The 68,596-nt window shown below is 41.7% G+C and overlaps 3 protein-coding genes across 3 annotated transcripts in view; 1 reads left to right on the top strand and 2 right to left on the bottom strand.

Annotated features, from left to right (window-relative positions):
• The window catches only part of LOC115122821 (tight junction protein ZO-2-like), a 207,924-nt gene extending 207,225 nt beyond the window's left edge, over positions 1–699 (bottom strand). Inside the window, exon 1 of the mRNA XM_065026849.1 lies at positions 538–699. Within this exon, the coding sequence (XP_064882921.1) occupies positions 538–624 (87 nt within the window). The 5' untranslated portion in view covers positions 625–699. The remainder of the gene's footprint in view (positions 1–537) is intronic.
• Positions 700–13,876: 13,177 nt separating this feature from the next.
• fxn (frataxin) lies at positions 13,877–29,611 on the bottom strand. The gene is made up of 6 exons (XM_029644030.2): positions 29,429–29,611; positions 28,447–28,539; positions 27,889–27,980; positions 27,358–27,478; positions 16,373–16,470; positions 13,877–14,648 (listed from the first exon to the last, which is right to left on the bottom strand). Exons 1-6 carry the CDS (start codon positions 29,543–29,545, stop codon positions 14,510–14,512), a joined length of 660 nt encoding a protein of 219 aa, XP_029499890.2. The 5' UTR covers positions 29,546–29,611; the 3' UTR covers positions 13,877–14,509.
• A 22,535-nt stretch (positions 29,612–52,146) lies between these two features.
• Positions 52,147–57,527, top strand: LOC115115550 (interferon-induced very large GTPase 1-like). The gene has a single exon (XM_029644033.2). The coding sequence runs from the start codon at positions 52,160–52,162 to the stop codon at positions 56,531–56,533; it is 4,374 nt and encodes a 1,457-aa protein (XP_029499893.2). The 5' UTR covers positions 52,147–52,159; the 3' UTR covers positions 56,534–57,527.
• Positions 57,528–68,596: the final 11,069 nt, after the last annotated feature.

Genomic DNA, 68,596 nt, shown 5'->3' with positions numbered 1-68,596 from the left:
CTATATAGATAAGCCTATATCATAATGTAACAACTACATAAACTCACAACAAACCACTGCACAGATCCCAGTCTACATGCTACTTGAGATTTCAATAAAAAATGACATAAAGGATATAGATAAAGCTGCACAATACTGTACTTTTAGACTCAAATATCAAGTATTGTTGAAGGGCAAGTTTATTTACCTTGTAGGATATGTGTCCCCTCTTTTCTGTAACAAATATCCTCAGCAGGATATCAGCAGGTTGATAAACGAAACAACAGGAAACAGGACGTCTTGTATGTACACACGAGGTATGCAGGCGTCAAACAGGTACATATGGGCGTGTCTGGGTTGGCAACAAACAGGTGAGAACACGCCCGACCTACAGTAGTTTGTAGATTTTTCGCGCCTTGTATTTCAAACTGCGTTAACTGCAGGCCTACTTTATGTTGCTAGAATGCCTATTGCGAAACAACACCTTTAAAATGCTTCAAATCTATTTTCCAAACAGAAAAGTGATGCCATTCTGAACCACAGGCCGATGATACATACCTTCCTGTTTACAGTCACGTATCCATTCCAGGCTCGAAATTGTTGAGCAATGCTTCTCGGTCCACTGTGTCGAAGGCCTACTCTCATTTCGGATGCCCCCTGCGCCGGAGGTCCACCTGGTTGTCTGGACGGTTCTGTGTGTTGTTTTACAGAGGGAGGACGCAGGGTTGATATCTGAGTCTTTCAGACGGAGAGAGAGAGAGGAAACATAAAAGGCATGCTGCAGACAAAAGGTGTTCAATCCAGCGCCACATCGTTCCCATGGAAACTTACTTCCCTCAGTTTCTAGCAGCTATTTATGGGGCTGTGATGTCGGTGACATGTTGGTGGTGTTGCTGCAGGCTCGTCACCGTCTGCAAATCAAAGCAAATCTAGGCATCACTGTCTGTTAATCATTATAGTCAACTATACATAAGAAACGTGTAGGCCTAAATGTATAACACACCACAATACTATACTACTATATACAGTAGGCCTAAATGTATAACATACCACAATACTATACTACTATTTACAGTAGGCCTAAATGTATAACATACCACAAAACTATACTACTACTATACAGTAGGCCTAAATGTATAATATACCACAATACTATACTACTATATACAGTAGGCCTAAATGCATAACATACCACAATACTATACTACTATTTACAGTAGGCCTAAATGTATAACATACCACAATACTATACTACTACTATACAGTAGGCCTAAATGCATAACATACCACAATACTATACTACTATATACAGTAGGCCTAAATGTATAACATACCACAATACTATACTACTATTTACAGTAGGCCTAAATGTATAACATACCACAATACTATACTACTACTACTATACAGTAGGCCTAAATGTATAACATACCACAATACTATACCACTGCTACTATACAGTAGGCCTAAATGCATAACATACCACAATACTACTACTACATAGTAGGCCTAAATGTATAACATACCACAATACTATACCACTATTACTATACAGTAGGCATAAATGCATAACATACCACAATAGAACAATACTATACTACTATACAGTAGGCCTAAATGTATAACATACCACAATACTATACTACTACTATACAGTAGGCCTAAATGTATAACATACCAAAATACTATACTACTACTATACAGTAGGCCTAAATGCATAACATACCACAATACTATACTACTACTATACAGTAGGCCTAAATGTATAACATACCACAATACCACAATACTATTACTATACAGTAGGCCTAAATGCACAACATACCACAATACTACTACTATACAGTAGGCCTAAATGCATAACATACCACAATACTATACCACTACTATACAGTAGGCCTAAATGCATAACATACCACAATACTATACTACTACTATACAGTAGGCCTAAATGCATAACATACCACAATACTACTACTATACAGTAGGCCTAAATGTATAACATACCACAATACTACTACTATACAGTAGGCCTAAATGCATAACATACCACAATACTACTACTATACAGTAGGCCTAAATGCATAACATACCACAATACTATACTACTACTACTATACAGTAGGCCTAAATGTATAACATACCACAGTACTACAATACTACTACTATATAGTAGGCCTAAATGCATACCATACCACAATACTATTACTATAGAGTAGACCTAAATGCATAACATACCACAATACTATACCACTACTACTATACAGTAGGCCTAAATGTATAACATACCACAATACTACAATACTACTACTATACAGTAGGCCTAAATGCATAACATACCACAATACTATACTACTACTATACAGTAGGCCTAAATGCACAACATACCACAATACTACTACTATACAGTAGGCCTAAATGCATAACATACCACAATACTATACTACTACTATATAGTAGGCCTAAATGCATAACATACCACAATACTATTACTATACAGTAGACCTAAATGCATAACATACCACAATACTATACTACTATACAGTAGGCCTAAATGTATGACATACCACAATACTATACTACTATACAGTAGGCCTAAATGCATAACATACCACAATACTATACTACTATACAGTAGGCCTAAATGCATAACATACCACAATACTATACTCCTACAACTATATAGTAGGCCTAAATGCATAACATACCACAATACTATACTACTACTACTATACAGTAGGCCTAAATGCATAACATACCACAATACTACTACTATACAGTAGGCCTAAATGCATAACATACCACAATACTACTACTATATAGTAGGCCTAAATGCATAACATACCACAATACTATTACTATACAGTAGGCCTAAATGCATAACATACCACAATACTACTACTATACAGTAGGCCTAAATGTATAACATACCACAATACTACTACTATACAGTAGGCCTAAATGCATAACATACCACAATACTACTACTATACAGTAGGCCTAAATGCATAACATACCACAATACTATACTACTACTACTATACAGTAGGCCTAAATGTATAACATACCACAGTACTACAATACTACTACTATATAGTAGGCCTAAATGCATACCATACCACAATACAATTACTATACAGTAGACCTAAATGCATAACATACCACAATACTATACCACTACTACTATACAGTAGGCCTAAATGTATAACATACCACAATACTACTACTATACAGTAGGCCTAAATGCATAACATACCACAATACTATACTACTACTATACAGTAGGCCTAAATGCACAACATACCACAATACTACTACTATACAGTAGGCCTAAATGTATAACATACCACAATACTATACTACTACTATATAGTAGGCCTAAATGTATAACATACCACAATACTATTACTATACAGTAGGCCTAAATGTATAACATACCACAATACTACTACTATACAGTAGGCCTAAATGTATAACATACCACAATACTATACTACTATACAGTAGACCTAAATGCATAACATACCACAATACTATACTACTATACAGTAGGCCTAAATGTATAACATACCACAAAACTATACTACTACTATATAGTAGGCCTAAATGCATACCATACCACAATACAATTACTATACAGTAGACCTAAATGCATAACATACCACAATACTATACCACTACTACTATACAGTAGGCCTAAATGTATAACATACCACAATACTACAATACTACTACTATACAGTAGGCCTAAATGCATAACATACCACAATACTATACTACTACTATATAGTAGGCCTAAATGCATAACATACCACAATACTACTACTATACAGTAGGCCTAAATGCATAACATACCACAATACTACTACTATACAGTAGGCCTAAATGCATAACATACCACAATACTACTACTATACAGTAGGCCTAAATGCATAACATACCACAATACTATACTACTACTACTATACAGTAGGCCTAAATGCATAACATACCACAATACTATACTACTATATACAGTAGGCCTAAATGTATAACATACCACAATACTACTACTATACAGTAGGCCTAAATGTATAACATACCACAATACTATACTACTACTACTATACAGTAGGCCTAAATGCATAACATACCACAATACTATACTACTATATACAGTAGGCCTAAATGTATAACATACCACAATACTACTACTATACAGTAGGTCTAAATGCATGTACAAATAATAACAATTGATTACACTGACTCTGGCACAGCTACTGTATGTCACAACTATCAAGTCATCCAGGCAGTATCACAACTGGCAGTGATTGGGAGTCCCATCGGGCGGCGCACAATGGGACCAGCGTCGTCCGGGTTTGGCCGGTGTAGGCCGTCATTGTAAATAATAATTGGTTCTTAACCGACTTTCCTAGTGAAATAAAGGTTCAATAAAACATGAATAAAAATGGGCCTAATCTAATGACACACAGATGTTGCCATTGAATAAGAAACATGTTTTCTTTTCTTTTTTTAAACATAGACTACAGCTACAGTTGAGGCTGTTCCTGTGACATACAGCAAGGAACATGCACTGCAAACATGGCGTCACAGATCTGTCCGTCCAACGTGTCGTCCAATGTGTGCGTGTGTTTATATTCGGGGAGGATCTCAGTCTGTAGTCGTAGATGTTGATTGAACATAATCCAGAGACTGTAATCTAATCTGATAGCAGTATAACCACATTACAACCACGTGTCAACATCAACAGTCATACATGGATGAGACTGACTCAATCTTCTGTGCATCCCAAATGGCACCCTATTCCTTATATAGTGCACTACTTTTTTATAATATTTTTTAGCATAAGTGCACTATAGGGAATAGAGTGCCATTTGGGAAGCACCCAACCGTGTGATGCATCAGGATGACTCCAGGAACAGGAAACGTCTTCATCGAACCACCGGGGACATGGACAATCACGCTAACGTTAAACTTAAAAATATTTAATTTCCCGATGAGAAACCAGAGGTTCCAATAAAGATGGGTTTGGCAGGCGTGAACACTCTTTGACGACACTGATTGTCAATAGCAAATGTGGTTATGTATATATTTATTTAGCTGTTAATGTATTGAAGACCTATTTCAGCAAGTTATTAACCAAGTTTTTTGCTGGCTTAGCTAGCCATGTTAATGATGAGCTCACTGACACCGTTGGTCACTGCACTACAATGTCACGCTAGCTATTGCCAGCAGGTGACTTATTGAAATATTAAGTGAATGTTTATTTTCTTACTACCTTAAAATATTTATATAAAAAGGGTTGTACTTGTGCTCTATTTATAGATTAATATCACTTCACGTTGAGGGTATGTAATCAATACCGTTGCTCCTATCTAAAAGATACAGTGGGGCAAAAAAGTATTTAGTCAGCCACCAATTGTGCAAGTTCTCCCACTTAAAAAGATGAGAGAGGCCTGTAATTTTCATCATAGGTACACTTCAACTATAACAGACAAAATGAGGGGGAAAAATCCAGAAAATCACATCGTAGGATGTTTAATGAATTTATTTGCAAATGATGGTGGAAAATACATGTCCTACCTAACCAGTGAACATGTGGCTTTGACCGTCCTGTCTACCTAACCAGTGAACATGTGGCTTTGACCGTCCTGTCTACCTAACCAGTGAACATGTGGCTTTGACCGTCCTGTCTACCTAACCAGTGAACATGTGGCTTTGACCGTCCTGTCTACCTAACCAGTGAACATGTGGCTTTGACCGTCCTGTCTACCTAACCAGTGAACATGTGGCTTTGACCGTCCTGTCTACCTAACCAGTGAACATGTGGCTTTGACCGTCCTGTCTACCTAACCAGTGAACATGTGGCTTTGACCGTCCTGTCAGTGCCTGTCATCACTGTTTGATATCTTTTACTGCAGATAAAAACCGAGTCAACCTGGGTGTCCGTGTGCCTGTCTTCTGGGGGGCGATGTGAAGTTGGTTACAACATTGGTAGTAGAGAATTACAGACAGACAGGCAGACAGGAGAGAAGTACAGACAGGCATAAAGGGGATAATAACAGACAAGCAGACAGGAGAGAATTACCAACAGGCAGGCAGGAGGAAATTAGACGGACGGACAGACAGGCAGTTAGGAGAGAATTACTGTCTGTCTGTCTGTACTTCTCTCCTGTAACTAAGAGGAGCCGTAACTACGAGGACAAAAAATACATATAATTAAAAAATATATATATATATATATATTATGAACTCAGTCGGGTACTCATCTTCCTGTTGAAAGTTGGAATAGTCAAATACACCAGGTGAAATTTTAACTAATTAAACAACAAAGAATATGATCTATATGACCAGTCTCTGTGTGTAAAATGGTTAATGAGAACCTAACTCACAGCTAAAAAATATAAGGAAAGGAATCCAATGTTATTTGTTGCCTAGACTTTACTGCAAATGACACAAGTCCAGAGGAAAAAAACAACACTAATATTGCAGTTAAGCCATGACAGCCTTTATAATAGAACGCTCGTAACCACACACATATTATTGGACTTGGGAAAAATACATCTTAAAGTACAAATAGAATGAAACAGGCATTGTATTTTTGCTCTAATATAGTGGCCACTATAGTAGACATCGATCAAGTCCACAAAAAAAAATAACATTCACTGAGTACAAGGTTTAATAGTCCCCCCTCACTCACAAACAAGTGTTCCAGTATGTCAAGTTCAACACAACAATGTCTTTGGGCTACATTGCACATTATTGCATTGTACACGCTCTGCCTGTGGACATCTGTTCTACAGTGTACCAGCAGCAGAGCATGAAATCCATTGTTGGTATAATTGATCTCTTTCAGGCAGAGAGTAACACCTGGCATACCCCTTTTTATCCACTGTATTGAAAAGGTGAGAAGAGATAAAGTGTGTGGTGTTCCTTCACCTCTATTAGTGGCCATCCAGTTTAAGCCAGGCCCAGCTCCAGCTACACTTGATCCCTGAATCCACTTGTTTAACAAGCAATGCCTCTTTTTCACCTAATTCTCTCATTCTGAAAATTGACCACATACTGTAGAGGGAAAATATTAGTTCATAGATAGTAGGGAGTTCATTAGCTAGTTAACAAGTTAACATTTCACACAGATTGCCAGGGTTCAGTAAGCAACTAACATTATAACTTGAGGAACGGCAAGGAGTTGTATACCAGTTAATACTATAGTGAATTGGTTAGGTTACTAATGTTAGCTCATCTGATGTTGTCACATTAACTGACTTAATTAGCCAGCTAATTTTCACACCATGAACTCAATTATTTGATCAGCTAAGTTGGCTAATGTTGCTCAACAGTTCTCTGGCTAGCTAACGGATAATTTGATCCAGCTAGCAAGATCCTTAACAATGCTAACAATTCTTGTTTCACCACACTTGCTCCCTCACTTTTAAAATTTAAAATCCCAAATGTCAGTTGTTTTTCTGGTTACAGCTCATGAAGTACGCTTCATCACCTTCTGACCCCCGTCGTCAGGCTTCTCACCTACCTCTTCTTTATCGTCCAGGGGACGCGGTGCTGCAACTGGCCAACTGCCTTTCCACTCTCTGCTGTCTTTCCAGAGCGCGCGCTGATGCTGTACCTATAGCACGTTGGTTGTCTCTTCTCTCTTCAGTCGCGTGCTGCATTCTGTTAGGTGAACGATTGGCTGAGCCTTGGATACAGTCAGTATTGCTCCAAATGCACATCACTCATTCGCTTACAGCCAGTAGTGATCCAAAGCCCCCCCACACCCCAAAAAATAAATAAAATATAATTGGATCTACACAAGTCACGTAGGTTACTTATTTTGGATTAAAAAACGGCGAATTCTGACGAAAGGTGACTAGTTTGCATCCCTGAATTGAGCATCAGCAGTTTTCCTCTTGTTATACACAGTGTACAAAACACTGCTCTATCCAGGATAGACTGAACAGGTGAATCCAGCTGTTAAATCCACTTCAAATCAGTGTAGATGAAGGGAAGGAGACGGGTTAAAGAAGGATTTTTAAGCCTTGAGACATGGATTGTGTATGTGTGCTTTTACAAAAATGTTATGCTGTTTTCAAACGAAAACACAATACATTGCTCTGGTTAAAGCTTTAAGAATTGAGCCGCTGACCTCATTTCAAGATGGCTTCTACCTACATTCCGGTTAGCGTTGTGAAGCATAAATAAAATAAATACGTTGATACACACCGAAAGCCGGTGACCTGCTACTGACAACCGACCCAGACATCACCCGCCCCCCTGCGCTTCTCTCTCGCTCTTCACATTCAACGAGAGACGGACAACAATATAGTTGTGCTGGTGGGGGGCGTCCGCGACCATGGAGGGAGCATCTAAGTCCCCGGCAGAGGCGGGAAATGTTTGTTCTTTTAGACTGTCGCCGTGCAGCAGTGAAAACTCATTTGAATCTAATGGGGACTCGCGTGCTGTTACATTTATAATCTGCACACGCTTGTTGTTGTCGCGGGTAAATGTCCGATGGAGACCTCAATTTGTGAAAAATGTGTTGAACTTGATGCAGCTAAAGAAATAGTTATTACTCTTCATGAAGAAATAAAACATTTGACCAAGCGTCTTGAACCGAATAAGGATTCTATGAGACTATAAGCACCTTTAAATGCTTCCTATCAAAACATCCAACAGGATGATAATGGGGCCTTCCTGGAATGTGAAACATTTCTGACACTGCACCCCTCTACTGGCTCAATTTAAGCCTACTAGAAAGTGTGTGCTCTCAGGCCTGGAGGTAAGCAAAAGTTATTCACCTACCTAACAATAGTAAAGCCCCCTTAACAGGCCCAAACAGCCACCCAATCAGCCTGTTACCAACCCTTTGTAAACTTTTTGAAAATATTGTGTTTGACCAGATACAATGCTATTTTACAGTAAACAAATTGACAACAGACTTTCAGCATGCTTATAGGGAAGGACATTCAACAAGCACAGCACTTACACAAATGACTGATGATTGGCTGAGAGAAATTGATGGTACAAAGATTGTGGGGGCTGTGTTGTTAGACTTCAGTGCGGCTTTTGACATTATCGATCATAGTCTCTGGCTGGAAAACTCATGTGTTATGTCTTTACACCCCCTGCTATATTGTGGATAAAGAGTTACCTGTCTAACAGAACTCAGAGGGTGTTCTTTAATGGAAGTCTCTCCAGCAAAATCCATGTAGAATCAGGAATTCCCCAGGGCAGCTGTCTAGGCCCCTTTTAATCTTTACCATCAACATGCTACTGGCTTTGAGTAAAACCAGAGTGTCTATGTTTGCGGACAACTCAACACTATACACGTCGGCTACCACGGCGACTGAAATGACAGCAACACTTAACAAAGAGCTGCAGTTAGTTTCAGAAATGGGTGGCAAGGAATAAGTTAGTCTTAAATATTTCAAAAACTAAAAGCACTTTATTTGGGACAAATCAGTCACTACTAAACCCCAACTAAATCTTGTAATGAATAATGTGGAAATTGAGCAAGTTGAGGAGACTAAACTGCTTGGAGTAACCCTGGATTGCAAACTGTCATGGTCATCACATATTGATACAACAGTAGCGAGGAAGGGGAGAAGTTTGTCTATAATAAAGCGCTGCTCAGCATTCTTAACAGCACTATCAACAAGGCAGGTCCTACTTTTGTCACACCTGGGCTACAGTTTTTAGAAACATTTCAATTGGTTCAGAACAGGGCAGCACGGCTGACCCTTGGATGTTCACAGAGAGCTAACATTAATAATATGCATGTCAATCTCTCCTGGCTCAAAGGAGAGGAGAGATTGACTTTATCACCACTTGTATTTCTGAGAGGTATTGACATGTTGAATTAACCGAATGCTGTCTGTTTGAACTACTGGCACACAGCTCAGACCTTCATTCATACCCCACAAGACATGCCACCAGAGGTCTCTTCACAGTCCCCAAGTCCAGAACAGACTATGGGAGGTGCACAGTACTACATAGAGCGATGACTACATGGAACTCTATTCCACATCAAGTAACTGATGCAAGCAGTAAAATTAGATTTAAAAAACTGATAAAAATACACCTTATGGAAGAGCGGGGACTGTGAAGCAACACAAACATAGGAACAGACACATGCATACAAGCACACAATAACATACCCACTATACACATATGTACACATAGATTTTGTGTTATAGATATGTGATAGTAGAGTAGAGGCCTGAGGGCACACACTTAATATGTTGTGAAAAAAAAACTGAAATTAATGTATTGTAATGTTTTTAAAATGTATAACTGCCTTAATTTTCCTGTACCCCAGGAAGAGTAGTTGCTGCTTTGGCAGGAACGAATGGGGTTCCATAATAAACCCCAGGAAGAGTAGCTGCTGCCTTAGCAGGAAATAATGGGAATCCATAATAAACCCCAGGAAGAGTAGCTGCTGCCTTAGCAGGAAATAATGGGAATCCATAATAAACCCCAGGAAGAGTAGCTGCTGCCTTAGCAGGAAATAATGGGAATCCATAATAAACCCCAGGAAGAGTAGCTGCTGCCTTAGCAGGAAATAATGGGAATCCATAATAAACCCCAGGAAGAATAGCTGCTGCCTTGGCAGGAACTAATGGGGATCCATAATAAATATAAAAATGGGCAAGACAACAGATTTAAAGTGCCTTTGAACAGGGTAGGGTAGTAGGTCCCAGGCGCACCTGGGTTTTTCCACGCTCAACAGCTTCCCATGTGTATCAAGAATGATCCACCACCCAAAGGGCATCCAGACAACTTGACACAACTGTGGGAAGCAGTGGAGTCAACACGGGCCAGTATCCCTGTGGAACGACACCTTGTATAGTCTATGACCTGACGAATCGAGGCTGTTCTGAGGGGGGGGGGGGGGGGTTGAAACGCAATAATGGAAAGGTGTTCCTAATGTTTTGTACAATCAGTGTATCTCAATCAGTGACAGTGACTCAATTATCCCATGTCAGTTAAACATTTTTAGATTGGTCTATTCAGTCTAGTCAGCTATCTAATCATGGCCGAATTACCGACCAGGCACGCAGGACAAGTGCCCAGGGGCCCTGAGCTCCAGGGGGCCCCGCTTGATTTTGTTAGTTACTCCCAGTCATATATCATAACATAAGTAATGGAAACATTTTGTAGAACTGCAGAACATTTCCTGTAAAGCTACAACAACAAAAAATCTGTAAAGTCAACTAATTTCTTTACTTTTTGTTAATAAAATACTTTTTCTGCTTCTGTACGTATTCAATTATAGTTTTTAATCCTGGTGCTGAGTTCATGTGTAGTGGCTAATTGTATAGCTAATATGTTTTGTAGATGGACTGAGAGGAATGAAGCTACAGAAACCAATGTGATAATGGCTGGGGTCATTTTTCTTGTTATTGCTGTTCTCCAATTAACTTTTTAGAGTTTTTAAATAGTATAAAAATCCCACCCCCTTGTCCAGACCACACCAAAACTCAGACCCTAGTTATGGCCATTCCTCACGAGCAACAATAGTACCTGAATGTGCTCCTTGTAATAATGTCAGCATAAAGCCCTGAATGTGCTCCATGTAATAATGTCAGCATAAAGCCCTGAATGTGCTCCTTGTAATAATGTCAGCATAAAGCCCTGAATGTGCTCCTTGTAATAATGTCAGCATAAAGCCCTGAATGTGCTCCATGTAATAATGTCAGCATAAAGCCCAGAACGTGCTCCTTGTAATAATGTCAGCATAAAGCCCTGAATGTGTTCCTTGTAATAATGTCAGCATAAAGCCCTGAATGTGCTCCTTGTAATAATGTCAGCATAAAGCCCTGAATGTGCTCCTTGTAATAATGTCAGCATAAAGCCCTGAATGTGCTCCTTGTAATAATGTCAGCATAAAGCCCTGAATGTGCTCCTTGTAATAATGTCAGCATAAAGCCCTGAATGTGCTCCTTGTAATAATGTCAGCATAAAGCCCAGAACGTGCTCCTTGTAATAATGTCAGCATAAAGCCCAGAATGTGCTCCTTGTAATAATGTCAGCATAAAGCCCAGAATGTGCTCCTTGTAATAATGTCAGCATAAAGCCCTGAATGTGCTCCTTGTAATAATGTAGGCATAAAGCCCTGAATGTGCTCCTTGTAATAATGTCAGCATAAAGCCCTGAATGTGCTCCTTGTAATAATGTCAGCATAAAGCCCAGAACGTGCTCCTTGTAATAATGTCAGCATAAAGCCCAGAATGTGCTCCTTGTAATAATGTCAGCATAAAGCCCTGAATGTGCTCCTTGTAATAATGTCAGCATAAAGTGCTGAATTTTGCACGTCCCATGTAATGTAGTCTAAGTGGTAACAATGAGGCAAAATCCAGCCTTAGTATTGTTCTGGGACATTCATTTATTTTCTTTAGCGTGTTTCATTTAGCAGCCACGAGTCTTTTCTTTTTCAAGATAATGTGGGTCGTGGGCTATTTAAATATTTGTTCTGTTTTGAAGAACAAACATCAAAACATTGGGAAAATTCATATCTTGCAGTAAAACACTAAATAAAGATCTTCATTGCAAGAGAAGACAGGTTAAATGTTAAAAAGGTTTAATGTTATTGTATTTAGAAAATAGTCCTGATCATATGATGATATCCAAAACAACAATAAACTGAATTTATACATTTTCACTAATTAAAACTGTAAAGTCATGTCCTTCTACACACAATACCTCAACTAATTCCAATCTGGGTGGTACATTTGTATTTCGGATGTAATCAAGGCATTAGAATGAACTAGAGGCCTCCAAAATATAGGTTGATCGCCAACATTTTTTCAAACCCTGCCCGAGGAGGCTACTGGCTACTTTTTCTATTTGGCTGGCTATTCCAGGTGTTTGTTGAAAACACTGGCTTTAACTTATTTACAGGTATTAAATTATAAAACAAAGATACATACATTTCAACAAACTCATACCTGAAACTCCCAGAATAGAATTTGACCGTGAACGCAGACGATTCCCGAGGAGAATTTAACTTTTCAAACAATGGAGAACGGCAGAAATATTATCCTGGCTCAGCATAAACCATCGACTCAGCTAGCTCCCTATCGATGTACTTAAATCTGAACTCTCTGACAGTATGACTGTTGTTCTGACAGTATCTGTCCCTCCAGAACATTCCACTATAAATATGTTTCTCTCCGCAGTTCCGCACAGGCCCGTTGGTCCATCAGGACTGAGATCTCCCAGCAGTGAATGAGAAAAGAGCAGAGCTACACCACTGATACAGAGTCAGTCTAGAGGAAGAACTCTTACTCTCTAAAAGTAATCCCCGTCTACTATGCCTCCAAAACAGTCTGTAGCCCAGGAACATCACCAGACAGAGACACTGACCACTGATCAGTCTAATGCCTGATGTCCATGGACTAATTGAAAAGGCACACTATAGGACCGACCCTAACAGTGGTGTGCTGGCTTGGATATTTTATTTTCGTATTGTCCTTTCCAGCATGGTTCCAGAAACTATGGTGGATACATATCCAGGCCAGACCAGCTCTATTGTGTGAATAAAACACAAGATTTAGTTTTGGAGAAATAAGACATCAGAGAGATGCCCAATAACGTCTGTTTTAGCCACAGAGGTAGAATGACTGGAGCAATGCCCCTCAGACCATAGCAATGTGACAGGATCACTCACGGAAACACTCAACATGGCCGCCGGTCCATCCATCACAGAACATCGACTGGAACGGGATCCTCCTTGTAGAAACTATATTTCTATGGTTTTAGCTGTGTTTGGCTCGACCATTGAAACAAAATATTTTTTAAATTTAAAAAAAAAATCCTGGATAAAATTGAGGGAAACAGAATAATGAATCCTGGGTTTGGACTCATTTCCATTGAAATAAGAGTGGTTGCATGTGTCTGTTGTTTACAATGGCTATATCATGTTTAACTAGCCACCTTTATTTGAAAAAGAAACAAGCTGTTCATTAATGATGGTGTTTCTCAATAGGTCCCAACAGGTTTATCATAACAGGTTATAACTGCTCAATTAGACATGTTTGATCACAATACGATGGTACTTGTTTAGAAATGAACAGAGGTAAACCCCAAACCCCGAGGGAATCAGGAAGGAGCTTCAGTTGTAACGAGATCATAACCAACTGCAACGTTTTCCTTTTCCTTCAGTTACAGACAAGACCGACACCTCCGTTCACGTGTGTATTCACATACACATTCACACAAATAAAACACTGGATCATCGACGTATACAATTAATGTCCTCTATATTATATCACAGACTTATATGAACGTTATGGTATTTTAGTGGAGTTGGTGCATAAATCCATTTGGTTCTGTTTCCGAGCTGAATCCTAACTTGAAATCTGGGCACACAAGATGTTTCACTTTTTTTCCCCAGACCTGTGATTAAGTACATGGATGTAGTATGCTGTGTAGGAGAATGGACAAGATGGGACAGACATCGGAGGTGGTACCCTATTTCCTATATAGTGCACTACCTTTGGCTCTATAGGGAATTGGGACGTGGCCCAGGTCAGGAATGTACTAGTGTGGTCAGGTCCAGGTTCATGTTGTAGATGATAGAGAACTCTCTAGAGAGGATCTGGTGGAGAGCCATGCCGTCGTGGTAGTAGACCCAGCGCTCTCCTGTCCAGTCGTAACGCTTCGGACCACTGGAGGACAGAGAGAGGCACAGAGAGGGGGATATCAGGCTAGGGTTGAAAACACCTAAATCACTATGAAAAACACCTAAATATCGATGAACTGACTGGTCAAACATTTTACTAGCACATAAATGTCTGAACTATTTTCAATCAAAATGTACATAAATGTAATATATTATACTGAACAAAAATATAAATGCAACATGCTACAATTTTAAAGATTTTGCTGAGTTACAGTTTATATAAGGAAATCAGTAAATTGAAATAAATTCATTAGGTCCTAATCTATGGATTTCACATGACTGGGAATACAGATATGCATCTGTTGGTCACCCTTAAAAAATAGGCCTCAGAATCTCGTCACGGTAGGTCTGGGCATTCAAATTGCCATCGATAAAATGCAATTGTGTTTTTTTGTCCATAGCTTATGCCTGCCCATACCATAACCTCACCATATTGCAAACTGTTCACAAGAGCTCGCCCACACGACGCCATACACATGGTCTGCGGTTGGGAGGCCGGTTGGACATGCTGCCAAATTCTCAAAAACAACGTTGAAGGCAGCTTATGATAGAGAAAGGAATATTCAATTCTCTCTAGCAACAGCTCTGGTGGACATTCCAGCATGCCAATTGCACGCTCTCTAAAAACTTGAGACAGCTGTGGCATTGTGTTGGGTGACAAAACTGCACATTTTAGAGTGGCCTTATTGTCCCCAGCACAAGGTGTACCTGTGTAATGATCATGCTGTTTAAAATCAGCTTCTTGATATGCCACACCTGTCAGTTGGATGAGTTATCTTGGCAAATAATAAATCCTCAATAACAGGGAAGTAAACACATTTGAGAGAAATAAGCTTATTGTGCATATGAATGTCTGGGATCTTTTATTTCTTATCAGCACTCTATACACCTCTGTTAACTGGTCATGTCTGTGTGCCTGTCGCTAGACCCACTGGTTTATGCTTAAATATAAAACCCTCTTAGGCTTCACTCCCCCCTATCTGAGATATCTACTGCAGCCCTCATCCTCCACATACAACACCCGTTCTGCCAGTCACATTCTGTTAAAGGTCCCCAAAGCACACATCCCTGGGTCGCTCCTCTTTTCAGTTTGCTGCAGCTAGCGACTGGAACGAGCTGCAACAAACACTCAAACTGGACAGTTTTAGCTCCATCTCTCCATTCAAAGACTCAGTCATGGACACTCTTACTGACAGTTGTGGCTGCTTTGCGTGATGTATTGTTGTCTCTACCTTCTTGCCCTTTGTGCTGTTGTCTGTGACCAATAATGTTTGTACCATGTTGTGCTGCTGCCATGTTGTATTGTCATGTGTTGCTGCTATGCTATGTTGTCATCGTAGGTTTCTCTTTATGCAGTGTTGTGGTGTCTCGTCATGTGTGTTTTGTCCTAGATTTTTATTTTAAATCCCAGCCCCCGTCCCCACTGGAGGCCTTTTGGTAGGCCGTCATTGTAAATAAATCTTGCCTCGTTAAATAAGGTGAAATAAAATAAAAACTGATTTATTTCCGCTCATGAAACATGGGACCAACACTTTACATGTTGAGTTTATATTTTTTTGTCAGTGTAAATAAAATGTAATATATTAAATAAAAAGTACATCAAAGTATGTAATGGAGGGGCTTGTATATGTATTTTAACTACCAAATCAATTCAATCAAGCGTTGTACACAGCAGAAATAACCGTTCTGTCCAATTTCACAAACACAGACCTGGTAGGAGATGATAGCCAGATCTGTTTGTTAGGAGTCTGTTTGTTGATGACGTATGTCCCATGGTCTCCGCCCACCTTCACTGTCAACACACCACTCTGGGAGGGAGGGAGAAAGAGAATAAAAATGTTTGTTTTTTTAAACTGTTGAATTTGACTTAATATCTATGACTCATTCTTTCTCTAACTTATTCTAAAGACAATATAGTATATGCAAGTAAGCCTTGTCTGATCTTGAATGAAGCATAGGGCAGGAGCCTATCACCTGCTGCTTCTGTGGCATGAGGCAACAGAAGTACTGTACACCCCCTGGACAGGACGATAGTCTACAAGACAAGTCATCAGCAGGGTAGCCTAGTGGTTAGAGCGTTGGACTAGTAACCGGAATGTTGCAAGTTCAAATCCCTGAGCTGACAAGGTACAAATCTGTCGTTCTGCCCCTGAACAGACAGTTAACCCACTGTTCCTAGGCCATCATTGAAAATAAGGTTTTATTCTTAACTGACTTGCCTAGTTAAATAAAGGTAAAATAAAAATAAAAATCCCTCTGTATCCCTCAGATACCTGACCACTGCTTCTTCAGTCTACCTACTGTAGCAGCATGTACATATTGGTTATTCAGCCAGACAGGATGCAGAGCGTGGCTGGCAGATATACAGCAGCAACACCGTTGTCCAATCTAACATGGCGGCAGCCTGCCAGGAGAGCGTCTGAATGCTACAAATCCTGAAATAATCACAGTGGTTCCAGTAACTGCTCCACACACACACACACACTAGATTAGGTTATATTTCTTTAAATTAATGCCACTGCTGTTTGATGGGATTTGCACAGCCACAACCATCTCTTCATCTCCTCCCTTCACCGCTACTCTGCTCTTCCTCTAAAATATATAATTTCCCCATTCCTCTACATCCTTCTCTCTCCAAATCCCTCCTCTCATTTCCTCTTTCAAAATCCTTCCTCTCCCCTCCCCAGGCCAGAGTTGACCTCTAGGCTGCAGCGCTGCACTATTGGCTCATTAACAGGCGTTAATGAATATGTCCCACTCATTAAGGAGATTAAACAGAGTGTTGTGTGTCTGGGTTGTCATGATAGAAATAATCCTATTTCTATGGGTGTTACAGAGAGGGTGGTGGACTGCATTCTATAATGAAGGATTCCATGAGAGAGGATTCCAGAACGGGCTGATGAGGATTCCATAGTGACACGTCAGGGATATTGTACTCTACTGTAAAGCCCTTCAAATGGCCTCCTCTTTCAAAGACGAGAGGAAGAGCATTGTGATGTCATCCTGGTCAAACACACCATCTATAGTAATTTAATTCAAGTGCTGCGTGACAACAGTGGCGGTCAGTGGCTGTTCAAGATGAGGGAGGACCATCATTTGTTTCATGAGCACGGCCTTACTTCTATTACAGCATGTTGGATGACTGTCATTCATATTCCATTCATCCAGCTCAATGTAACATCGATAGGTTTAGGCTACTACATGATACTTGAATTGTCCCTATACCCATCATGATGTTGCTACAACCTGAAGGAAAGATTACAATGTAGGTAAACACAGTTTGAGAGACATGTGAGGTGACAGTGACATTCAATAGCGCCTTGCACACTCTTGCCTGCATCTAGCTGATATAGGGTGTAATCATTAGTGCAACAATAGCAAACGAGAGTTTCTATTGGACAAATCCAGGTATGTTTATCCCTGTTTTGATCCGTTTGCTACCGTTTAAGTAATGTTTTTTGTTTTTTTTCTACCAGAATCGGAGGAATGAATGCACCCCTGATCACAAGTAAACAGAGTTCACTCTCATAACCGCCACGTTGTATTCCTTCTCTTCCCTTGTGGACTTCAATGCACAATACATCAGCTGTATGTGACCAGCCTACAGTGTTGTCACCTTTTTAGCTGAAGTACCGTAATACTCAGCTAATAGAACTAACACGTTAGTAAACCCGCAACAATCAGGCAGTAACGTTAGTGTACAGTCTAGTAAGTAGTTACACAGTGCTAGCTAGCTGTAGCTTATGCTTTCAGTACTAGATTAAATGATCTGATCCTATGATTGGGTGGACAACATGTCAGTTCATGCTGCAAGAGCTCTGATAGGCTGGAGGGCGTCCTCTGGAAGTTGGCATAATTACTGTCAAGGTGAACGCACCAATTTGTAAGTCGCTCTGGATAAGAGCGTCTGCGAAATGACTTAAATGTAAATGTCAATGTACCCAGAGGAGGACGGAAGCTAGCTGTCCTCCGGCTACACCATGGTGCTACCCTACAGAGTGCCTACAGAGTGCTGTTGAGGCTACTGTAGACCATGGTGCTACCCTACAGAGTGCTGTTGAGGCTACTGTAGACCATGGTGCTACCCTACAGAGTGCTGTTGAGGCTACTGTAGACCATGGTGCTACCCTACAGAGTGCTGTTGAGGCTACTGTAGACCATGGTGCTACCCTACAGAGTGCTGTTGAGGCTACTGTAGACCATGGTGCTACCCTACAGAGTGCTGTTGAGGCTACTGTAGACCATGGTGCTACCCTACAGAGTGCTGTTGAGGCTACTGTAGACCATGGTGCTACCCTACAGAGTGCTGTGGAGGCTACTGTAGACCATGGTGCTACCCTACAGAGTGCTGTTGAGGCTACTGTACACCATGGTTCTACCCTACAGAGTGCTGTTGAGGCTACTGTAGACCATGGTTCTACCCTACAGAGTGCTGTGGAGGCTACTGTAGACCATGGTGCTACCCTACAGAGTGCTGTTGAGGCTACTGTACACCATGGTGCTACCCTACAGAGTGCTGCTGAGGCTACTGTAGACCATGGTGCTACCCTACAGAGTGATGTTGAGGCTACTGTAGACCATGGTTCTACCCTACAGAGTGCTGCTGAGGCTACTGTAGACCATGGTTCAACCCTACAGAGTGCTGCTGAGGCTACTGTAGACCATGGTTCTACCCTACAGAGTGCTGCTGAGGCTACTGTAGACCATGGTTCTACCCTACAGAGTGCTGCTGAGGCTACTGTAGACCATGGTGCTACCCTACAGAGGGATGTTGAGGCTACTGTAGACCATGGTGCTACCCTACAGAGTGCTGTTGAGGCTACTGTAGACCATGGTGCTACCCTACAGAGTGCTGTTGAGGCTACTGTAGACCATGGTTCTACCCTACAGAGTGCAGTTGAGGCTACTGTAGACCATGGTGCTACCCTACAGAGTGCTGTGGAGGCTACTGTAGACCATGGTGCTACCCTACAGAGTGCTGTGGAGGCTACTGTAGACCATGGTGCTACCCTACAGAGTGCTGTGGAGGCTACTGTAGACCATGGTGCTACCCTACAGAGTGCTGTGGAGGCTACTGTAGACCATGGTGCTACCCTACAGAGTGCTGTGGAGGCTACTGTAGACCATGGTGCTACCCTACAGAGTGCTGTGGAGGCTGTACTGTAGACCATGGTGCTACCCTACAGAGTGCTGTGGAGGCTACTGTAGACCATGGTGCTACCCTACAGAGTGCTGTTGAGGCTACTGTAGACCATGGTGCTACCCTACAGAGTGCTGTTGAGGCTACTGTAGACCATGGTGCTACCCTACAGAGTGCTGTTGAGGCTACTGTACACCATGGTGCTACCCTACAGAGTGCTGTGGAGGCTACTGTAGACCATGGTGTTACCCTACAGAGTCCTGTTGAGGCTACTGTAGACCATGGTGCTACCCTACAGAGTGCTGTGGAGGCTACTGTAGACCATGGTGTTACCCTACAGAGTGCTGTGGAAGCTACTGTAGACCATGGTGTTACCCTACAGAGTGCTGTGGAGGCTACTGTAGACCATGGTGTTACCCTACAGAGTGCTGTGGAGGCTACTGTAGACCATGGTGTTACCCTACAGAGTGCTGTGGAGGCTACTGTAGACCATGGTGTTACCCTACAGAGTGCTGCTGAGGCTACTGTAGACCATGGTGCTACCCTACAGAGTGCTGTTGAGGTTACTGTAGACCATGGTGCTACCCTACAGAGTTCTGTTGAGGTTACTGTAGACCATGGTGCTACCCTACAGAGTGCTGTTGAGGCTACTGTAGACCATGGTGCTACCCTACAGAGTGCTGTTGAGGTTACTGTAGACCATGGTGCTACCCTACAGAGTGCTGTTGAAGCTACTGTAGACCATGGTTCTACCCTACAGAGTGCTGTTGAGGCTACTGTAGACCATGGTGCTACCCTACAGAGTGCTGCTGAGGCTACTGTAGACCATGGTGCTACCCTACAGAGTGCTGTGAGGCTACTGTAGACCATGGTGCTACCCTACAGAGTGCTGTTGAGGCTACTGTGACCTTCATTGCAAAACAGTGTGTTTTAATCAATTATTTGGTGACGTGACAATATTTAGTATTGTTTTACCTAAAATGTTTAACTTTTGAATGTTTTAAAAAAATTATTAAAATTACTCGTACTGAGTGTGTACACTCAGTACAAGGGGTTAGTGTGTACACTCAGTACGAGGGGTTAGTTTCTTTCTTTCTACGCACCAACCTATTGGCAACAGGGACCTTGATCCAGGAGGGGATTGCATGTCTCTAGATAATCGTTGTGATTTGAGGATAGCTGTGAGGGTTATCGAATCAAGATCAACTTCTCAAGGTCATTAATGATAAAATGTTCATATTTGAAGACGGCAGAAAGGCTAGTCTCTTTGGCATATGACAAGCAGTGGAATGTTAACTAAAGAGACTGGTACTCAGACTAGAATGGCTCTGCTGTAACCAAGACAACAAGCAGTGGAATGTTAGCTAAAGAGACTGGTACTCAGACTAGAAGGACTCTGCTGTAACCAAGACAACAAGCAGTGGAATGTTAGCTAAAGAGACTGGTACTCAGACTAGAAGGACTCTGCTGTAACCAAGATGCTTGATGTTGACATCAAGCCACTTAGCTAGAAATTTCTCAAACCAATGCATAGCTGGAGCCCTGAGCTGGATATAATTTATCTTAGATTTCTTATAGTTATACTTAACTCATATTTAGTTATACACAGTGGCGTAGCACGCACTCCCACAGACCCTGGGTACCCCCAACCCAAACAAATGGTTGGATTTGATAAAAATGTTCAAATGGTGTAATTGAAAACCATACTATTAAATGACCTCCTCACAGGAGAGAGATAGAGAGCGCTGTGCTGGGGAGGACGGAATGAGAGAGAGTGAGAAAGAAAGAGGACTATAGATATTTGTGGAGGATTTATCCCAGAGGAAATCTAACAGTGCCAACAAACACAGCTGTGGGACTGACAGGCATGTAGTCCAGTGAGCTGGTGTTAGGAGGAGACAGCCTAACAGGCATGTAGTCCAGTGAGCTGGTGTTAGGAGGAGACAGCCTAACAGGCATGTAGTCCAGTGAGCTGGTGTTAGGAGGAGACAGCCTAACAGGCATGTAGTCCAGTGTGTGACAACGTAGCCAGTGAGCTGGTGTTAGGAGGAGACAGCCTAACAGGCATGTAGTCCAGTGTGTGACAACGTAGCCAGTGAGCTGGTGTTAGGAGGAGACAGCCTAACAGGCATGTAGTCCAGTGTGTGACAACGTAGCCAGTGAGCTGGTGTTAGGAGGAGACAGCCTAACAGGCATGTAGTCCAGTGTGTGACAACGTAGCCAGTGAGCTGGTGTTAGGAGGAGACAGCCTAACAGGCATGTAGTCCAGTGTGTGACAACGTAGCCAGTGAGCTGGTGTTAGGAGGAGACAGCCTAACAGGCATGTAGTCCAGTGTGTGACAACGTAGCCAGTGAGCTGGTGTTAGGAGGAGACAGCCTAACAGGCATGTAGTCCAGTGTGTGACAACGTAGCCAGTGAGCTGGTGTTAGGAGGAGACAGCCTAACAGGCATGTAGTCCAGTGTGTGACAACGTAGCCAGTGAGCTGGTGTTAGGAGAGACAGCCTAACAGGCATGTAGTCCAGTGTGTGACAACGTAGCCAGTGAGCTGGTGTTAGGAGGAGACAGCTAACAGGCATGTCCAGTGTGCTGCCAGTGAGCTGGTGTTAGGAGGAGACAGCCTAACAGGCATGTAGTCCAGTGTGTGACAACGTAGCCAGTGAGCTGGTGTTAGGAGGAGACAGCCTAACAGGCATGTAGTCCAGTGTGTGACAACGTAGCCAGTGAGCTGGTGTTAGGAGGAGACAGCCTAACAGGCATGTAGTCCAGTGTGTGACAACGGCCAGTGAGCTGGTGTTAGGAGGAGACAGCCTAACAGGCATGTAGTCCAGTGTGTGACAACGTAGCCAGTGAGCTGGTGTTAGGAGGAGACAGCCTAACAGGCATGTAGTCCAGTGTGTGACAACGTAGCCAGTGAGCTGGTGTTAGGAGGAGACAGCCTAACAGGCATGTAGTCCAGTGTGTGACAACGTAGCCAGTGAGCTGGTGTTAGGAGGAGACAGCCTAACAGGCATGTAGTCCAGTGTGTGACAACGTAGCCAGTGAGCGAGCTGGTGTTAGGAGGAGACAGCCTAACAGGCATGTAGTCCAGTGTGTGACAACGTAGCCAGTGAGCGAGCTGGTGTTAGGAGGAGACTGAGAGTGAGTGTGTGACAACGTAGCCAGTGAGCTGGTGTTAGGAGGAGACTGCGAGTGAGTGTGAATAGCCTGTTAGGCTGTCTCCTCCTAACCAGCTCAATGTCTACATTGTCAGACACTGGACTGCATGCCTGTCAGTCCCACAGCTGTGTTTGTCCTCTCCAGAGCATATACACCCCCCCCCCCCCCCCCCCCAAGTGAAATATATCAACAAAACTGAAATAACCAAAACTGAACAGTAAACATTACGCTCACAAAAGTGTCTATGTACAAAAGGACAAATACATCAACATACAGGGCATTCAGAAAGTATTCAGACCCCTTGTCCACATTGTTACGTTACAGCCTTATTCTAAAATAAAATATCAAATATATACAAACAAACACACAATATCCCATAATGACAAAGAGAAAACAGGTTATCTTTGCAAATTTGTGAAAAAAAACAAAAAACTGAAATACCTTATTTACATAAGTTCAGACCATTTACTATGTGACTGTAAATTGAGCTCAGGTGCATCCTGTTTCCATTCATCCTTGATGTTTCTACAACTTGATTGGTGTCCACCTGTGGTAAATTCCACTGATTGGATAGGATTTGGAAAGACACACCTGTATGTATGAGGTCAAACAGTTGACAGTATACACAGCAAAAACACAGCAAACACCAAGCCATGAGGTCGAAGGGATTGTCCGAAAAGCTCTGAGACAGGATTGTGTCGAGGCACAGATCTGGGGAAGGGTACCAAAACATTTCTACAGCGTTGAAGGTCCCAAACAACATAGTGGCCTCCAACATTCTTAAATGGAAGTCTGGAACCACCAAGACTCTTCCTAGAGCTGGCCGCCCTGCCAAACTGAGCAATCAGGGGAGAAGGGACTTGGTCGGGGAGGTTACCAAGAACCCGATGGTAACTCTGACAGAACTCCAGAGTTACTCGGTGGAGATGTTTGTCCTTCTGGAAGGTTCTCCCATCTCTGCAGCACTCCACCAATCAGACCTTTATGATAGAAGCCACTCCTCAGTAAAAGGCACACGACAGCCCACTTAGAGTTTGCCAAAAGGCACCTAAAGGACTGACTGTGAGAAACAAGATTCTCTGGTCTGATGAAACCAAGATTGAACTCTTTGGCCTGAATGCAAAGTGTCACGTCTGGAGGAAACCTGGCACCATCCCTACAGTGAAGCATGTTGGTGGCAGCACCATGCTGTGGGGATGTTTTTCAGCGGCAGGGACTGGGAGACTAGTCTGGATCGAGAGAAAGATGAACAGAGCAAAGTACAGAGAGAGAACCTGCTCCAGAGCGCTCAGGACCTCAGACTGGGGCGAAGGTTCACTTTCCAACAGGACAACGACCCTAAGCACACAGCAAAGACAACACAGAATTGGCTTCGGGACAAGTATCTGAATGTCCTTGAGTCAGAGTCTGGACTTGATCCCGATCAAACATCTCTGGAGAGACCTGAAAATAGCTGTGCAGCGACACTCCCAATCCAACCTGACAGAGCTTGAGAGGATCTGCAGAGAAGAATGGGAGGAACTCCCCAAATACAGATGTGCCAAGCTTGTAGCATCATAGCCAAGAAGACTCGAGGCTGTAATTGCTGTCACAGGTGCTTCAACAAAGTACTGAGTAAAGGGTCTGAGTACTTATGTAAATGTTATATAATTTAATATTTTTTATACAATTGCAAAAATGTCTAAAAACCTGTTTTTGCTTTGTCATTATGGGGTATTGTGTGTAGATTGATGAGGGAAAAAATGATTGAATCCATTTTAGAATAAGGCTGTAATGTAACAAAATGTGGATAAAGTCAAGAGGTCTGAATACTTTCTGATTGCACTGTAAATATGGGTTGTATTTACAATGGTGTTTGTTCTTCACTGGTTGCCCTTTTCTTGTGGCAACAGGTTACAAATCTTGCTGCTGTGATGGCACACTGTGGTATTTCACCCAATAGATACGGGAGTTTATCAAAATTGTATTTGTTTTCAAATTGTGGGTCTGTGTAATCTGAGAAATATGCGTCTTGAATACGGTCATACATTTGGCAGGAAGTGCAGCTCAGTTTCCACCTAATTTTGTGGGCAGTGCAGGTCTTCTCGAGAGCCAGGTCTACCTATGGCAGGCTCTCTCAATAGCAAGGCTCACTGAGTCTGTACATAATCAAAGCTTTCCTGAATGTTGAGTCAGTCACAGTGGTCAGGTATTTTGCCACTGTGTACTCTCTGTTTAGGGCCAAATAGGTTTCCAGTTTTCTATGTTTTTGGTAAATTCTTTTCAATGTGTCAAGTAATTATATATTTTTCTCTCATTATTTGGTTGGGTCTAATTGTGTTGCTGTCCTGGGGCTCTGTGGGGTCTGTTCATGTTCATGAACAGAGCCCCAGGACCAGCTTGTTTAGGGGGCTCTTCTCCAGGTTCATTTCTCTGTAAGGGAAAGGTGGATACCTAGTCAGTTGTACAACTGAATGCATTCAACTGAAATGTGTCTTCCGCATTTAACCCAACCCCTCTGAATCAGAGAGGTGCAGGGGGCTGACATAATCAACATCCACGTCTTCGGTGCCCCGGGGAACAGTGGGTCAACTGCCTTGCTCAGGGGCAGAACGACAGATTTTTACCTCGTCAGCTCTGGACTTTGACATTTTCATTACTGACCCAACGTTCTAACCACTAGGCTACCTGCTCTGTAGGTGATGGCTCTTCTCCAGGTTCATCTCTCTGTAGGTGATGGCTTTGTTATGGAAGGTTTAGAAATCGCTTCCTTTTAGGTGGTTGTAGAATTGAACGACTCTTATTTGGATTTTGACAATTACTTAGAGGGTATCGGCCTAATTCTGCTCTACATGCATTATTTGGTATTTTACATTGATATACAGTATGTGGCTGTTTTTGCTGCATTATATTTAGAAAATTTAATTTGGGGGTTTAGAAAAATGTTTGCTAAATGCTAACTCCCATTCGTATAAGCTGGTAGCGTTGCTAGCATACAGATGGAGGTAGTCAGTCATTTTTAACTATTGCAGTTGATTGGTGACGATAACATGAACGTGTATTGGGGTTGACATCTATACAGCATTATACTCTGGTTTTTACCTCAAGTACACATATTTACAATAGCCTAAATGTAAGATAATTTTGATGTCAGTCAATGAGGAGATTCGGGATCTATTACACCACGGGTGGATGCATGGGTGACGATTGTTTTGGTCCAATTCCATCGACCTCTTTACCTCACGTATTGGAAACACTTGTCTTTATAACACACTCAGTGGACTCATAAACTGTACTGGTAGAGGCAAGATGTCCCCTAGAAGCAGTGATGCCGACAAACACACATCAGCAGTCTGCCAGCCAGACAGTTCTCTGGGCATCAATAGATCCTCTAGCTGTCTGGTACAGCACTGACCCAGGTCAAGAGGTCAGCTCAATATCACCATGAACACGCTTTTTTTTTGCCATAATGTCAGACCAATTTACTCCCATGGACACACACACACACACACACACACACACACACACACACACACACAGCCATCAGTGTATTGACGTGGTGTTTAGTGCCCTGGGCATGTCTGATGATTTGAGGACACTACAATCATTATTTCCTCCCGTGACCTTTGCCCTCAGGAAGTAATTGGCCTGCACATAACAGCACCATTGCCATCCTATCCTACAGCTCTAATGACTCATGGATCCCTAATAGACATACACTCATCATTCACAACCAGACACACAGACCCAGAACTACTCATTATTCACAACCAGACACACAGACCCAGAACTACTCATTATTCACAAATATTATTTTCTGATGAAGAACTCAGGATAAATGCTGCAAATTGGATTGTCAAACTTCCAATGGAATGACATGTGAGTCAACAGCTACCCCTAGTGGACAAACGAGAGGACTGCAGAAACAGAGAGGTACTGGTACAGTATGTACAGTATTTCCCTGGACTTACAGAGAAGACAACGTGGTGCGTACTGACAGAGAAGACAACGTGGTGCGTACTGACAGAGAAGACAACGTGGTGCGTACTGACAGAGAAGACAACGTGGTGCGTACTGACAGAGAAGACAACGTGGTGCGTACTGACAGAGAAGACAACGTGGTGCGTACTGACAGAGAAGACAACGTGGTGCGTACTGACAGAGCGTGGTGCGTACTGACAGACAACGTGGTGCGTACTGACAGAGAAGACAACGTGGTGCGTACTGACAGAGAAGACAACGTGGTGCGTACTGACAGAGAAGACAACGTGGTGCGTACTGACAGAGAAGACAACGTGGTGCGTACTGACAGAGAAGACAACGTGGTGCGTACTGACAGAGAAGACAACGTGGTGCGTACTGACAGAGAAGACAACGTGGTGCGTACTGACAGAGAAGACAACGTGGTGCCTACTTACAGAAAAGAGAACATCAAACTCCGGCCCTGCTAGTGGTCCATCCATCAGATCCTCAAAGTAGTCAGCCAACGAATCCAGAGTCTCATCTGCCAGTTTCTCATAGGCTGCCTCACTGATCTCACTGGAGAGGGATAAACACACTGGGTCAGAATGAGGGTCAACAAATACAGAGGCTGAATTTGATGTGAACTGTATTTGACATGAGAACCGAATGTCCACTGAAAAAAATGAGTTAGCCCATCCACAAAGTGAGTTAGCCCATCCACAAAGTGAGTTAGCCCATCCACAAAGTGAGTTAGCCCATCCACAAAGTGAGTTAGCCCATCCACAAAGTGAGTTAGCCCATCCACAAAGTGAAGGAAATAGACTATAGCCTACTGTAGGCCTACATATTATAGTAGAGATTAATACTGCAGTTACAAAATCCTTCCTGTTGCCACGAGGAGCTTCTCAAGAGATTAAATGGGATGTGTCATCGATGGTGATACTATACTTTGCTAGCACTCCTCTAGTCTCCCATAGTACCTTTACCTTATGTGAACAGCGTTTTCCTCTGTACGTACTGGTGAAGTAACATGTAGGACTCTCCTCTGTTCTCCTCCTCCAGGTCTGCTATCAAGCCACTGTGACAGAAATACACAGGTAGGGATATCATTGCATAGTAAAATTCTGTGGCAAATCATTTTTTATCAGTATGCTATCATAGTTCCCTAGAGCACCAGACAGTTGGCAGTCACCAACCCTGGTACTGGATCTTACACAGCGTGTGCAGGCTTTTGTTCCTGCCCAGCATCACCAACATCTGTTCAACCACTGGCTTGATGATTAGTTAGTTTAATCATGTGTTATTAGCTCTGGCGGGAACAAAAATCCCCCTCACCCTGTTGCTCTCCAGGACCAGAGTTGATGACCACTACCCAAGGTGATATACACCTGGCCAGCTTCTCCCTAGTCACGAAATGTAGCGAGGCCTTCAAAGTGTAATCAATGCCACGCACATTTACATTAAAAACATGTCATAAAAAAGGAATGTCCCTTGTCCGTTATAAAATGTTGAATCTTACTCTGCCAACTAGTAAGTACGTTTACCTTGGATGAACTCAGGGCACTCCTCGAGATCACATGCTTAGATGTGTCATTTGGTGCAGACCGAGTTCTCAGACAGCGAGAGTTTCCCAGGTGCTGAAAATAAGAAAAGGCAATATCTGTTATTGCATCATGTATGCATGATTCAGCTGATAAACAACACCCATATATTTAAAGGTGTTATATTTTGGGGGGACATTGTAATTTCAGAAAATGTCCATACATCTGCAGCAATCGTGAAATAATAGTGTTTCACAGTATTATTTTTGTTTATATGAGAAAACAATCACAGAATAGTGAAGGGAATAATTTTAACATATATAAATAGCTGCGAAATATATTTTCATTAACAAAAAAATATAATATTTACAGCAGTTTGAAGCAGGTGGAACAAAACAGAAAGTAAAAGCACAATTCATTCAAAACAAATCTTACTTTCGGTTTTGTTCCACCAACTTCAAACTGCTGTAAATATTATATTTTTTTGTTAATGAAAAGATATTTCGCAGCTATTTAAATATGTCACCATGAGTCCCTTCACTATTCAGTGATTGTTTTCTCATTTAAACACTGAGCTCACAGTGTAGAATCTTAGGAAATGATTAGGCGAATATCACAACACTGGCGGGGTAAGTAACTTAATACTGTGAAACACTATTATTATTCCACTATTACTGAAAATATTATGGACATTTTCTGAAATTACAATACTAAATCCCCCCCCCCCCCCCCCCAACCCCAAATCCTGTGTGGCATCTTTAAAATCGGTACGTTTACTTTCCTATCGATATTTTGTCTTTAAATGTGAAATTTCCAACAGCATAAGGACGAACCAACGAGACAAACGGTAGGTTTAAATCAGATTTGCCAAAAGTAAATCTCCCATTATCGCCCATCTATTTGGCAGCTATAATCTTGCTCGCTAGCGTTAGCTGTTACACACTGTTTCAAAACATAACTAGCGGCGTGGCAAACATGACATTACCTCATTAGACAGATGTCTGGTACCTTGTACACATGTCGTCGTTCTCTGCTGTAGTCTATAGCTCTGGTCGCGTATGAATTGATAAATACATAGTTTTTTAATGGATAACCTCTGCATTTTTCGCCTTTCAGTGCTGCTGATCTTGTTATCGACTTGATTGTTTATGTCTGTTCGGGAACCTTCTACTCATGTCTGTTTGGCAGTTTACCACAGCCAAAAAGTCATAACCCCAGTCTATTTCTACAATGTCTCTTCCTAAAATGTGATTTTAACCCTAACCTTAACACACTGCTAACCTTATGCTTAACCTTATCCTTAACTTATGACCAAAAAGCAAATGTTTGTTTCAAGCATTTTTGTGATTATAACCCATATTGACTTTGTGGCTATGGTAACTAGTGTTAAACCTATTTGGCCACACCGTTATGGCGCATTACCGCCACCTGCCAGGCTGGAGTGGGATGGCACATTAGAGAACTTTCTCCTTTCTTACTGTATGCACCGAAATAGCAGGGCCCGGTTTCCCAAAAGCGTCAAAGGGTGTTTTCACACTTGGTTCCTTTCAGACAATTTTGGTGAACTCAGTGCGGTTCGCATATTTTTTGTGTGCATTGTGAACACTCCAAAATAACTCAAACCCCTCGAAAGAGCCCTCGATGTGAGACCATATCGAGTGGTGGTCTGAGTTCGGTTCGTTTTAATTCCGTGGTCCGGTTAACTTTTTCAAGACAATGTAAACGCAAAACTCCCCAGGTTCTCTTGTCATTATTCCCGCACCACACTCTAGACTACTGCAATACCGTTTCCCCTGCTATAAACCATCACATTGGTGCCACATAAGAGAGATGATGTGCGGGTTCACATAAAATAAAATGTGTGCTGTTTTTGGATATTGATTAGCGATTGTCAAAGTCGAACAGAAATGCCAAAATGTTTGTAGTTTTTAGTTCAGATTATTTGTTTGCAATATGTGATCTATAGGCTAAGAGAGCTTCATCAGCTGTTTAATGATTGTGGGGTTTGAATAGTATGTGGTGAGAATCACAACATAGGGTACAAAATATATTCTAGCTCTTAAAAGGGCAGTACCTACCTTGTGTGTACAATTTTCAATTACAGCATTATTTATTCTGCAGTTATTCTATTGCTGTTTATTCTGTTTTCAATCATGTTACATGTTAAACGTATATTTTGATTACAATTATTGTGTCTAATATTTTAACTAAATTACAATCGATTAGTTTCCAAACTATAAATACATATATATCTCTAGCTGTCTGATAACACATTCTGATTGAATGGCTTGTCCTGCACTTTGTAAATGTTGGAAAAAGATCTTGGTTCCTTTCTAAACATAGCAATGTCAATACAAAGAGGACTCGGCCCACAAAATAGGTGAAGTGACAAAAGAGTTGAGTCCTTATTCAAAGGCAAGGGCAGTGTGAATACAAAGATAAGTGAGTTCTTTAAAAAAAAAGTTTTTTAAAGAGGACTGTGATGGTAACCGTGGTTTTTGGAAACATAGATTCAACGACGCTCCAACGAAGGTTCTAAGGGTGTTTTTCCACATATCGTCAGTCCTCTTTCAAAGGACCTAAAGTTGCACCACATTAAACGATAATACGCTGCATAGGCCTACAGTATACATTTCAATCATATTGAAATCAATTTCATGTTCAATCAATCAAGTTATATTTTGATAATTGCTCAATGTAATAATTGCGTTACACATCTAATTTCATGATGTATAACGCAATTATTTGCCAAATGTGTGATTTAGTGCATTATTTCGAGTAAAACCTTAGAATAAGCTACCTTAATATATGCAGCCATACAGGTAAGGGGCTCAATATCTCTCTAGGAGCTGATCCTTTGTCAGTATTGTGGAATAATTATAATTCTAATGTTAAGGTAAGATTTGAACGGGGAACTGATCTGAGAGTTGCGCAACCTTTCTCTCGATCCTATCAGTATCGCAGCATGGTCTCATAAACTAGACGTAACATAGTAAACAAAAATCCGGGAAACAAAAATTAGTATGATAGGATTAGGTTTGGTATGGTTACATAAAACAGATGGTTTAAGTGGTTGGCAACCCAAAGGTTGCGAGCTCGAATCTCATGACGGACAACTTTAGCATTTTAGCTAATTAGCAACTTTTCAACAACTTACTACTTTTTTAGATACTTTGCAACTGCTTAGCATGTTAGCTAACCTTTCCCCTAACCTTAACCCTTTTAGCTAACCCATATCCTAAACCTAAACCTAATCCTAACCTTTACCCTTTAACCTAAGTCCTAACATTAACCCTAAACCCTAGCCGAGCTAACGTAAGCAGGCTAGCTAATGTTAGCCACGTACTCACCTAGCTATAATTCGTAACACATTATACATTTTAAAAATTCATAACATATCATACATTTTGCAAATCGTAACATTTTGAAATTTGTAACATATTTTACATTTTGAAAATTCGTAACATACAATACAAATTATAATTTGTAACATATCATACAAAATTGGTGATGGACAACCACAAATTAATACATACTATAAAAAATGTAACATACTGTATCATACTAAATGGACTGTCTCAGATGTGTGTAAACTTCACTAGGCACTTGTCTATGGTGTCAATGCTGCAACCTGGTCTCAGAGCATTTCATATTATTCTTTATGTTTTTATTTTACCTTTTATTTAACTAGACAAATGATTATTTTCAATGACAGTGGGTTAACTGCCTTGTTCAGGGGCAGAACGACAAATTTTTAACTTGTCTGCTCCGGAATTTGAACTTTCAACCTTTCGGTTTCTAGTCCAACGCTCTAACCACTAGGCTACATACCGCCCCACTAGGCTAACTCACTAGGCTAACCACTAGGCTACATAACGCCCCACTAGGCTAACTCACTAGGCTAACCACTAGGCTGCATACCACCCCACTAGGCTAACTCACTAGGCTAACCACTAGGCTACATACCGCCCCACTAGGCTAACTCACTAGGCTAACCACTAGGCTACATACCGCCCCACTAGGCTAACTCACTAGGCTAACCACTAGGCTACATACTGCCCCACTAGGCTAACTCACTAGGCTAACCACTAGTCTAACTCACTAGGCTAACCACTAGGCTACCTGCCGCCCCACTAGGTTAACTCACTAGGCTAACTCACTAGGCTAACTGCCACCCCAGAATGAGAACCTTATTCTCAAACACCCCCTTTATGACACTTGACCTTCTCATTATCGAAATGACTAACAAGCTGAAATTGTGAGAAAAAACTTTAAGAACTATTACTTTACCAACACGGAGGCATGAATGGGCTTTAATGATGTGATAAATTGTTTGCTGACTCATAATGGCTGTCTCCTTGTACCTGCAGATTGAACTAAGGGCCTCTCATTATCAAAACAAATTTCTCATGATTTGTTTATTGCTTTTTCGGACTTTTGCTGTACCAATCATTTTTGCTTTGTTAGTTGTGGAAATTGTGGTATATGGTATAATTGTGGTAAATGCATAATATCTGATTATTATAACATAACAATAATAATGAAATAGATTAATACACATCCTAATCTTAGTGATCTAAGAGGAATATTTTTGTGTGTGAAGTGCCAGTTTCGTGAGAACTGTTTATATGGCATAGACAAATAGCATGTGATGTCTAGACTTTCACAAAAAAACAGTATACTGCAACACCACTTTAACCACGTCCTGCCCGTAGGCACATTTTGTTTCTTGTAAACCATGTGACTTTTTATTATATGTAGGCCAGCCAACCTGGAAAAAGTGCTTGAAAACACATTGCTCGTTACAGGCTGTAATCAAATAATAAAGGGGTAAAATAAAATACATTGAAGGCCATGTTCAAGGGGTCAAAGGTGAATTCTGGAGAAAATGTGCAAAAGCCCAATTAGAAATATCCTGAAATGTTAAATGATCTGGATTATCAAAACATAAACACTCAGACTGAGGAATGGATGCATTAATAGTGACTTTTCATAAAGTTGTTATGCTTTAAAAGGGGAAATCCAACGTTAAAACAAAACCATAACAAAGTGTTCTCTCGCTCCTGTTTCAGTAAAAAACTGAAGGATAAACGCTGGAGAAATGTAACCACTCTCAAATTCATAGACAGAGCTATGGATGTAAGGACTGACCATCCATGATATTTACCAGGGCTAGCTTTCGCCAGTTGATGTACTGTTAAAGAGAGAGCTGGCCAAAAGTTGGCTAATGTTAGCTATTATTTTTACCTCAATCACACTAGAACTGAATCAAACAATTAAACTATCGGCCAAACGATTGAAGATTGATATTCTGACATTTTTTTCAGTGCAATGTGAGTTGAATTAGTCAGTATGTCAATGTAACGTTATTGATCTGTCAGTTTCCCTAGCTAATTCCCTACTTTTCACACTGACACAGTAATAAACAACTCTAACATTACAGCCTTTACTGTCATGGTGCACAGTAGAGATCTGTGCAGGACCGATTTCTTCAACCCAACTGCAGTCCCGTAATGTTATTTTAGGCGTATGCAGCTCACTTGCCAGCCATGGTTCAAGCAATTTTACGCCCTATAGGCAATATCAAATGCGCTAAAATAACTTAAGAAATTGGTTAAATTACTAGAGAGTCTCACATTGCCTTTATATTGTATTACTGGGCTATATCAGCCAATATGCTAGATATAGTTTGAAGAGAGCAGAGTAAGAGAGACTTGCACTTTCTCTTGAGCTATTTTTATAGCCTACCTTTTAGGAGTGGAAAGATTTTCAGACGAAATATGGGCAATCAATATTTAGGCCTATTTCTAGGCAATGTAGTAAAGTATAGCTTAATCATAGGCCTATTTAGGAAGTACATTTCCTTGGAAAGATAATAATGTATAAATATACACCAAGGTCATTCTTTGTCATGCCTCATTTTAGGAGGATCAGATGGTGACAGGGGTCTCAGCAGGGTCAGGCAGCCAGGGAAGACCAGTCTGTGACGGAGGTGAGGTGAATTTTTGCAGATACAACACTTTATTCTCTCTGTGCAGCAAACACTGGACAAGCCAGATGCTATTTTAAGGCAGTCTGACAAACATCCAAAGTTGATTTCCGAACTGTATCAATGGTTGATATAGGCTTTTTCCAATGACACAAAACATGTCAAACAAAAATGTGAGGAAGACCTGGTAGAAGCTATTGATGATGATGAATGGATACAGATGTGTTAGAATGCCCCATCATGTTCATATCATCTCAGACATAAATTACTGCAGTTGAAGGCCATCCATAGAACATCCTATATGCCAGTGAAACTGAATTACATGCACTCAAATGTCATTCCTCTGCTGGAGGGGCTGAATTCTGGCAAAGAGTATGTTCTTTTATATCAGCATGCTTACAGATTCTCCCTTCTCCCTGTTTTTGTTTGCTTGGAAATGTTGATACTGGAGACTTATTTGAAGAAACTGTGTATCCAAGAATTTATAGCAACTAAGAAATGCATTGCCATTAATTGGAAGGTTCGTTATCCTCCCACAATGTCGTTATGTATCACTAGGGTAAGGGTATACTGGGCAGCATTCATAAGGTCTGGATGCCTTATATGGAATACAGTACGGCTAAAGGAGTCTGTATTGAAAACATGCCCACGTTAGGGGAGATACCTATTTAGGCAATCCCTAGTTGCTGGGCTGCTCAGTCCTGGCTCTGGGGTTCTGCTGTCCACTTCTAAAACTAAAGTAGCGCCCCTGCATTTGACCCCTTAAAAATGACATTACAGTTTTAATATCTCTGGCCCAGAAAGTCAAATTGTTCTGAGAATCTTGGTTCAGTGGGGTCTCTCACAGTTTTCCCACAAGGTCTTCTGAGAAAGGTCCTTAGTGGCACTACATAACACAACTGCAGCCGAAAACAACAGCATTTTCATCATTTCTGTATATTTTCATGTCTTAAAGGGGCAATCAGTTGCTACATCCATTTTTCTTCTTGAATAATATAACTTATAATTGCCTCATGAGCTTAGTTTAACTTTCGTACCCAATCATAACCCAAAATATAAGCTTGTTTTACTCCAATGTTTGTAAACAAAGTAAATGTATTCAACCAATATATATTCTGAAAACACGGTGAAAACTATCATTTTGATATCTTGGATGGTCAGTCCTCCTATCCATACCTGTCTATAAATTTAAGAGTGATTACATTTCTCCAGCCCTATCCCTTAACTTTTTATAGAAACAGTGTCGGGGGACACTATTTGTGTTATTGTTTCAACTGCAGATTGGCCCTTTAATATCAACAATTTAATAAAATTGTCAATATTGTAATACATACTAAATCAAATGCCTGTGCTAAGATCTGAATAGCAGTTTTGTGGAGGATTCTATCCAAAATTCATCAAGGTATGATCATGAACATGACCAAAGTCATCAGATACTGTGAAATAAATGCAATCAAGCTTTTAGTGTTTATGAGCAACAGTACAGACTATATATATATCCCTAAGTTACATTATCGATCTAGCTACTGTACTCAATGAATTTGGAATTCGCTACAAACCAAATCATTTTGTTATTGTTTTCTTTTAAGATGTAGAAATACTACTACTAGGCACATTTTAAAATATAAACCTGAAATAAAAAATCACTTTGATGATATATTCAGTGAAAATGATTGAAATGTTTATGTTAACTGTGTCTTCGTTACATATGACATTAAAACTTTTATGGATTCCACGGTAACGGAATTGTACTGTTACTCCCGATTTTTTTTCACTTTAAAATGTATGTCAAAAAAACAACAACATTGATTTCAAAGTGTAAACAAACCGTGCAACTCTTTGACTACTCAGACTACTTTGAAAAAATGTAGACAAAACATTTCACTAAAACACATTTACTGGAGATACAACGGTTTTTTATAGGACCACGTTTTTTTCCAAAACCGAATTGAACTACAACAAGTGAAGTGGATTTACACCCGGTAACAGAATTATGGTAACTGAATTGAACTACAACAAGTGAAGTGGATTTACACCCGGTAACAGAATTATGGTAACTGAATTGAACTACAACAAGTGAAGTGGATTTACACCCGGTAACAGAATTATGGTAACTGAATTGAACTACAACAAGTGAAGTGGATTTACACCCGGTAACAGAATTATGGTAACTGAATTGAACTACAACAAGTGAAGTGGATTTACACCCGGTAACAGAATTATGGTAACTGAATTGAACTACAACAAGTGAAGTGGATTTACACCCGGTAACATAATTATGGTAACTGAATTGAACTACAACAAGTGAAGTGGATTTACACCGGTAACAGAATTATGGTAACTGAATTGAACTACAACAAGTGAAGTGGATTTACACCGGTAACAGAATTATGGTAACTGAATTGAACTACAACAAGTGAAGTGGATTTACACCCGGTAACATAATTATGGTAACTGAATTGAACTACAACAAGTGAAGTGGATTTACACCCGGTAACAGAATTATGGTAACTGAATTGAACTACAACAAGTGAAGTGGATTTACACCCGGTAACAGAATTATGGTAACTGAATTGAACTACAACAAGTGAAGTGGATTTACACCCGGTAACAGAATTATGGTAACTGAATTGAACTACAACAAGTGAAGTGGATTTACACCCGGTAACAGAATTATGGTAACTGAATTGAACTACAACAAGTGAAGTGGATTTACACCCGGTAACATAATTATGGTAACTGAATTGAACTACAACAAGTGAAGTGGATTTACACCCGGTAACAGAATTATGGTAACTGAATTGAACTACAACAAGTGAAGTGGATTTACACCCGGTAACAGAATTATGGTAACTGAATTGAACTACAACAAGTGAAGTGGTCATTTATGAACATTTGAACATCTTGGCCGTGTTCTGTTATAATCTCCACCCGGCACAGCCAGAAGAGGACTGGCCACCCCTCATAGCCTGGTTCCTCTCTAGGTTTCTTCCTAGGTTCTGTCCATTCTAGGGAGTTTTTCCTAGCCACCGTGCTTCTACACCTGCATTGCTTGCTGTTTGGGGTTTTAAGCTGGGTTTCTGTACAGCACTTTGAGATATCAGCTGATGTACGAAGGGCTATATAAATACATTTGATTTGATTTGATTTACACCCGGTAACAGCATTATGGTAACTGAATTGCATCATGGCTACCTGATCTGTACTACAGAGAATTGCATACTTATGGATATGAATGTCATTCTCTTCATGGTGATGTATCCTGAAAACGTATACAATGGTAGGAATATGCATTATCATCCTTTGCATATACAGTATGAGTATTATTCTACACACTGGCTATTATTCTAATGAGCTCTGCACCCAAACAAGACCAAATTTGGTTGGTCCAGACAACTCTGAACCAATCACAGATGTCTATTCTTCATAAGTTTGGACAGCACAGTAGAGTACAGTACAGCAGAGCACATTACAGTTCAGTACAGTAGAGTACAGTACAGTATAGTTCAGTACAGTACAGAACAACACAGTACATTATACTGTACTCTCCCGAACTATACTCTACTCCAGTGGTTTTCAACTGGTGTGCCTTGAGGAACTCTCAGGTGTGCCGTGAAACCTTTCCTAATCTTGATCATATTTTGGAACACTCACGTATAAACATGCCCTGTGGAATGCACATTGCATTCTGACCGGGAGCAGCTGTGCCGCTCAGATAACACATTGAATAGCAAGCATATGGTTACATATCGTTGTTTCAATTTGAAGGGTGGGAATCACGAGCAAAGACATTTGTATAATTGTATTCACCTGTGAGAACCGTTGGCACGGGCAAGTCTGATTAGGTTTAGCTGTACCACACGCGCTGCCATAGAAACAAAACGGAGCATTGCTTTGTGTCTGCGGTTGCACATTTACAATGCAGAAAACCCCTAGTTTCTAGCTCAAACCTTTCAAAACAAAATACCTATTTTACCAGAGTTACACTTTCTCTCGGAGCGGATTTGCGTGACGCTCTTAAAGGTGTACACGCAAATGAATCATAATAAGTAAGTGTAACAGTATAACTTTAGACCGTACCCTCGCCCATACCCGTGGACGTCTGGTGCCGGTCGGTGCTCAGGGGGTGCAGATGCTAGTTACAGTAAATGGAAAGAGAGGGGGCTCATGGGTAGGTGTCAGTAAGAGCCAGGAGGTGACATTAACTGGAGAGAGAGAGGCAGAGAGATGATCTGAACATAACAGTATGCCAGTGGAAGGGAGGACAGTAGCAGGTGAACCAACTGTGATTTGTGACTACCATGATAATTCTGTTATCGAATTTTGGGTAATTCTGTTACCAATTTGGAAACAGAATAACAAGATTTCATCACTTAATAATTCATAAACCAAAATGCATGTCAGTAAAACCCCTAGAACTAATTGAAAGGTGTACTTGTTAGACCTGTCAACTTTCATTATACTCCAACATCACGAGGGAGAGAAATGAGGAAATATCTTAAAGATATGTGTTTTTGTTCATTTTTTATTTTATAATTTTTATTTTACCTTTATTTAACTAGGCAAGTCAGTTAAGAACAAATTCTTATTTTCAATAACGGCCTACCCTGGGCTAACTGCCTTGTTCAGGGGCAGAACGACAGATTTTACCTTTTCAACTCAGGGATTGGGATTGGGATCTTGCAAACTTCTGGTTACTAGTCCAATGCTCTAACCACTAGGCTACCTGATATTAAATTATATTTCCACACTATGAGGTCAAAATAACACTCTGAAATTGTGAAAATTATGATAAAATTCCCTTTTTGTGTATGAGGTGATTGAAACAAATCATGGAATTTCAGCCTGTTCAGGTGGGATGGAGTTTTTGGCCCAGATCATGACATCACAATCTGATCTAATTATTCTGACCAATGACCAGTCATCTTTTATTTGCATATGTATCCTCCTTTAAAGGGGTAAGTAGAGTAAGCTCTAGAGCAGAGATGGACAACTGATGGCTCGTGGGCTGCGGCACCCCTTTTGTAGGCCTACGGACCAACAATACAAAATAAATACACACATTGTCACGTTCTGACCTTAGTTCCTTTGTTTTGTCTTTTGTTTTAGTATGGTCAGAGCGTGAGTTGGGTGGGTTGTCTATGTTAGTTTTTCTAGGATTTTCTATTTCTGTGTTTGGCCTGATATGGTTCTCAATCAGAGGCCGCTGTCAATCGTTGTCCCTGATTGAGAAACATATTTAGGTAGCCTGTGTTCTATTGTGTTTTGTGGGTGGTTATTTTCAGTCTTTGTGTGTCTGCACCAGCCCCACCACGGTCTCTATTGTTTTTGGCTGCCCCACCACGGTCTCTATTGTTTTTGGCTGCCCTACCACGGTCTCTATTGTTTTTGGGAGCCCCACCACGGTCTCTATTGTTTTTGGTAGCCCCACCACGGTCTCTATTGTTTTTGGTAGCCCCACCACGGTCTCTATTGTTTTTGGCTGCCCTACCACGGTCTCTATTGTTTTTGGGAGCCCCACCACAGTCTCTATTGTTTTTGGCTGCCCCACCACGGTCTCTATTGTTTTTGGCTGCCCCACCACGGTCTCTATTGTTTTTGGCAGCCCCACCACGGTCTCTATTGTTTTTGGCTGCCCCACCACGGTCTCTATTGTTTTTGGCTGCCCCACCACGGTCTCTATTGTTTTTGGCAGCCCCACCACGGTCTCTATTGTTTTTGGCTGCCCCACCACGGTCTCTATTGTTTTTGGCTGCCCCACCACGGTCTCTATTGTTTTTGGCTGCCCTACCACGGTCTCTATTGTTTTTGGCTGCCCTACCACGGTCTCTATTGTTTTTGGCAGCCCCACCACGGTCTCTATTGTTTTTGGCTGCCCCACCACGGTCTCTATTGTTTTTGTTGTTGAGCTGAGGAATGTCACCCAGTGTGATTTTTTTTTTAAATGATCAGTACATAGTATTGTTACTGCATTGTCGGAACTAGAAGCACAAGCATTCCGCTACACTCGCATTAACATCTGCTAACCATGTGTATGTGACAAATACATTTGATTTGAATTGATTTGATATTGTGCTCATCTGTCGTACAATGACGCGTTAATTATACAATGACGTCCGGGGGGGGTAATTCCGAGGGGGGGGGTTAATTGTACAATGACGTCCGAGGGGGGGGGTACAATGACGTCCGAGGGGGGGGGTTAATTGTTTTCAGTAACAATGACGTCGAGGGGGGTGATTTTGTTAATTGTATGATATTATATAACTTCTTTGTTGTTGTAATATTATTATCTTCAAGCACTTTTTGATTGCAAATAGTTTTGAATGTCTATGATATCATATAGTGCTTGAAGAAATATTGCTCGTAACAGGCTGTCTGTCTGTCATCCGTGCTAAAATAAACATTGATGGGGTGATACACATTTAATCATATAATCAAATCTATTTTTTTTTTATTTGTCACATACACATGTTAAAATGCGAGTGTAGCGAAATGCTACATGTTTACTCTGTGTGTTTGTATGTCATAATGAACAACAAATCTTCAATAAATTGATTTGACGTTGCCATTTTACAAGTACATGTATTTAAGTATACTGTACATTCAGATGTTAGTCATATATTTAGTGAATATGGCTGAAATCTATCATTACCTCAAAGATGTTAACATTGACTGCATTTACACTTGTCCCCCTAGTAACTAACTCTGCCCCACAATGTCAGATCCTCACAGGGTAAAATTGCTTATTATTCAGAAGTGTCCTTCTGAATAGTTAGAGGGGACTTACATTGTCTGAGAAATGTATTTTCATGTTGTCAAAATTTTCAACTATCCTATTTGGGTGCTTGTACATTTTACCCCTTAAATATGACATTAGGCCTACAGTTTTCACATCTCTGGCCTAGAAAGTCACTTTCCTATGAGGTAAAGTTCTCCTGGTTCAGTAGTGTCTCTTCCAGTTTCCTCAGAGGGATGATGGGGACTGTGCTTTGACTGAAAGCATTATGCAAAATGTAAATATAAATATGTTTATTCCACAGTCTAATTATGTATGACATGTTTGAATGTAGATTGTATTTTTATCCTTTTATTCTAGTTTCTGTGGCTTGAAGCCTGACTACATCACAGGGAGAACGTTTTTGTTTTTGCTTCCTTAGAGGGAAGTCAGTGACACCATAGAGAGAAGAGAGAAGGAGATGGATGCCCATTGACCGTGGCTTCCCATCCAGGGGGGGGAATAGAACGTAAGCTCATCCTACAACTACTTGAAGTGAATAATAACAATAACGCAGGTTCCATATATTTTTGGTTGTAATGCTCATTGAAGGATTATTGTTTGTTGACAGTGAATCCCTGCCCAGAGGCTTCCCACCTCAACCCAGGTAAATGTGACTGTCAGTCATCACTTGATTCATGTGATCTTCATCCCTAACAACTCTGAACCTGTACAGCAGTTCCTCAAGTCTTTTGTCAGGCCAATGCAATGCCGTATAAACATATGCTCCCGAGTGGCGCAGTGGTCTAAGGCACTGAATATCAGTGTTAGAGGCATCATGACAGTCTCTGGTTTGATTCCAGGCTGTATCACAACCGGCCTATGGAAGTCCCATAGGGCGGCGCACAATTGGCTCAGCGTCGTTAGGGTTTTGGCCAGGGTAGGCCGTTATTGTAAATAAGAATTTGTTCTTAACTGACTTGCCTAGTGAAATAAAGTTTAAATTATTATTTTTTTAAATTATAAAACATTAAAATGATTCTAGCTAGATAGGCAAATGCACCCTACTGCTGCTACACAAGCAGAATCTACAATGGATGGGAAAATCAACCTAATCCACACATACGTACTTGTCAGTTAATAGTACACTCTTATTTTATATCAGTCAAGTATTCAATTAATGGTGGCCAATATCTAATGAAAGAGAGGTGTTATGAAGCTGTGTTTTTGTGCTGTAATGCATGAAGCAGGCTGCTATTTACGTTGACTACAAATCCTTAACACATTTATGACACATCTATACTGCCCTATCAGGCAAAAGAAGGCAGTAACTAACTCATTTTCGACCAAATGAGCAATGCCATTTTTGCTACATTAAATACATGCTTAATCACGTGGACAAGTATCTTGCCTCTACTGTATTGTGTTTTGGAGAAAATGGGGGGGTCATGTTAGCAGTAACTGCATATAGTTACTGTGAAACCAAGGTAAATAAAAAAAATTAAAATCTTCAGTTCCACGCTATGAGCAGTTACTGCCTTTTTGCTTGGTAGGACAGTAGAAGCATCACATGAGCGTGTTCTAACAGGTCACAGGTCATAACCGCATTATTACAGGTTAATGAAATACATCCACAGCATATCTATAGTGCATTCATTTTTTAATTTTACCTTTATTTAACTAGGCAAGTCAGTTAAGAACAAATTCTTATTTTCAATGACGGCCTGGGAACAGTGGGTTAATTGCCTGTTCAGGGGCAGAACGACAGATTTGTACCTTGTCAGCTCGGGGATTTGAACTTGCAACATTCCGGTTACTAGTCCAACGCCCTAACCACTAGGCTAGCCTGCCGCCCCTCCACTCTAACCACTAGGCTACCCTGCCGCCCCTCCACTCTAACCACTAGGCTAGCCTGCCGCCCCTCCACTCTAACCACTAGGCTAGCCTGCCGCCCTCCACTCTAACCACTAGGCTAGCCTGCCGCCCCTCCACTCTAACCACTAGGCTAGCCTGCCGCCCCTCCACTCTAACCACTAGGCTACCCTGCCGCCCTCCACTCTAACCACTAGGCTAGCCTGCCGCCCCTCCACTCTAACCACTAGGCTAGCCTGCCGCCCCTCCACTCTAACCACTAGGCTAGCCTGCCGCCCTCCACTCTAACCACTAGGCTAGCCTGCCGCCCCTCCACTCTAACCACTAGGCTACCCTGCCGCCCTCCACTCTAACCACTAGGCTAGCCTGCCGCCCCTCCACTCTAACCACTAGGCTAGCCTGCCGCCCCTCCACTCTAACCACTAGGCTAGCCTGCCGCCCCTCCACTCTAACCACTAGGCTAGCCTGCCGCCCCTCCACTCTAACCACTAGGCTAGCCTGCCGCCCTCCACTCTAACCACTAGGCTACCCTGCCGCCCCTCCACTCTAACCACTAGGCTAGCCTGCCGCCCCTCCACTCTAACCACTAGGCTAGCCTGCCGCCCCTCCACTCTAACCACTAGGCTAGCCTGCCGCCCCTCCACTCTAACCACTAGGCTAGCCTGCCGCCCTCCACTCTAACCACTAGGCTAGCCTGCCGCCCCTCCACTCTAACCACTAGGCTAGCCTGCCGCCCCTCCACTCTAACCACTAGGCTAGCCTGCCGCCCTCCACTCTAACCACTAGGCTAGCCTGCCGCCCCTCCACTCTAACCACTAGGCTAGCCTGCCGCCCCTCCACTCTAACCACTAGGCTAGCCTGCCGCCCTCCACTCTAACCACTAGGCTAGCCTGCCGCCCCTCCACTCTAACCACTAGGCTAGCCTGCCGCCCCTCCACTCTAACCACTAGGCTAGCCTGCCGCCCTCCACTCTAACCACTAGGCTACCCTGCCGCCCCTCCACTCTAACCACTAGGCTAGCCTGCCGCCCTCCCCTCCACTCTAACCACTAGGCTACCCTGCCGCCCCTCCACTCTAACCACTAGGCTAGCCTGCCGCCCTCCACTCTAACCACTAGGCTAGCCTGCCGCCCCTCCACTCTAACCACTAGGCTAGCCTGCCGCCCCTCCACTCTAACCACTAGGCTAGCCTGCCGCCCCTCCACTCTAACCACTAGGCTACCCTGCCGCCCTCCACTCTAACCACTAGGCTAGCCTGCCGCCCCTCCACTCTAACCACTAGGCTAGCCTGCCGCCCCTCCACTCTAACCACTAGGCTAGCCTGCCGCCCCTCCACTCTAACCACTAGGCTAGCCTGCCGCCCCTCCACTCTAACCACTAGGCTAGCCTGCCGCCCCTCCACTCTAACCACTAGGCACCCTGCCGCCCCTCCACTCTAACCACTAGGCTGCCTGCCGCCCCTCCACTCTAACCACTAGGCTAGCCTGCCGCCCCTCCACTCTAACCACTAGGCTAGCCTGCCGCCCCTCCACTCTAACCACTAGGCTACCCTGCCGCCCCTCCACTCTAACCACTAGGCTAGCCTGCCGCCCCTCCACTCTAACCACTAGGCTAGCCTGCCGCCCTCCACTCTAACCACTAGGCTAGCCTGCCGCCCCTCCACTCTAACCACTAGGCTAGCCTGCCGCCCCTCCACTCTAACCACTAGGCTAGCCTGCCGCCCCTCCACTCTAACCACTAGGCTAGCCTGCCGCCCCTCCACTCTAACCACTAGGCTAGCCTGCCGCCCCTCCACTCTAACCACTAGGCTAGCCTGCCGCCCTCCACTCTAACCACTAGGCTAGCCTGCCGCCCCTCCACTCTAACCACTAGGCTAGCCTGCCGCCCCTCCACTCTAACCACTAGGCTAGCCTGCCGCCCCTCCACTCTAACCACTAGGCTAGCCTGCCGCCCCTCCACTCTAACCACTAGGCTACCCTGCCGCCCCATGTCATGCTATGCAAGAGCTTCTTTAGGTATCTTAACACTGTAAATGCATTATTGCAATGACAGCGTAGTGTCATCAATGACAGCGTAGTGTCATCAATGACAGCGTAGTGTCATCAATGACAGCGTAGTGTCATCAATGACAGCGTAGTGTCATCAATGACACCGTAGTGTCATCAATGACAGCGTAGTGTCATCAATGACAGCGTAGTGTCATCAATGACAGCGTAGTGTCATCAATGACAGCGTAGTGTCATCAATGACAGCGTAGTGTCATCAATGACACCGTAGTGTCATCAATGACAGCGTAGTGTCATCAATGACACCGTAGTGTCATCAATGACACCGTAGTGTCATCAATGACAGCGTAGTGTCATCAATGACAGCGTAGTGTCATCAATGACACCGTAGTGTCATCAATGACACCGTAGTGTCATCAATGACAGCGTAGTGTCATCAATGACAGCGTAGTGTCATCAATGACAGCGTAATGTCATCAATGACAGCGTAGTGTCATCATTATGGCTGTTCTCAAAAGTGTGCTTCTGCCATACCAGTGTTAGTGAATATGCCAAAAGGCCAAACCACATGTTGAAAATTGTGCTGATATATATCCTGTACCAGCCCCATTTCCCCCACCTGCCGGTATAGGCCCGTGACTTACCTACTGCTTCTGAAAAAGCACACTTTTGAGAACAGCCATAATGATGACACTGCTGTCATGGTAATGATGCATCGATTAAAGATACCTAAATAAGCGCTTGCATAGCATGACATGAATGCGCTATAGATTTAAGCTATGGATGTATTTCATTAACCTGTGATAATGCTGTTATAACACGATCATGAGACGCTTCTGGATGTGTATTAAATGCATAAACTGTCTTCAGACATTTGCATTTCTTGTATGACATGAAAATAGAGCTCTTGGAATGCAATGTATCGTGTCATGCATCAAGCCTCACAAATTGCCAACGTCTGCTGCTGAATTCTGCCTTGCTTTTGATGATGTTATGCATCTTTAAATTCCTACTGGTCATCATTCCTACACTGCACAACAGTCATTGGTGTGATTTTTAACTCACTCCAGGAGTCAGATAACAAAATCAACAGACTACTACATTTACATTTACATTTAAGTCATTTAGCAGACGCTCTTATCCAGAGCGACTTACTAGGCAAAGAGACAGTGACGGTGAAATGTCTCTCTGAAGGTGAACCGTGTTATTTTCATACTGGTCTTCAGTATTCATTCATTAATTCTTACCAGGTAAGTACACTATTTAAAATAATATAATTTTATTGTTTTTTGGTGCCTTTACTGTAGTTACCATGCTTTGATCCAAGATCACTTGTTGAATGATTACAGCTAAGCCAACCTCACACGAAAACCCCGTTGATTACAGCTAAGCCAACCTCACACGAAAACCCCGTTGATTACAGCTAAGCCAACCTCACACGAAAACGCCAACCTCACACGAAAACCCCGTTGATTACAGCTAAGCCAACCTCACACGAAAACCCCGTTGATTACAGCTAAGCCAACCTCACACGAAAACCCCGTTGATTACAGCTAAGCCAACCTCACACGAAAACCCCGTTGATTACAGCTAAGCCAACCTCACACGAAAACCCCGTTGATTACAGCTACAGAAGTAAAGTGGACTACAGCTTTTTAGACTTTTTCTAAAGTCTATTTTCAAAACAAAAAAAGAATTTTCTAAAAAAGATGCAAAACAGCTCATTTGACCCAAGCCAGTGTAATGGAGGTGGTTAGGTAAAGCCTATTGGTCACATTGGTGCCTGTGACCAGGATGGTTCTCAGTGAAAAGTAGGGGGTCAAATAACAAAGGCAGTTTGGCGAACCATGTTTGACCTGAAGACTTGCATTAGCTATAGAGCAAATACAAAGGCTTTCGCTTAGTGGGCTAACACAGAAAGATTGATAATATCTTCTACCAATCAAACGATTGAACATTTTGATTTGATTCATACAGTTGTTTAAGTAACCGCATCAACTACCTTTCTCTCAACTTTGAAAAACAACTGAACTTTTAACCACTTTCCCAACAACACACAAAAAAACATATGAAATCTTGGAATGTTTCAAATGTGAAATCAGAATAGAAATAGTTACTTCTACAGTTTGCATATTCCTTGTGTAGTAACCTGTGTGTAGTTATTTGTGCTGAAATAATTATGTGATCTAATTCCCTCTGCCTCTAAAGTAATAAGGTTGATATAGCGATCTATCAAAGAAATCAAAATATATATATAAAATATATATTTTACTAAATTTAGCCACTTAAATGTCATGCATCTATTATTTTAGAGGGGGAACGAAGTACATGAGGATTGAGGAGTGGTGGTCCAGGTCGGAAAATGTTTATTTTTTCAAACACCGGAAACATATTTTTCCTGCGGTCTAGAGCCTTAATCGTTATGCCTAATTCTATGTAAATAAATATATATATATTTTCTGCATAGGTTATCTAAGCATGGCTCTTTACAGGTTTCATTTTAATTAATGATGCACATTGATTCTTTAACATCTTAAATGTAACTAAATTAAATCTAAAATGGAATCTACGTAATCCCCACAAGTAACTATTTATCACGAGAGGACCATAAAAAAATAACTAGTAATCCTGTAATACTCCAAGAAAGGTTAAAATCTCACCTTTCTGCTAAAAAAATAGTTATACATTTGAGGTGTCGTCACTTTTGAGGACACAGGCTCAGGTACAAGGTACAAATATTATACAAAAATGTAATATTTTATATGCTGTCAGTAGCTGTGAAGTAGGGTTCAGCTAGGAGTCGATGAGAAGATGGAAGAGCGAACGAAATTGTAGGAGGGATGTCCAATTGAACCTGAGCTATCATTTAGTGCATTTCGTTCTACGGTATCTACCACAGGCGACCTCTCTTTAAGGCTAGGGAAGCTTTACTTTCTCTTAAATACATTTTATTGAACTGCCAAAAGTATATAGACTAATTAGCTTACTCCTGTCTATATATAAATCAATAAAATAATTTCAAATAGGCTACTAAAGCATGATTCCGCCACATTCACTTATTTTAAAAAAGTAAGTTGTGCATTATTATAAATCGCATTGCCTATAGTAGGAAGGAACGGCAGCACGCGCAATATGGACAGATTATTGTTGAGTTATGCAAGGCATATTGCAATATTTTTTAAAATACAATCGCAGATACACGTAGTTTGGCAATCAAATGGCTATTGCTGTAAAGAGAGGCAATGAAAAGACGAATCTGTCTTTTAGTTATCAAAATTCTCAACAACCTTATAGCCTATTTTATTGGCACCAATGGAGATCGGCCAGATCCCTGTTTTCGGGAATTTCCTCCTCTAGATGGACCTCGTGTTTTATTTGCGTCTGTGGACACCCCTTCAAACTAGTGGATTCGGGCAAATTAAGAGTAGGAAAGGATGATACAGTGTCACCAGTAAGTACAGGTAGCAGTGTTAATCCCCCTGCACAGTCTAACAACTTTCTCATGGCTTCTGGAAAGAAATGCTTTTGGCTCAACCAGTGTCGCACAAAAACTTTCAAAAGGTTTCCCCCACTAAGCAACAAGTCAGAGGCCGAGCCTTCTCTGGGCTCTCCTCCACCCATTACGGGGTCTGAGCCATCATTAGCTCTGACAAATTGAAAACCCTAGTTATTCTAGACACTCAACTTTTTATTTACGCTGACAAACACATTATTGCTCGTTGTGAATTTAGTGTCCTTCAAATCAAATCGATTTACAAAACACTTTTTAACAGATGTCATAAAGCTGTATGACGGCTGCGTGGTCCCATGGTGTTTATACTTGCATACTATTGTTTGTACAGTGGTACTTTCAGGCGTTTGGAAATTGCTCCCAAGGATGCACTGTCACGATCGTTTGTAGAAACGGACCAAGGCGCAGTGAATGTTGAGTTCCAAATAATTTATTAATAGTGAAATTTAACGAACACAATAAACAATGAACGAACCACAACTACAGCGGTGCTACATACACTTACTCAAAATACAATATCCCACAAACACAGGTTGGAACAAACACTACTTAAATATGATCCCCAATTAGAGACAACGATTACCAGCTGCCTCTAATTGGGAATCATACAAATCCACAATTTTTTTTATTTGTGTTTTTTCAGTTCACATCTGAAATGGTGTAATGAGGTGTCCACATGCTATCAGACATTTGGAGTTCCAACTGGAAAATTTCATTTGAATGACCCTTCAAGTTGTAATTTCTAGTGGGAAACTCTGAGTTGCTGAATTGTGAAGTTTTACCACTGACCTTTCACTTTTGCAACCAAAAAATTACAACAAATCTGTTTTTGACAGTAACAAACTTATCAATGTGGATAATGTAGCTAGTTTGGCCATATTGTCAATGTTAAGCAGTCTAGCTAACTTTTTTAAAAATTTGCAGCAAAAATAGTTCGCTTTTCTAGCTAGCTAAAATCTTATTGGTTGAATTATTGATCCGACTTTAAAAGTGTAAAGAATTGCTATTTCTTATACAGGAGACCAACCTACTGCTAAATACATGGCTATTGCATTGTTATAACTGAGACAACACATAGCAACGTATTTTCACAGTAAAGCCTGTGGGGTCCCCTACAGGATAGCTCCCGCATTACACTAACTGCCAAAACCAGCGCACACACATAATCTCCTCTAGTCGAACATTGTGTGACCAAGAACAGACAGGCCCGAAGAGGATTCTACGATGACGGACAGACAACTGAGCCAATGGTGGAAGACTACAGACTACACCCAGCCTGAACCAATCCAAAGATCCGATCTACTAGAATCAACCTACTTCCTGTTCCACATATAAGGGTTGTCCTGACTGTTAACGGTCTCTTTGCCTGCTGTTCCACACGAACTAACGGAAGAGCCGTAATTACGCTGTACTAGATATCTTCACTCTGAAATAAACTGTTTACTTGTCATACTATTTACCACTTTGTCTGAATCGATCCTTGACCGGCTCACCCTTCTACACATCTAATTTCTAACAAAAGCACTTGACACAATCATGTCAGACTTACGACCTACTTCTTGTAAAGTTACCTACTTCCAAGGAGCATGTGAACGCCTCGTGTTTCAGACACATGTGTAACGAATGTCGTCGGGATAAGGAGAAGGTGAGGACCAAGGTGCAGCGTTCTACGTGTTCATCTTTATTTATGAATGGAACACTGAATGAAAAAAACAACAAAAGAGAATGAACGAAACCGAACCAGTTCTGTCTGGTACAGAATACAAAAACAGAAAACAACTACCTACAAACACAGATGGGAACAGAGTACCTAAGTATGGTGTCCAAACAGAGACAACAATTGACAGCTGCCTCTGATTGGGAACCAAACCAGGCCAAACACATAGAAATACAACACACAGAACAAAACAGAATGAAAAACATAGAATTCCCACCTCAACTCACGCCCTGACCAAACCAAAATAGAGACATAAAAAAATAACTAAGGTCAGGACGTGTCAGCATGTATGTCTCAGGAAACTAAACTCTTGTGAGATAAACTCAGCTATTTGTGTTGCTATTTAAGTTCACACAACACTGTTTTTAAAATTCAACTCAAACCGAGGAAGAAAAAAACCATTGGGTTAGTGGAGTATTTGATGTCAGCTCAACAATTTCCCAATTTTAAATCCAGCCAATAAGGATATTTCTACATGGACTTTTTCTAAGTAACTTTTTCCTTTAAACAGTGTATATCTTTTTTAAAATTATATATTTGTCATTCATGTATAGCATCTTAATGCTTTTGGGCTGAAATCACAAACTAATTAGAATAGAATATATATCTCAGTAACTGTAATTGCCAAAATATTAACATGATTGAATGTAGATAGTTTTTACTGTTTTATTCTAGTTGCTGTGGTTTGATTAGGCTACATCAGAGGGATTAAACTGTTTGTTTGCTTCTTATAGAGGGAAGTCAGAGACGCCAGAGAGAGAAGGAAGAAGATGGGAGAGGAATGCCCATTGACCATGGCTTCCCATCCAGAGGAAATAGAATGTAAGTTCATCCTTCAACTACTTGTAGTGAATAATAACAACAACACAGATTCCATTGACTTCATTGTTACGCTCATTAAATTGTTATTTTTGTCGACAGTGAAACACTGGCCAGTGGCTTCACACCTCAACCCAGGTAAAGTTCATGTCACTGTCAGCTGTCACTATATCAATTTGGTCTTCATCTCTAACAACCTAACAAATACCAACAAATAACAAATTGAGCTAGTTGAGGTACCTAGGTTGGTCAAAACAAATCTGAATATATGTTTGTTTGAGCATTTAAATAAAAATGTTTCTAGCTAGCTTGGCAAATGCAACCTACTGCTACACAAGAAGAGTCTACAATGGATGTGAAATCAACATAATCCACACATTAACTTGTCAGTTAATTTTATATTTTACTTTATTTTATTTTATATCAGTCAAATATTCAAATAAATGGTGGCCAATCTTGAAAAAAAGGAGAGGTGTAATCGAGCTGTATTTTCGCACTGTAATGCATGAAGCAGGCTGTGCTTGACCCCCATCTGGGAACGGAATGTTTAGAAAGAAGCTAAATATGACATCATCAACCTCTAGAATATACTTGGGAAAAAACAAATGTAGACATTAATAAATGCATTTCTATATCTTCCAAGATGTTTTAAACAATAGCGGAAGAGTACAAAGATGGTGGTGCGGTGGCTTTCGAAACAGTGCCCCCTGTCTGTCATTTAGTGTTTATGTACCTCATTAACAACCTCACTGAGTTTCCCTGTTCTTATTTTAGGTCCTCTGAAGACGTTACTCCACAAACTTGGTCTGGAAAAACAATATCCTAATAAACTGACTCTTAGATCTTTGCTTGAGATCAACAAGGACAGCATTTCTGATGACGCTGTTGACTCACTCAAAGCAGTACCACTGTACTTTCTGAGGAAACTATTGATTGTCAATGCAGACTGTAGGAGTTGTACATGTTTACCTGAGGATGAAAGTAGCATAGACCTTTATAGAGATGAGAATCCAGAGAATAATGAGGTAAATCTTCTAGATCTCATCACTGCACTCTTTCTCTGTGCTGACAGTTTCCTGCAGCAGGAAATGGCCCTCAAGATGTCCATGTGCCAGTTTGCTGTGCCACTCCTGCTATCCCCGGGCACTGGCAGTCAGAGCACCCTCATGTTGTGGGCCTTGAGGGCTATCTTTAAAGAGTGGCGCCCACATGCTCTATCAGAGTCAAAAGGGTTTGAGGAAGGTAATATTGTCTTTGAGCAAATACCTTTCATCTCCTTTGTCAGGCTTAAAGACTGTAGCATTTCCAAATCGCAGCTCTTGAATCGTATCTTTGGCAGTGGCCAACAGATTCACAACATTTTCCCTCACAAAGAAATGGATGGAGGGACAGCTCCAAGGATGATCTCAGGTGGCTTGGTAGAGGCTTGCTGGTATCTTCCATGTGGAAAAAGTAATGGTGGTGGATTTCCGGAACCACTAACCGTTGCTAATTTGAGAGGAGATATTTGTGCTTCACAAGCACAATTGAGTTTTCTAACCCAAGTGTCAACAGCCATCTTCATCTTCCTGGACAGTGTTGATGAAGATGAGCGGAAGTTGTTGCTCTCTCTTGGGGACATGGGATCCAAGCTGTTCCTCGTGGTCAATTCCAAAGGAGAGGAGAGCCGTAATGCTGAAACATCGGTAAATGAGATAATGGAGGCATTCAAACTAAAGTCAAACAATAAATTGATACGGAGAACAAATGCAAACCTTGCAAAATTTTCACATTTGATCAGGAAAGCCATAAAAGATATTTTGAAGGAATGTACTTCAAAAATAAGCATGGAAAGCATGTCAAATGACGCTATCGAGCTGGGGCTGTCTGTTGATGAATGTAAGACTGAGGCCTCAAAATCAGCAGCTGAGGAGATTCTGAAAGGCATTGGAGACCAGAGCATAGTGGAATACAAGAGGAACCAGCTGCCATTGCAAGGGGAACACTGGAAACAATTAGCTAAGCTAGAGAAAGAGGAGTGCAGGTTAAAAAACTCAGGGGAAAGCAGACTGGAAGAGTACAGAGCCAAACTCCAGGAGGATAAATTGAAGATTAGAAGAGAGCAGAACAAGTACAAGACTACCACAGCTATGGCAAGCTTTCTAGGATACCTGGCAACAACCGATAAAGAGGAAAAGGCCCTATTTCTGAAATGGTTACAGCTCAAGCTGGATATGCGTTCACGGAAAGACATGTCATCTCTGCGCAACAGATTCCAAAAACAGTCTTTGGTGAAGCAAGGTAATAAATGTTTGGAAGAGCTAGATCAATGTATTTTGGACTCATCTCTAGGAATCGAACATTTCATGAGAGAGATGGGACAAATCTACGAGGCATCCAGTCTTGGAAATCCCCAAGCATCAGCAGAACATTGCCCTCTACCTGCCCTGGCAGCTGAGCTACTGTTGGATGGCTATCCATTTGAGCTTTTAGATGGAGATGCCTCCAACATCCCAGAGAAGTGGGTGACTGATGTCCTGATGGAGCTTCACAGAAAGGTAGGAGAGAAGAGTAAGCTGCTTGTACTAACTGTATTGGGGGTACAGAGCACAGGGAAATCAACACTGCTCAACACCATGTTTGGTGTGCAATTCCCAGTCAGCAGTGGCAGATGCACAAGGGGAGCATTCATACTTTTCCTCAAAGTTGGAGAGGACATGAGGAAAGACCTGCATTGTGACTTCATCCTTCTAATCGACACAGAGGGTCTCAAGTCACCATCTCTAGCACAGCTGGATGAAAGCTGTGAACACGACAATGAGTTGGCAACTCTAGTGATCGGTCTTAGTGATATCACAATCATCAACATTGCCATGGAGAACTCAACCGAGATGAATGACGTCCTGCAGATAGCTGTTCATGCCTTCTTAAGGATGAAAGAAGTTGGGAAAATTCCAGTTTGTCATTTTGTGCACCAAAATGTGGCAGGAGTGTCTGCACACAACAAGAATGTGACAGACAGAAAACATATTCTGGACCGACTCAATGAGATGACACAGATTGCAGCTGAGATGGAGAAGCGGCCCTCTGTGAATAGATTCACTGATGTATTGGATTATGATGCAGACAAAAACAACTGGTATATTCCTGGGCTGTGGCACGGCACACCACCAATGGCACCTGTCAATACAGGTTACAGTGAAGCTGTTTTGGACCTCAAGAAGAACATTCTAGAAGTTCTTAAAACATGCAGGTATGAGGAACCTTCACAGATCCCAGAATTCATCAAATGGATGAAGAGTTTGTGGAAAGCTGTGAAATATGAGAACTTCATTTTCAGCTTCAGAAATACTCTTGTCGCTCAAGCATATGACAACCTCTGGAAAGAAATGACTCAATGGGAGTGGGAAAGCCGAAAGAACATCTATACATGGCAGACGAAGGCAGACCTACAAATCTCAAACCTTGAGGTAAACAGCTTTGAAAACCAGGCAGAAATCCAAGACTTGCAGAAATTGGCGGAATCTTTAAAATCTGAGGCATTGAAAATGGTGGCAACTCTGGAGAAAGAGATGACAGAGAACCTGGATGCATACTACAAAAAGAAAGACAGAAATGTATCCCTGATAGAAAATAACAAAATAGATTTCTTTCATCATATCCGGGATGTTCACAGAGATATCGTAAACACAGAGAATAATAAACTTGACATGGCCGTTAAGCTTAAGATCAGCACAATCGAGGCCGTTGATATTCATAGAAAACAGAAAGTCAGGATTGAGCAGAAGGTATTGCAGCTTCTTCAAAACTCCAATGACAACAAAACCCCACTCTCAGACGAGCAGCTGGAAGATGAGTTTGGGAAGATGTGGAGCCAAGAAGTTGTGAAGATTTCAGGGTTGAAAGAGGAGGACATTTCTTCTCATGTTTTCAAGCAGTTGAGAGGAGATTTCTCTAATCGCAATGTGAATGAGGAGTTTCAAAATATAGAGACTCTGACAGCCTACGGCATGGAGCCTTTCAAGGCCAGGGATAGACACATTTGTACTATGACAAAATTCAAACTGAAAATGATGATGTTTGGGAAAAAAAAAAAAGCGAAAGAAAGTTTGCAGAGATTTTCAGAGAGCGTTATTGATACCTGCAGAAGGATTATCCTAGATTCCACAAAATCCCAAACAGATTACCATGAGTCTCTTACAAAAGAAGTTCTTGAGAAGATAAACGAATCTCTGAAAGAAAACTACAAGGACCTAAAAACAAATACAAAGTTTGAGATTGACCTGAAACTGCACATATGTGGTATTGCCTCAAGGGAATTCCTTCAAATGCACAGGAATTTCCTTCTTCGCAAAGATCCTCAAAAGCGTCTGGAGGAGTCCAAGAATCAGTACTTGTCTGCTTTCATAGACTTATACAGAGAGAGAGACCATTGCCAACGCAAAGCACAGGACTTTGTTCAGCACAGTCTCCGACCAGCGATCTTACAATACATCAATAGGTTCCTTGGGACTGACATTGTAGATGAAATGGTGATAAGCAGCCACGCAGCAGAGTACAGCTCACGATCATCCTTCCAGTACTCTATCCTCAAGGAGCTGCTGGAAAAAGATGACTTCCAGGCCTTCGTCAAATACTTTGAGAAGTACGAGATCTATGTTAAAGATTTGATATGCCAGCACATTAAGGAATGCTTTTCAGCTGAGTTGTCGTTTGACATGTTGAAAAACAAGAGGCTGAAGGAGATCAATCAAAAGATAATGGAGGCCATTGAAAAAGCTAGCCAACCTCTGCCCAAGGACACTAAAAGTGTCACAGAGTTTATGAAAAACCTGTGCAAACATCTTGACAAAGACATCTCCATATCTATGGACGCTGTTGAGGTGGTCCTCTTTCAGATAAGTACTACCTGCGATCGTTTCACCACGAGTCTCCGCGAGTCTCTGAGTGACTTGAAGCAGCAAATGCAAGATGAATTCTCGAAATCCATTGACATCATTGAATCCCTTTACGCCCTTCCCATCAAACCTCAGAATGAGCTCTTCATGCGTGTGTCGGGTTGTGCGAAGCAGTGCCCCTTCTGTAAAATGCCGTGTGATGCTGGAGGTAAAGAACACAGACAGCATCACGCAAATGCACATCGACCACAAGCACTGGGCAGCTACAGAAGTGTTCAGACTCAAGAACTGATTGAAACACTTTGCACAACTGATGTAAACAGTAATAAATCATTCAAAAATGGAGACACTGACTGGGAGCCTCACCCTTACAAAGACTATCGTACCTATTACCCAGAATGGAACATCCAACCAGACTCAACTGATGAGGCTTCTGACTACTGGAAATATGTCCTGGCGACATACAACGACAGGCTGGCTATGATGCACAATGCCAAGCCAGCTGTGATTCCAGAGGCATGGAAGAGCATCACAAAAGCGCAAGCATTGGAAGGATTGAAGGTAGCTTTTGGTATAAAAGTGTAGGTAGTAGCAGAATTTGCCACCTAAGTGCCAATATGGGCGACGACTTCATTTATGAAAATCAATGTTCAGAATGTTATGCTGTGTAAATTAAAATCATGTTGTAAGATGTATTCTCTGAATGCTCAGTAGATGTATAATCTGTGTTCCAGGTACATACGGTATCTCCCATGTTTAGACAGGTTGGCCTCCCGCTAGAATGACTGTCCCATGTACCTGTTTATCCTCAGTGACAGGAAGCTAAATTACTGTAAAATAATCCCTTTTTTTATAGCTTTGTAACATGCATACCTGTGTCACTGTCCAAGGTAAAATTACTGTCCTAGGCAAAATGACTGTAAAATAACCCTCCAGATTAAAAATGATTACGCTCCATAATAGCCTAATCTGTCTCACTGTCCCAGATAATGGCATGTTAAAAATCATTAGAATCATGTTTAAACTTACTTTGAATAGGTTAGAGATATAATTTTGGGGGGCAAGATGAGACAGATATTTTAATTTAGTTTCTTGCTGTTATGGCCTCTCTCCCACTCTCTCCCATTAATTGTTTGATGTTTGGGTTTGTTTTGCTGTTGCTTTTGTTTTTCTTTATTGTAAAGCGACTTTGTGTTTCAGAAACAAGCTATATAAATACTATGTATAATTATTGTTAGATGACGATGACACCTAGAATCTCTACAATGTTCAACAACGGGAAGAGATGACATGACTGAAGAGGGAATTGATCGAGTGGCACTAACAAGTTCTCCCTGATCATGTCGTCGTATGTCTTTTAATGGAACTGTGCGTGTAGAAATATTGTATTCAAGACATGATTCAACTGTGACAAGGGGAAGGTTTTTAAACAATGTGTCAAAAGCAAAATATGCTTATTAATTAAATCTGATTTGTCATTTGGTGAGGTTGTACAATAATTAACATATTGATGAAATTATGTTAGTCACTGTAGTCTTGTGAAAATATGCAGAATGTAATAAACAACCTATTCATTTAATTTGACTTAATCAGTATATTATTTATATAAATCTCTCTCTCTCTCTCTCTTTCTCTCTCTCTCACTCTCTCGTTTATGTCAATGGATTTGATTTTTGTAGTTCCCTTCAGTGGAGGACTCCCTCTACTGCTCTATTCTGGTAACTCAAGTCACTACATGTCTATAATGTTCATTAATACGATGTAGTTTAACATAAAGTCTCACACACAATAATCCTCTACACTTTTTACATAGAGAGATAATCTGCTCAGCAACCGTTTTGAAACAAGACACCAGTCTTCACCATAGTCAATAGTTAGTAGTTACACCAACTGGATTGGTAATCTGCTCAGCAACCGTTTTGAAACAAGACACCAGTCTTCACCATAGTCAATAGTTAGTAGTTACACCAACTGGATTGGTAATCTGCTCAGCAACCGTTTTGAAACAAGACACCAGTCTTCACCATAGTCAATAGTTAGTAGTTACACCAACTGGATTGGTAATCTGCTCAGCAACCGTTTTGAAACAAGACACCAGTCTTCACCATAGTCAATAGTTAGTAGTTACACCAACTGGATTGGTAATCTGCTCAGCAACCGTTTTGAAACAAGACACCAGTCTTCACCATAGTCAATAGTTAGTAGTTACACCAACTGGATTGGTAATCTGCTCAGCAACCGTTTTGAAACAAGACACCAGTCTTCACCATAGTCAATAGTTAGTAGTTACACCAACTGGATTGGTAATCTGCTCAGCAACCGTTTTGAAACAAGACACCAGTCTTCACCATAGTCAATAGTTAGTAGTTACACCAACTGGATTGGTAATCTGCTCAGCAACCGTTTTGAAACAAGACACCAGTCTTCACCATAGTCAATAGTTAGTAGTTACACCAACTGGATTGCGGTAACTAGTCACCTAGACATTGTCGTGTATTTGGCATCATTAAAACTGAAGACATATTTATCAAATAACACTCTGTAATTATTATTACGTGATTAAACTAGCATAACAAACTGTTAAATAATGTTTCTAAGTAGTTTATATACAGAAATGGTTACAGTCATGGTTTCACTGAAGTGTGGAACCACAACACCACATCTTAATGAGTCCAAGGTTTGGCAGGGATGCCTGGGATTAGTCAATCACAGATGCAGCAGAGAGTCAGTCATCATTACAACACCTGGAAAGTCTAACAGATGTACTGATGATACAATAGGAACACCTAGAACCTTCTATTCGTTAGAGTTGAGTTAAAGGAGCAATCTGTAGTTCAAACAACAAACCCGCTTCCCTGCCACTGTTTTGGTAAAAAGCTGAGGGAAGGGTATGTAAAAATGTAACCACTCTCAAATTCATAGACAGAGCTATGGAGGCAAGGACTGACCATCCGTGATATCAAAAGGATTGTTTTAACCTCTATTTCCAGGCTATACAGTTTTTGTTTACACTTACATTTTGGGTTCTGATGGGTGTCACAGTTGATCTGAGTTCATGAGGCATTTCTCAGTTATATTCTTCAATAATCAATGAGTGCTTAAATGCAGTAGTTGGGTACTCATCAATACACAATGAGAGAAGATCCAACACGGCTGTTAATCATATTCAGTCAATGATTGGTGGGTATGAAGACTAAAACAATAACATTGTTAGAGGTTCCTTCCTGTAGCGTTTCACCAACCAATAGTAAGTGGTCACAGGGAAGTAGTAAGGGGTAATATGACAGGAAGGATAAGATTAAATGTCTGGGGGTGTACATTTGGCCAGGACATCTGGATATCAAACGTGGGTCAAGGCACCATGAAAACCGACCTTTTCTGTTCCTGGGACAGAGAATTAATGATTCACAATCAAACGTGAGAAAACAACTTAAAAATACACTCATTTTATAAGAATGTTTTATAAGAATGTTTAATAAGAATGTTTAATAAGAATGTTTTATAAGAATGTTTTATAAGAATGTTTTATAAGAATGTTTAATAAGAATGTTTAATAAGAATGTTTTATAAGAATGTTTTATAAGAATGTTTTATAAGAATGTTTAATAAGAATGTTTAATAAGAATGTTTTATAAGAATGTTTTATAAGAATGTTTTATAAGAATGTTTAATAAGAATGTTTAATAAGAATGTTTTATAAGAATGTTTTATAAGAATGTTTTATAAGAATGTTTTATAAGAATGTTTAATAAGAATGTGTATCTGCAAGTATTAATGGTTGATAACTGGAGGTAAATATTGTCTCACTATTTGACAAAAACTGACAGGTTGCAATATTTTGACCAATGCGACAACAGTTTATTAGGAGTTAATAATGAATTTACAAATGATTAAATAACTGTTAATAACATAATTATAAACCCTTTATAAACGGTACCTTACTGTAAAGTGTTACCAATTGAACTACTTTTGGCTATTTAATATAGGCTCAAAACTTTACATGAATCCAAACACACCAAGACAGTTGTGAAGAGGGTTGTGAAGAGGGTTGTGAAGAGGGCACGACAACACCAAGACAACACCAAGACAACACCAAGACAGCACCAAGACAACACCAAGACAGCACCAAGACAACACCAAGACAGCACCAAGACAGTTGTGAAGAGGGTTGTGAAGAGGGTTGTGAAGAGGGCACGACAACACCAAGACAACACCAAAACAACACCAAGACAACACCAAGACAGCACCAAGACAACACCAAGACAACACCAAGACAATACCAAGACAGTTGTGAAGAGGGCACGACAACACAAGACAACACCAAGACAGCACCAAGACAGCACCAAGACAACACCAAGACAACACCAAGACAGCACCAAGACAACACCAAGACAACACCAAGACAACACCAAGACAGTTGTGAAGAGGGTTGTGAAGAGGGTTGTGAAGAGGGCACAACAACACCAAGACAACACCAAGACAGTTGTGAAGAGGGCACGACAACACCAAGACAACACCAAGACAACACCAAGACAGTTGTGAAGAGGGCACGACAACACCAAGACAACACCAAGACAGTTGTGAAGAGGGCACGACAACACCAAGACAGCACCAAGACAACACCAAGACAGTTGTGAAGAGGGCACGACAACACCAAGACAACACCAAGACAGTTGTGAAGAGGGCACGACAACACCAAGACAACACCAAGACAACACCAAGACAGTTGTGAAGAGGGCACGACAACACCAAGACAACACCAAGACAGTTGTGAAGAGGGCACGACAACACCAAGACAACACCAAGACAACACCAAGACAACACCAAGACAGTTGTGAAGAGGGCACGACAACACCAAGACAACACCAAGACAACACCAAGACAGTTGTGAAGAGGGCACGACAACACCAAGACAACACCAAGACAACACCAAGACAACACCAAGACAGTTGTGAAGAGGGCACAGACAACACCAAGACAAGACAGCACAACAACACCAAGACAGCACTTTCAAGACAGCACCAAGACAACACCAAGACAACACCAAGACAGTTGTGAAGAGGGCACGACAACACCAAGACAACACCAAGACAACACCAAGACAGTTGTGAAGAGGGCACGACAACACCAAGACAACACCAAGACAGTTGTGAAGAGGGCACGACAACACCAAGACAACACCAAGACAGTTGTGAAGAGGGCACGACAACACCAAGACAGCACCAAGACAACACCAAGACAGTTGTGAAGAGGGCACGACAAACAACACCAAGACAACACCAAGACAACACCAATACAGCTGTGAAGAGGGCACGACAACACCAAGACAACACCAAGACAGCTGTGAAGAGGGCACGACAACACTTTTTCCCCCTCGGGAGACTGTAAAGATTTGGCATGGGTCCCCAGATCCTCAAGAAGTTATACAGCTGCACCAGAAAGCATCTGATTGCATCACCGCCTGGTATGGCAACTGACCGTAAGGCGCTACAGAGGGCAGTGCGTACGGCCCAGTACATCACTGGGGCCGAGCTTCCTGACATCCAGGACCTATATATACTAGACAGTGTCAGAGGAAGGCCCAAAACATTGTCAAAGACTACAGTCACCCAGGTCAGAGGTAGGCCGTCATTGTAAATAAGAATTTGTTCTTAACTGACTTGCCTAGTTAAATAAAGGTTAAATGTAAAAAATAAAACAAAATAAAATAATAATAGACTGTTCTCTCTGCTACCGCACGGCAAGCGGTACCGTAACGCCAAGTCGAGGACCAAAAGGCTCCTTAACAGCTTCAATCCCCAAGCAATAAGACTGATGAATAATTAATCAAATGGCCACCAGGACTATTTACATTGACCCACCAAGTATAAGTATAAACCAAGTATAAACTCAAGCCTGTCTGACCCTTCTGCCTGCCCTGACATCAAGTCTGTCTGACCCTTCTGCCTGCCCTAACATCAAGCCTGCCTGACCCTTCTGCCTGCCCTAACATCAAGCCTGTCTGACCCTTCTGCCTGCCCTGACATCAAGCCTGCCTGACCCTTCTGCCTGCCCTGACATCAAGCCTGTCTGACCCTTCTGCCTGCCCTAACATCAAGCCTGTCTGACCCTTCTGCCTGCCCTGACATCAAGCCTGCCTGACCCTTCTGCCTGCCCTGACATCAAGCCTGTCTGACCCTTCTGCCTGCCCTAACATCAAGCCTGTCTGACCCTTCTGCCTGCCCTAACATCAAGCCTGTCTGACCCTTCTGCCTGCCCTAACATCAAGCCTGTCTGACCCTTCTGCCTGCCCTAACATCAAGCCTGTCTGACCCTTCTGCCTGCCCTGACATCAAGCCTGCCTGACCCTTCTGCCTGCCCTAACATCAAGCCTGTCTGACCCTTCTGCCTGCCCTAACATCAAGCCTGTCTGACCCTTCTGCCTGCCCTAACATCAAGCCTGTCTGACCCTTCTGCCTGTCCTAACATCAAGCCTGTCTGACCCTTCTGCCTGCCCTAACATCAAGCCTGTCTGACCCTTCTGCTTGCCCTGACATCAAGCCTGTCTGACCCTTCTGCCTGCCCTAACATCAAGCCTGTCTGACCCTTCTGCCTGCCCTGACATCAAGCCTGTCTGATCCTTCTGCCTGCCCTAACATCAAGCCTGTCTGACCCTTCTGCCTGCCCTAACATCAAGCCTGTCTGACCCTTCTGCCTGCCCTAACATCAAGCCTGTCTGACCCTTCTGCCTGCCCTGACATCAAGCCTGTCTGACCCTTCTGCCTGCCCTGACATCAAGCCTGTCTGACCCTTCTGCCTGCCCTAACATCAAGCCTGCCTGACCCTTCTGCCTGCCCTGCCACTCTGTACCTCTTGGACTCAGACTCTGGTTTTGACCTTTTTCCTGTCCACAATCATTCTCTTGCCTACTTCCTTTTGGATATAACTAGACAAATAAGACTCTAACCATCTTCCTCCTGAGTCTGCATCTGGGTCTCGCACTGTGTCGTTATAATGTTCGTTGTTTCTTTTCTTTTCATGTTGTGTTATGTTCTAGCACTTTGAAAAGGTGAAGTAGATAATAAGGCAGTGAAATATGAATCTTAAGGCAGTGAAATATGAATCTTAAGGCAGTGAAATATGAATCTTAAGGCAGCGAAATATGAATCTTAAGGCAGCGAAATATGAATCTTAAGGCAGCGAAATATGAATCTTAAGGCAGCGAAATATGAATCTTAAGGCAGCGAAATATGAATCTTAAGGCAGTGAAATATGAATCTTAAGGCAGCGAAATATGAATCTTAAGGCAGCGAAATATGAATCTTAAGGCAGTGAAATATGAATCTTAAGGCAGCGAAATATGAATCTTAAGGCAGCGAAATATGAATCTTAAGGCAGCGAAATATGAATCTTAAGGCAGCGAAATATGAATCTTAAGGCAGCGAAATATGAAGACTGTCCGAGACATGTGCAGACTTACACTAGGCACTGTACCTACAAACTTAAGTCTAACAATTCCAATCATTTGACCAGTGTATCCTGTTTCCTTGGTTCTGTGTTTTATTATCTAGGCCCAATAGAAATACCTGGTTTTCATCAGTGAGAGAGCCCCAGTAAGCCAGTGACTCAGCCCCTGTAAAAGGGTTAGAGGCAGAGAATCCCAGTGGTTCTGTGTTTTATTATCTAGGCCCCTGTAATAGGGTTAGAGGCAGAGAATCCCAGTGGTTCTGTGTTCTATTATCTAGGCCCAATATCCGATGTGTATTTTCACATGGCATTTTATCTTTAAATACCCATTTATTTCAGAATGAATGTATTACCTACATCTTCTGTATACTGTCTTTCTGATAGGAACAACAGAAATCACATAAGCCATTCAATCACATTGTATTAGTCACATGCGCCGAATACAACAGGTACAACCTTGCAGGGAAATGCTTACTTACGAGCCCCGAACCAACAGTGCATTTTCTTTTTAAATAACAAAGATATAAAAGTAACAAGTAATTAAAGAGCAGAAGTAAAAAATAACAATATATACAGGGGGGTGCTTGTACAATGTGCGGGGGCACCGGTTAGTTGAGGTAGTATGAACATGTAAGTAGAGTTAAAGTGACTATTGGAGAACTTTCTCTGGATAAAGTTGTGCAGGTGTGAGTATTTAACTCTATATTCACATTCTGACAATTCCGTTAAATTATTACCAACAAAAAAAGCACCAAAAAGGTGTGTCTATTCAAAACCGAAGGGCAGATTGTCCTGTCTTGGACATACAGTGGGAAGAAAAAGTATGTGAACCCTTTGGAAATACCTGGATTTCTGCATAAATTGGTCATAAAATGTTATCTGATCTTCATCTAAGTCACAACAATAGACAAACACAGTCTGATTAAGCTAATAACACACAAACAATTATGTTTTCTTGTCTTTATTGAACACACCGTGTAAACATTCACAGTGCATGGTGGGAAAAGTATGTGAACCCTTGGATTTATTAATAACTGGTTGACCCTCATTTTGGCAGCAGCAACCTCAACATTTTCTGTAGTTGTGGATCAGACCTGCACAACGGTCAGGAGGAATTTTGGACCATTCGTCCTAACAAATTTGTTTCAGTTCAGCAACATTCTTGGGATGTCTGGTGTGAACTGCTCTCTTGAGATGCTGTGGCATGACCTCAATCGGGTTGAGGTCAGGACTCTGACTGGGCGTATTTTCTTCGGTTGAAGCAATTCTGTTGTTGATTACTTCTGTGTTTTAGGTCGTTGTCCTGTTGCATCACCCAACTTCTGTTGAGCTTTAATTGGTGGACAGATAGCCTAATATCCTCCTGCAAAATGTCTTGATAAACTTGGGAATTCATTTTTCCGTCGATGATAGCAAGCTGTCCAGGCCCTGAGGCAGCAAAGCAGCCCCAAACCATGATGCTCCCTCCACCATACTTTACAGTTGGGATGAAGTTTTGATGGTGTGCTGTGCTTTCTTCTCCACACATAGTGTTGTGTGTTCCTTCCAAACAACTCAACTTTAGTTTCATCTGTCCACAGAATATTTTGCCAGTAGAAAAAACAAGAATGATTTTCATGGGAAGACACCACGGAAGAAGCCACTGCTGTCCAAAAAAAACATTGCTGTACGTCTGAAGTTTTTAAAAGAGCACCTGGATGTTCCAGTTTACGAATTGTAGATTAGTCAACAGAGATGTTAGCATGTTCCAGAGATTTCTGGAACTGTGCAGTCGTCTGCATCGACCTGGCCAAGGCTTTCGACTCTGTCAATCACCGCATTCTTATCGGCAGACTCAATAGCCTTGGTTTCTCAAATGACTGCCTCGTCTGGTTCACCAACTACTTCTCAGATAGAGTTCAGTGTGTCAAAACGGAGGGCCTGTTGTCTGGACCTCTGGCAGTCTCTATGGGGGTGCCACAGGGTTCAATTCACGGGCTGACTCTTTTCTCTGTACAGTCATGTCCAAAAGTTTTGAGAATGACACAAATATTAATTTTCACAAAGTCTGCTGCCTCAGTTTGTATGATGGCAAGCTGCATATACTCCAGAATGTTATGAAGAGTGATCAGATGAATTGCAACTAATTGCAAAGTCCCTCTTTGCCATGCAAATGAACTGAATCCCCAAAAAGCATTTCCACTGCATTTCAGCCCTGCCACAAAAGGACCAGCTGACATCATGTCAGTGATTCTCTTGTTAACACAGGTGCGAGTGTTGACGAGTACAGGGCTGTAGATCTCTCTGTCATGCTGATTGAGTTTGAATAACAGACAGGAAGCTTCAAAAGGAGGGTGGTGCTTGGAATCATTGTTCTTCCTCTGTCAACCATGATTACCTGCAAGGAAACACGTGCCGTCATCATTGCTTTGCACAAAAAGGGCTTCACAGGCAAGGATATTGCTTCCAGTAAGATTGCACCTAAATCAACCATTTATCGGATCATCAAGAACTTCAAGGAGAGCGGTTTAATTGTTTTGTAGAAGGCTTCAGGGCGCCCAAGACAGTCCAGCAAGAGCCAGGACTGTCTCCTAAAGTTGATTCAGCTGCGGGATCGGGTCACCACCGTACTGGTTGCTCAGGAATGGCAGCAGGCAGGTGTGAGTGCATCTGCACATACAGTGAGGCAAAGACTTTTGGAGGATGGCCTGGTGTCAAGAAGGGCAGCAAAGAAGCCACTTCTCTCCAGGAAAAACATCAGGGACAGACTGATATTCTGCAAAAGGTACAGGGATTGGACTGCTGAGGACTGGGGTGAAGTAATTTTCTCTGATGAATCCCCTTTCCAATTGTTTGGGGCATCCGGAAAAAAGCTTGTCCGGAGAAGACAAGGTGAGCGCTACCATCAGTCCTGTGTCATGCCAACAGTAAAGCATCCTGAGACCATTCATGTGTGGGGTTGCTTCTCAGCCAAGGGAGTGGGCTCACTCACAATTTTGCCTAAGAACACAGCCATGAATAAAGAATGGTACCAACACATCCTCCGAGAGCAACTTCTCCCAACCATCCAGGAACAGTTTGGTGACGAACAATGCCTTTTCCAGCATGATGGAGCAACTTGCCATAAGGCAAAAGTGATAACTAAGTGGCTCGGGGAACAAAAACATCGATATTTTGGGTCAGTGGCCAGAAAACTCCCCAGACCTTAATCCCATTGAGAACTTCTGGTCAATCCTCAAGCGGCGGGTGGTCAAACAAAAACCCACAAATTCTGACAAACTCCAAGCATTGATAATTCAAGAATGGGCTGCCATCATGTGGCCCAGAAGTTAATTGACAGCATGCCAGGGCAGATTACAGATGTCTTGAAGAAGAAGGGTCAACACTGCAAATATTGACTCTGCATCAACTTCATGTAATTGTCAATAAAAGCCTTTGACACTTATGAAATGATTGTAATTATACTTCAGTATTCCATAGTAACATCTGACAAAAATATCTAAAGACACTGAACCAGCAAACTTTGTGGAAATTAATATTTGTGTCATTCTCAAACATTTTGTTCACGACTGTATATTTCAATGATGTCACTCTTGCTGCTGGTGATTCTCTGATCCACCTTTACACAGACGACACCATTCTGTATACCTCTGGCCCTTCTTTGGACACTGTGTTAACAAACATTCAGACGAGCTTCAATGCCATACACCATTCCTTCCGTGGTCTCCAACTGCTTTTAAATGCTAGTAAAACTAAATACATGCTCATCAACCGATCGCTGCCCGCACCCGCCCGCCCATCTAGCATCACTACTCTGGACAGCTCAGACTATGTGTTGACAACTACAAATACCTAGTTGTCTGGTTGGACTGTAAACTCTCCTTCCAGACTCACATTAAGCATCTCCAATCCAAAATGAAATCTAGAATTGGCTTCCTATTTCACAACAAAGCCTCCTTCACTCATGCTGCCTAACATGCCCTCATAAAACTGACTATCCTACCGATTCTTGACTTCGGCGATGTCATTTACAAAATAGCCTCCAACATTCTACTCAGCAAATTGGATTTAGTCTATCACAGTGCCATCTGTTTTGTCACTAAAGCCCCATATACTACCCCCCACTGTGACCTGTATGCTCTCGTTAGCTGGCCCTCGCTACATATCCGTTGCCAAACCCACTGGCTCCAGGTCATCTATAAGTCTTTGCTAGGTAAAGCCCCACCTTATCCCAGATCACTGGTCACGATAACAACACCCACCTGTAGCACACTTTCCAGCAGGAATATTTCTCTGGTCATCCCCAAAGCCAACTGTCACGTTCTGACCATAGTTCTGTTATTTTATTCTTTGTTTTAGTATGGTCAGGGCGTGAGTTGGGGTGGGCAGTCTGTTTGTTTTTGTGTTCGGCCTAGTATGGTTCTCAGAGGCAGGTGTCGTTAGTTGTCTCTGATTGAGAATCATACTTAGGTAGCCTGGGTTTCACTTTTGGTTTGTGGGTGTTTGTTTTCCGTGTGAGTGTTTGGTCCATGTCACGGTCTTCCTCCTCTTCATCTGAAGAGGAGAGGCGAGAAGGATCGGAGGACCAAAATGCGGCGTGGTTTGTGTTCATCTTGATATTTAATAAAGAAAACACTGAAACACACTATACATAAACAATAAACGAAATAACGACCGTGAAGCTAATGAGAACTGTGCTGACACAAGCAATCAACATAGACAATCACCCACAAAACCCAACACAAAACAGGCTACCTAAATATGGTTCCCAATCAGAAACAATGACTAACACCTGCCTCTGATTGAGAACCATATCAGGCCCAAACACAGAAACAGACAAACTAGACATCCAACATAGAATGCCCACTCAGATCACACCCTGACCAAACAAAACATAGAAACATACAAAGCAAACTACGGTCAGGGTGAGACAGTCCACACAATACTGTTTCGGTTTTCGTTCGTTCACTTTATTGTTTTGTATTTCAGTGTTCAGTTTGTTTCATTAAAGATTACATCATGAACACTTACCACGCTGCGCTTTGGTCCGATCCTTGCTCCTCCTCAGACGAAGAGGAGGAAATCCGTTACACCAACACCTACTACGCCGCCTTTCCCTCCAGTTTTCTGCTGCCAATGACTAGAACAAATTGCAAAAGTCACTGAAGCTGGAGACTTACATCTCCCTCACTAACTATAAACATCAGCTGTCAGAGCAGCTTA

Source organism: Oncorhynchus nerka, linkage group LG13, assembly GCF_034236695.1.
Source record: "Oncorhynchus nerka isolate Pitt River linkage group LG13, Oner_Uvic_2.0, whole genome shotgun sequence".
NCBI classification, from domain to species: Eukaryota; Metazoa; Chordata; class Actinopteri; order Salmoniformes; family Salmonidae; genus Oncorhynchus; species Oncorhynchus nerka.
The sequence above is the reverse complement of the archived record's forward strand: the minus strand, read 5'-3'. Positions and strand labels throughout refer to the sequence as shown.

Bases quoted from the DNA above. Each gene is read 5' to 3' on its own strand.
- fxn (XM_029644030.2), bottom strand. From the start codon at position 29,545: ATGCAGAGGTTATCCATTAAAAAACTATGTATTTATCAATTCATACGC. The intron at 28,540-29,428 runs GTAATGTCATGT...TCTTATTTTCAG, and splicing joins CCAGACATCTGTCTAATGAG to CACCTGGGAAACTCTCGCTG. The intron at 14,649-16,372 runs GTCTGTGTTTGT...TCTGTCCTCCAG, and splicing joins TGGCTATCATCTCCTACCAG to TGGTCCGAAGCGTTACGACT.
- LOC115115550 (XM_029644033.2), top strand. From the start codon at position 52,160: ATGGCCCTCAAGATGTCCATGTGCCAGTTTGCTGTGCCACTCCTGCTA.